This window comes from Coregonus clupeaformis, chromosome 36 (genome assembly GCF_020615455.1).
Source record: "Coregonus clupeaformis isolate EN_2021a chromosome 36, ASM2061545v1, whole genome shotgun sequence".
In the NCBI taxonomy this organism is placed as follows: Eukaryota; Metazoa; Chordata; class Actinopteri; order Salmoniformes; family Salmonidae; genus Coregonus; species Coregonus clupeaformis.
Window position 1 is genome coordinate 41464304 of NC_059227.1, and position 70878 is coordinate 41535181.

The 70878-nt window shown below is 44.3% G+C and overlaps 4 protein-coding genes and 1 pseudogene across 5 annotated transcripts; 3 read left to right on the forward strand and 2 right to left on the reverse strand.

Annotated features, from left to right (window-relative positions):
• Positions 1 to 4236, reverse strand: part of LOC121552339 — an 11370-nt pseudogene extending 7134 nt beyond the window's left edge.
• A 1519-nt stretch (positions 4237 to 5755) lies between these two features.
• On the forward strand, positions 5756 to 8759 carry LOC121552600 (proto-oncogene c-Fos). Its single transcript, XM_041865558.2, has 3 exons — positions 5756 to 6058; positions 6813 to 7028; positions 7202 to 8759. Exons 1-3 carry the CDS (start codon positions 5924 to 5926, stop codon positions 7967 to 7969), a joined length of 1119 nt encoding a protein of 372 aa, XP_041721492.1. The 5' UTR covers positions 5756 to 5923; the 3' UTR covers positions 7970 to 8759.
• A 10670-nt stretch (positions 8760 to 19429) lies between these two features.
• On the forward strand, positions 19430 to 31054 carry LOC121552837 (transmembrane emp24 domain-containing protein 10). The gene is made up of 5 exons (XM_041865904.2): positions 19430 to 19641; positions 20413 to 20533; positions 23757 to 23830; positions 28054 to 28180; positions 28387 to 31054. Exons 1-5 carry the CDS (start codon positions 19465 to 19467, stop codon positions 28506 to 28508), a joined length of 621 nt encoding a protein of 206 aa, XP_041721838.1. The 5' UTR covers positions 19430 to 19464; the 3' UTR covers positions 28509 to 31054.
• Positions 31055 to 32496: 1442 nt separating this feature from the next.
• On the forward strand, positions 32497 to 42945 carry LOC121552621 (translation initiation factor eIF-2B subunit beta). Of its 2 annotated transcripts, none has more exons than XM_041865589.2 (8): positions 32497 to 32901; positions 33241 to 33361; positions 33573 to 33724; positions 34140 to 34303; positions 40280 to 40375; positions 40671 to 40808; positions 40979 to 41045; positions 42627 to 42751. In XM_041865589.2, the coding sequence occupies exons 1-8, from the start codon at positions 32730 to 32732 to the stop codon at positions 42734 to 42736; spliced, it is 1020 nt and encodes a 339-aa protein (XP_041721523.1). In that variant the 5' UTR covers positions 32497 to 32729; the 3' UTR covers positions 42737 to 42751. The 2 variants fall into 2 exon arrangements, with proteins under 2 accessions (XP_041721523.1, XP_041721522.1); XM_041865588.2 differs by lacking the exon at positions 42627 to 42751 and adding an exon at positions 42759 to 42945 and having other exon boundaries at positions 32498 to 32901.
• Positions 42946 to 48911: 5966 nt separating this feature from the next.
• LOC121552277 (zinc finger CCCH domain-containing protein 14) lies at positions 48912 to 68086 on the reverse strand. The gene is made up of 19 exons (XM_045211217.1): positions 67678 to 68086; positions 66897 to 66939; positions 66648 to 66762; positions 66400 to 66440; positions 65841 to 65988; positions 65261 to 65612; positions 64923 to 65113; positions 64460 to 64560; positions 63915 to 64070; positions 62085 to 62156; positions 59586 to 59710; positions 59107 to 59258; positions 57541 to 57765; positions 57202 to 57272; positions 56637 to 56757; positions 52874 to 53019; positions 52341 to 52420; positions 51772 to 51878; positions 48912 to 49120 (listed from the first exon to the last, which is right to left on the reverse strand). Exons 1-19 carry the CDS (start codon positions 67711 to 67713, stop codon positions 49093 to 49095), a joined length of 2310 nt encoding a protein of 769 aa, XP_045067152.1. The 5' UTR covers positions 67714 to 68086; the 3' UTR covers positions 48912 to 49092.
• Between the last annotated feature and the right edge of the window lie 2792 nt (positions 68087 to 70878).

A 70878-nucleotide genomic window follows, 5' to 3' on the forward strand; every position in this document is an offset into this window, starting at 1 on the left:
GATGAAACCAAAATAGAACTTTTTGGTAAAAACTCAACTCGTCGTGTTTGGAGGACAAAGAATGTTGAGTTGCATTCAAAGAACACCATACCTACTGTGAAGCATGGGGGTGGAAACATCATGCTTTGGGGCTGTTTTTCTGCAAAGGGACCAGGACGACTGATCCGTGTAAAGGAAAGAATGAATGGGTCCATGTATCATGAGATTTTGAGTGAAAACCTCCTTCCATCAGCAAGGGCATTGAAGATGAAACGTGGCTGGGTCTTTCAGCATGACAATGATCCCAAACACACCGCCCGGGCAACGAAGGAGTGGCTTCGTAAGAAGCATTTCAAGGTCCTGGAGTGGCCTAGCCAGTCTCCAGATCTCAACCCCATAGAACATCTTTGGAGGGAGTTGAATGTCCGTGTTGCCCAGCGACAGCCCCAAAACATCACTGCTCTAGAGGAGATCTGCATGGAGGAATGGGCCAAAATACCAGCAACAGTGTGTGAAAACCTTGTGATGACTTACAGAAAACGTTTGACCTGTGTCATTGCCAACAAAGGGTATATAACAAAGTATTGAGAAACTTTTGTTGTTGACCAAATACTTATTTTCCACCATAATTTGCAAATAAATTCATAAAAAATCCTACAATGTGATTTTCTGGAAATAAATTCTCTTTTTGTCTGTCATGGTTGACGTGTACCTATGATGAAAATTACAGGCCTCTCTCATCTTTTTAAGTGGTAAAACTTGCACAATTGGTGGCTGACTAAATACTTTTTTTCCCCACTGCATATGGATCTGTGCCATTCACTTTGAACTGGACTGTTTTTATAGCATTAACGTCATGGGTAGATGCGCTTGTTTTGAGATCAAAGTGAGAGCTACATGTAGCAACATTTGCACATTTGTACATTTGTTCATATCCTTTGCTAGTTAGTGCGTTATTAGCCCAGTTATAGATCATTTGTAGTCAGTAATGGGGGCGTAATTGCTTCCTACAAGAGCACAAAACATGTGTATTTCTAGACATCTTTTTTTTATCTTAAGGGGGCAGTGTTGTATTTTGAAACAGGCTAGAATAAGCTAAGTAGCCAATAGGCAGAGGGTAGCATAATTTGGCTGGTTCTCTGTAATAATGGTATGGGAATAATGATGCATTTTATTTTGTAAAGTGGTTTCTTGCATCAAACAACACAACAGCATTTTTAGTCACCTCCTTGTATGAAGGATAAGTGCATGAACAGGTTAATGTCAAGACCTGCATGTTTTTTAAGTCTCATGGAATGTAGGCCTACATTGAACACCACACATTGTCTGCTACCATAGGCTGAACGATAGAACAGCTGTTTCCATGTTAAAATGTTATGTGATGTATTTTCTCCTTTGTTTTTTTTATGGTAGTCCACTCTGGTAGGCCTACATTATGATCAAATAGCCACAGTAGCCTACTTGACCACTGTTAAAACTAACTTAAAGCGGGTACAGCCTCAGTGTTCACAGTAAATGCATGCTGGAAGTTTCACAGAATGTTCACAATGCTCAAGTTTACTCTCAGCAGACCTGAAATTTGCTCAGTGATGAAAATAATTAGAGGGGACATTACTTGGGAGCAGTTGTTGGGTGTTAACTGTCTTGCTCAAGGGCAGAATGGCAGATTTTTTTCACCTCGCTGGGTCAGGGATTCACACCAGCGACCTTTCGGTAACTGGCCCAAGGCTCTTCACTGCTAGGCTACCTGCCGAAAGAGGGTATGCCTTGAGTTTTACCGGCAGCCACGCCCCCTGAATATTTACTGGTATTTCATTAGGGTGGTCTGTCTCTCTTTCATTCTGTCACCAGGTCGCCGCTCGGTAAGCGGCATAGATATGAGGTCCAGACATAATTATAAATGTTTTCACTCTGGTCACTTAAGCATGAATGTGAGAAATGCTTTGAAAGGAGTTCTACGTTTAGATCTAAAACCTATTAGGGTCTACAGAAGACATCATTGGCATTTTAGGCAACAAAACAGAGAGATCACATAGTTGAGCCAACCCTTGTTGAAAGAGAAGTCTGAATAGGCAACTGTTGAATAGAATTTAGAAGGAAGGACTCATTCGATCCCGATTACTGTCAATTTGCATTTATGGGAAGGCTAATTCTGTTTGATGACGCTTATGGGAACGCTCACAAGGAATGCTTTTACGTTTTATTTTTCTGTTAAAACTCACATAAAACTATTGCCAAAATTGATCATTGACGACAGAAGAAAATAAATCAAGCATTTAATATTTTGGTCGGCTACAATTAGCTTGCTCTTGTCTATAACCATTTAAAAACGTTGGTTGATGGGAGAGTATAGCCTAAACTTGTTTAAAACCTTCTTTACAACTTCTATTTATCGCTGACTGGCAAGGATTTAGCCTAAATAAACTGCATTTCACTCTAAGTTCATAACAAACATCTGAAATCCCCTCAAAATGAAGTCCGATGTTGTGTATACATTGAGTCTTGCCAACCACTCCAGCTACCTAAATAAACAGTTGTCAACTAACCATGCCTTCCATTCCATTGCTCCGCTCTGAAAGACCGCTATGCAGAGCCAGATCGTCACTGACTCTAAGGGGTGGGGTGTTGCCGGGACAACGCAGAATGGATACAACAAAATAGAAACCTGGGAAACACGGCCAAGCACTAAGTTTACATTTAAATGCGTGGGGGGAAAGGGGGAACACCCTCTTGTAATATATAGACTACTGCTCAATGAGAGTGACGTTTTCCCTATTTAAGAATGTTTATATAAACTTTAGCGGAACAAAGCCTACATGGGGAAGTATGTTTTTGGAACTATTATGCGCTATTCAGGACTTGTTGAGTCAAACAGTAAGCATGGAATTTAATCATCGCATGGTTTCGCTATAAATTATATATATATATATATATATATATATAAGATATATCGTTAGTAAAATATAGGGTAGGCTATCTACGTTGTTATAGTTCTTTAGGCTACTTCAGTGTGTTTTGAGCTAATTTACATTTACATTGACATCATTTAGCAGACGCTCTTATCCAGAGCGACTTACAAATTGGTGCATTCAACTTATGATAGCCAGTGGGACAACCACTTTTTTTTATGGGGGGAGGGGGGTAGAAGGATGACTTTATACTATTCCAGGTATTCCTTAAAGAGGTGGGGTTTCAAGTGTCTCCGGAAGGTGATGATACATATCCTCTCACGACATGCCTTCTCCACTACAAGGAGGAGTCTAGTTCCCAAGAGAAGGGATCCCCACAGTGACCAGATCACTGTATATAAAACATTCCTGGGAAGCGGTAGTACTAGGCCACTACACTACACCACCACTCCAATGAAAAGTACACCTGGCCGAACTGTTGCTCCACTTACTGCCACCCCCTCATTAACCTCACCTGGATTCTACAGGTAGGCCCAACGTGTACAAACATTGCCTTGGGCCAAAGTACATGTGCAGTGAAGGGAAATGTTGTTGACTTTAGTTGCCTTGTGCCAAAGAACACGGTAGCTAAGGGGATGTTGTTGACTGCAGTATCAGCAGCTGTTTAGTATTACACATCTCTGTTTATGATTTGCACAATAGTTCTATAATGTCCTCATTTCTATATTGTTATATTCTATATGCATATAGGTTATTGGTCAGTTTTTCAGTTATAAATAACACATTTGTGTTGAATCAGTTTACACTGATGAGGAGCTTTAGTATCTTCTTAATTACTTAACTGAAATCATATGTAATGTTAAAGGCTACATAGTTATTGGGACCCTCCTAAACTGAGGACATAACATATTTATACATCATGAGGCCTACCCATTGAGATTTCAAAGTCAAGTTGTTCAATATTTTATTCCACAAATAGGACAGTTGAGTATGTCCCATATAATCAATATTCTGCGAGTATGTCCCATATAATCAATAATCAAGTAATTCCATGACTCTGGATCAGAAGGCTATGTGTTCGATCCCAGCGGTGGACAGTGGTTTTACTTTATGTTTTAACCCTATCCCAAACCTTAACCCTTACTTTAACCATTCAGAATGAGTGCCTTAACCTAATGTTTTAACCCTGTCCCAAACCTTAACCCTTACCTTAACCATTCAGAATGAGTGCCTTAACCTAATGTTTTAACCCTATCCCAAACCTTAACCCTTACCTTAACCATTCAGAATGAGTGCCTTAACCTAATGTTTTAACCCTATCCCAAACCTTAACCCTTACCTTAACCATTCGGAATGAGGTTCTAGATTTAACCCTTAACTTTGGAAATGTGATGTTTGGAGAAATGGAGCGATACAGAGCACCAGGAACAACCCAGGGTGTCAAAAACTCTTCGAAATATGATGTTTGAAGCAACCTCGAAACACACACACACACACACACTCACTCACTTAATTTTCGCACACACACATAACATGCACACACATTTATATTGACACTAAACACATGCACACTCACATACAATCATATATCCTGTTGCCTAGTCACCTGACCCCTATACATATCTACCTCCATCACTCCAGTATCCCTGTCACCTTACCCCTATACATATCTACCTTCATTACTCCAGTATCCCTGCACATTGTAAATATGGTATTGAACTAACCATGTATATAGTATGTAGCTCAGTTGTGGGTTCGATTCCCACGGGGGGCCAGTATGAAATAAAATAAAATAAATGAATAAATAATGTATGTACTCACTAACTGTAAGTCGCTCTGGATAAGAGCGTCTGCTAAATGACTAAAATGTAAAATGTAATGTATGGTATTGAACTGACCCTGTATATAGTACGGTATTGAACTGACCCTGTATATTGTATGGTATTGAACTGACCCTGTATATAGTACGGTATTGAACTGACCCTGTATATAGTACGGTATTGAACTGACCCTGTATATAATACGGTATTGAACTGACCCTGTATATAATACGGTATTGAACTGACTGTGTATTTAGCTTCTTACTGTCTCATGTTCTTCTTATTTCTTATTTCTTATTTTTATATCTTGTGTGTTTTTGTTCTACCTTGTTTATTTTTTGTGCTACATTGATATTGATTACTGCATTGTTGGGTTTAGAGCTGGCAAGAAAGGCATTTCACTGTACTTGTGCACGTGACATTAAAACTTGAAATTTAATTGTAGTTTTTGTGTTTAATAGGCTAAATTACACATTCTGTTAACATCTGACTCCAGAGTGATCTCTTCTTGCAATTGGTAGTCTATGACGTTTCAGATTTAGATATGATAATTCTTCACAAAGTAGTTTGGATTTAGTGAACTACTCAATATTAGGAAGGTGTTCCTATTGTTTGATGTGCTCGGTGTATATTTCCAGAGTAGCTTCCCCAACACTGGTTGTCGTTACGTAACGTTATGCTCATGTCAGCCAATTGTAGCTCATCTCGTTTCCAAGCAGGGTTCGCCCATTTAACAGGATGCACCATATAAGGTAAATTACGTCGACGGGATCTCCGTTTGGAACGTTCCATTTCTTGCGAATGGTCACATCGAAGTTCTAACTTTTTTTATCTTATACAATAAACACACAATACATGTACGTTAAACCACATATTTGAACTATTCTACACTATGCAATGTGTTACGAGTGTCAAAATTAGTATTTAGTATGTTTAAAAATTGTTGTTTTGTCGCGTGATCACCCTTCCGGGAGAGTATTTCCTCGCCAGTAGGGTGGAAACCTATAAAAACCCTGCGAACTGTCAGATTTGGCAGTCAAACTTTCAGCAGTTGAAGAGAGAACGCAAGACACGAAATAGACTGCAACACAGGATCACAATAAACAACAGCTAACCTGCCAAAGGATCACGTGACTTTGACAACTTTAGTCGACGACCTGCTTTCTTTTCACTTCATTTGGATTTTGCCGAGTTTCTTCGTGATCTCCTGAAACGATGATGTACTCCGCTTTCAACACGGATTGTGACTCCTCTTCCCGGTGCAGTACCGCTTCTCCAGCTTGCGACAACCTGGCTTACTACAACTCTCCTGCGGGATCTTACTCCACTATAGGCTCTCCCCAATCTCACGTACGTTGAACGATCAATTATGGCATATTGCCGCCTTAGTTACAATGTCATTGATAACTGTAATATTAGTCAGTACTTGACTAGTGCAGGAGCTCACCAGAGCCGAGTACTGGCACCTCTAATGTTTGAGCTCAACGCTAGCTCCTCTACTTCTTTATAGAATATTAGCTCAAAAGTATTGTGGCGCTCCTGTAGTTAAATTATAAACAGTACCGGCACCCAAATGAGTACCAACACCTATTTCAGTGCAAGTCAAGCACTGATACTATAGTGTAGTAACATTGCAGTAATAGTACTGTAGTTTTATTTGCTAAACTATAACATGTTATAGGCTATAACATGTGAATGAAGTCTCCTTATAGTGGCCTAGATGTTAAAGCTGTAAAGCGTCAGACTCGGTTCTGCTCTGCAACACTGACTACACGCTCCTGTAGTTCATTCATTTAGCAAGCAGCGAGGAAACTCCAGAGAAGTTCTGCGTCATAGCTTACATCAGGAAGGATATTTCCAAACCTTGTGTCTTTCAATAGACCGACCAACTGGCTTCATTCATATGCATGAAGTATGAAAAATGTATGTACTCACTAACTTTAAGTCGCTCTGGATAAGAGCGTCTGCTAAAATGTAAATGTAATTAAGGAAATGATGCATTGCTTCAGCAGCATCACCCACCCACCCTCCCTCCCTAGTACCCTACCCTTTCTGGATATAAATGCTCCTGTACTGACCGAGTTCTCTCCTCGTTCTCTAACAGGACTTCACAGACCTGACTTCACTGTCCAGTGGCTCCTTCATCCCTACTGTCACAGCCATCTCTGCCAGCCCAGACCTTCAGTGGATGGACCAGCCGCTCGTATCCTCCGTGGCCCCTTCTCACGGAGTCCATCCCTACAGCGCCTGCCCCCCAACCTACACTAGCGCCATGAGGAACAAGGGCCACCGCTCTGTGCGCAGAGGCAAAATGGAACGGGTAAATATCTTTACTGATCTTAGCGCTGGTCTAGAACCACTGTATAATGATTAATTTACGACACTTTGTTTTTGAATATGGCGTACAGTGCATGTTGGATTTAATGATGACATTGCATTCAATCAAAGAGTACGGGGGACTTCATTTTCTTCTGTTTTTTGTTTCTTCTATAGCTTTCTCCTGAGGAGGAGGAGAAGAAGCGAGTCCGTAGAGAGAGGAACAAGCAAGCAGCAGCTAAATGCCGCAACCGGAGGAGGGAGCTCACTGACACTCTGCAGGGTGAAACTGACGAGCTGGAGGATGAGAAGTCTGCTCTCCAGAACGACATCGCCAACCTGCTCAAAGAGAAGGAGAAGTTAGAGTTTATCCTTGCAGCCCACCAGCCCATCTGCAAGATCCCCTCTGACATGGACAATGCTTTCCCCTCCATCTCCCCCTCCCACGGGGTCTCCATCCAGCTGTCCCCGCCCCAGCCTCAGAGCATGGTCTCCAGCTCCGTCTGCTCTGCAACTCCCCTCACCTCCATCCCGTCGACCGCCAGCTCCATCCTCTCCACCTCAGTCTCAATCTTCTCCTGCAGCCCCCTCCTGTCCACCGCCTCAGTCTCCGACGTCAAGATGGCCGACCTGGACACAGCCTGCCTGGAGGAGTCTGTTTCTCTCCTCGCCAAGACTGAGATGGAGACGGCCCGGTCGGTGCCCGAGGTCGATCTGACAAGCTCCCTGTACGCCCAGGACTGGGAGCCCCTCTACAGCACAGCCAATACTGACTTTGAGTCCCTGTGCACCCCCGTGGTCACCTGCACCACGCACACGTCTTCCTTCGCCTATCCAGAGGCAGAGGCGTTCCCTACCTGTGGCGTGGCCCACCGGAGAGGCAGCAGCGGCGGCAACGACCAGTCCTCTGACTCCCTCAGCTCCCCTACACTCCTAGCCCTGTGAGCCAGACGACCGTAGTTATCTCCCGAATGACACCCCGTTACCTAATACATAGTGCATTTTTTGCTTTTGATCAGTGTCCCATAGGGTGTCCCGTAGAGCTCTGGTCTGAAGTAGTGCACTTGGGTGACATTTGGGACGTACCCCTCTTCCACACAATACCACTTCCTGTACAGCACATTTAGCACTTCCTCCATGTACAGCTCCAGTATGTGGTAGACGTGCAGAATGACTGCAGGGCTATGTCATAGACTTGGACTTGCACTTCACACAACCAGGAAGCAAAATATATTTGTTTAACTTGTTTTGTCTCGAATATAATAGGCTATTACTTGCCTTATTTTTATTTTTTTTATTTTTTTACTATTTAGCAGGTTAAAGCATGTTTTAACTAATAACACAATAGTTTGGGTTTACAAAATAGTTATGTTAATTTATTTTTTATTTTTATGGCGCTAGATAACATAAAGTTGTTGTAGTGTTTCTGACTTGTGTGATCAGAGCGATAAAGATGTCTTGACCCGTTTTTTTTGTTTTCTGGTTGATGGAATGTGAGCTTCTTGTACGTTTTGTGATTTATTTAATAATGATGATGTGCTTGTCTCACCATGTCTGGGTGGTCTATATTCTAGTGTGACAGTTTTCTATGAAAACGTTAGTGTTTTTAATTTATGAAATTTCTAATTTATTTTTTTATACTCATAGAATTTAAACAAAAAAAAAAAGAAATACAAAGCAAACTGTTTAACATTTTTGAAAAACTTGTAACAAATAAAATGTATATTAAATTATTGATTCACTTCTACCTTTTTTAGTCAAAAAATGCATACATGCACACAATCCTCCATTCTGCACTGAAATATATAACGAACTACACTTTTTATATAGATAGACTAAGAAAGTGAGTGGCTTTCTATAGGGGGAAATTACACAATTGTCTAAAATTAGGCCATTAAACAAACACATATTGGTCTACTTCTCTCCAAGCGCTGTGTTTATTGTTCCATCGCTCTGTTGGCAAGGTTGACTATACGTCAGAGCGCTCTGACGTCGGTGCGTGCTTACCTGTTTTTTTTTCTCACTTGGCAACGAACGCTGGCGCTGTGACGTACTTTTCCGTGCCCAAATATAAATACTGCTGCCTCAACCAACCGGCAGATATTATTTCTGGAACATGCTTTGCGCATGAAGTTCAATCGCATTGACAATCAATTGCTTTGCACTTTACAATCTATTTGCTCGAGCAACTTTATGTCAGTAAGATGGTGAAGATTGACATCTTCCCTCATGCATTAGTCTATTAGGGATCTCTCTCTCTCTGGGCAAGAGATGCATGCAAACGGCATTTGGAGGTAATATATTAGGAATCTAGCTCAATAATGTCGGACCATGTAGATGGTCTATTTTGTAATATTTCTAAACTCATTTATGAAGCTCACGCTTTTTAGGCTACAGTCAATAGATGGACTAAATGCACGTCTGGTTGATATAGCTACAGCCTAGACTAATGCTGTAACGGATCTATAGGTCCCTGTCAGGAACTCAACATGCCATGTGGGATAATAGAGCAGGAAAGGTTACAGCTTTCGCATGATCAAACAACTGGCATGAATGAGGATGGATTTTTGTCCACCTGCAGAATGTTTAGGTCTTTTTCTGACCCTCAAAAAGGGATTTATGTAATGCGTTACGTAGATTACCCGTTACTTCCATTCTATTCTATAGTCAACATCATTACCATTCACCCCAAAAATCAGAGGGGGCACAAAGTATGTGAGAATGGCTGGGAGGGAGTCCGGAGGGGAGGAGGGGGGAGGGGGGATGCCCCCTTTTGTAAATTTTAGAATTTACAATTTTTCAAACACCTGAAACAGTTTTTTTCTGCAATCTAGAGCCATAATCATTATGCTTAATTTTATGTAAAATTATCTAAGCATACCCTTTGAGCTATCTGTATCCTGACTGGTGGTTCTTTATTATTTTTTAACTAAATATGCTTCTCTGCTAAAATCTGGGTAAAAGCTTGAAAGGAATGTGAGTCTTATTCACTGCATTTAGTTATTGCTTGCTTTTCAAAAGTCTACCAACCTTTCCAGCAGGCATGCCAGCTAAGATAGATAGACAAGCTAGCTACTCTAACTTGATTGATAGCCTGAAATGGCTTCTTGGTAGCTAGCAATGAGGTTGCTTCTTGGTAGCTAGCAATGAGGTTGCTTCTTGGTAGCTAGCAATGAGGTTGCTTCTTGGTAGCTAGCGGTAGCTCTCCAGGAACAGGGTTGGAGAGCCCTGGTCTAACATCTGAACTAAAGAAGAAAGGTGCTCAAGAAAATGGGGCTGCTGTTGGTCTATATTTGAAATGCTGCATTTGAAAGCAGAAACCTCTACACTATGCCTACTATTCTGGGCATAATGGACAAAGTAGAGCAGATATAACAGTGAGCTAGAGTGATGGTCTGGGTGAGAAGACTTCCGTTTTAAGAGCAAAGCGATGTTTTATTTAAATATTCATACACCCCACAAGCCTACTCTAGTCTCCTCTGATGCTGGTCTTTTAAAGCTATGCAGGCCAGGCCACATAGTCTAGTCACACTGTAGATAATGTCTCTACATTCATATGGCAAAAATAGTAACAGCAGAGAGTTACTCAAGCATTTATAAAACCAAATCAAATAAAACAGCAGGGTTGCAAGCTCAGATTGGCTCTAGAAGTCTGTACCGGGGTTGGGGGTCAAATCCATTTAAATTCCAGTCAGTCAATTCAGAAAGTAAACCAAATTCCAGTTTTCCCAATTTAAAAGCATTGAAGATAATTGCAATTGGAATTTCAGTGTACTTCCTGATTTAACTGGAATTGAAATGGAATTGACCCCAACCCTGGTCTGTACCATGATGAGGAGGTTGTTGATATTGCTATGCTTGACTTTGGAGTCAGTTCCGTGGCGACAGTCCCTGTCATTACAGGCGGCAGGTAGCCTAGCGATGAACAGTATTGGGCAAGTAACAGAAAGGTCGCTTTGGTTTGAATCCCATGAGCCGACCAGATGTAACAAATCTGCCCTTGAGCAAGGCACTTATAAGAATGATGTAAATGTGGATGACATATCATGATCACAAGGGTAGGGTGGGATTTATGCATTATTTACCCTTATTTTACCAGGTAAGATGACTGAGAACATATTCTCTTTTACAGTAACAACCTGGGAAAGAGTTACAGGGGAAAGAGAGGGGATGAATGAGACAATTGGAAGCTGGGCATGATTAGGTGGCCGTGATGGTATGAGGGCCAGATTGGGAATTGTGTAGGTGCATCAATGACAACTATGTTAGACATGTAATCCCTAGGCCTATACATCACACGTCACTGTCACTACAGCGTATCATATTTACTCTCTTGAACTCATGTACGCTCATCCACTCGCCTCCTACCCCAGTACCAGTAATTTATTCAAACCCATTCGCTCATTTCCTATGTCCCCATATTTCCCTTGTATAGACTTAATGGAGGCAGTTTGCTCAATGACTTTGTGCTCAGGAAATGCTTTGTGCGTGCTCTAGTGAACGAGAGGAGGGCGGGTCAGTGATAGGAAGTCAGCGATCACACACTGAAAGACGCAATGTACCGCTCTCCCTCCGGCTGTTCTGTCATAGACACACCCTTTTGTGTAATAGTTACAAAGACATATGTTACACAGTGGTTCTTTATTGCTTCACTTTATCTCCAATCCCTTCATGTGTTTTCTTCCAAAGAATGCACTCCAAAAACCCCAGATAATGATTGATCAACTGTTAAGGTTAAACTGCACCAGTATTGATGCTATAGGATACCCTGTAACCCTGCACCAGTATTGATGCTATAGGATACCCTGTAACCCTGCACCAGTATTGATGCTATAGGATACCCTGTAACCCTGCACCAGTATTGATGGTATAGGATACCCTGTAACCCTGCACCAGTATTGATGGTATACAGTGAGGGAAAAAAGTATTTGATCCCCTGCTGATTTTGTACGTTTGCCCACTGACAAAGAAATGATCAGTCTATAATTTTAATGGTAGGTTTATTTGAACAGTGAGAGACAGAATAACAACAACAAAAATCCAGAAAAACGCATGTCAAAAATGTTATAAATTGATTTGCATTTTAATGAGGGAAATAAATATTTGACCCCCTCTCAATCAGAAAGATTTCTGGCTCCCAGGTGTCTTTTATACAGGTAACGAGCTGAGATTAGGAGCACACTCTTAAAGGGAGTGCTCCTAATCTCATCTTGTTACCTGTATAAAAGACACCTGTCCACAGAAGCAATTAATCAATCAGATTCCAAACTCTCCACCATGGCCAAGACCAAAGAGCTCTCCAAGGATGTCAGGGACAAGATTGTAGACCTACACAAGGCTGGAATGGGCTACAAGACCATCGCCAAGCAGCTTGGTGAGAAGGTGACAACAGTTGGTGCGATTATTCGCAAATGGAAGTAACACAAAATAACTGTCAATCTCCTTCGGCCTGGGGCTCCATGCAAGATCTCACCTCGTGGAGTTGCAATGATCATGAGAACGGTGAGGAATCAGCCCAGAACTACACGGGAGGATCTTGTCAATGATCTCAAGGCAGCTGAGACCATAGTCACCAAGAAACAATTGGTAACACACTACGCCGTGAAGGACTGAAATCCTGCAGTGCCCGCAAGGTCCCCCTGCTCAAGAAAGCACATATACATGTCCGTCTGAAGTTTGCCAATAAACATCTAAATGATTCAGAGGAGAACTGGGTGAAAGTGTTGTGGTCAGATGAGACCAAAATGGAGCTCTTTGGCATCAACTCAACTCGCCGTGTTTGGAGGAGGAGGAATGCTGCCTATGACCCCAAGAACACCATCCCCACCGTCAAACATGGAGGTGGAAACATTATGCGTTGGGGGTGTTTTTCTGCTAAGGGTACAGGAGAGCTTCACCGCATCAAAGGGACGATGGACGGGGCCATGTACCGTCAAATCTTGGGTGAGAACTTCCTTCCCTCAGCCAGGGCATTGAAAATGGGTCGTGGATGGGTATTCCAGCATGACAATGACCCAAAACACACGGCCAAGGCAACAAAGGAGTGGCTCAAGAAGAAGCACATTAAGGTCCTGGAGTGGCCTAGCCAGTCTCCAGACCTTAATCCCATAGAAAATCTGTGGAGGGAGCTGAAGGTTCGAGTTGCCAAACGTCAGCCTCGAAACCTTAATGACTTGGAGAAGATCTGCAAAGAGTGGGACAAAATCCCTCCTCAGATGTGTGCAAACCTGGTGGCCAACTACAAGAAAGGTCTGACCTCTGTGATTGCCAACAAGGGTTTTGCCACCAAGTACTAAGTCAAGTTTTGCAGAGGGGTCAAATACTTATTTCCCTCATTAAAATGCAAATCAATTTATAACATTTTTGACATGCGTTTTTCTGGATTTTTTTGTTGTTATTCTGTCTCTCACTGTTCAAATAAACCTACCATTAAAATTATAGACTGATCATGTCTTTGTCAGTGGGCAAACATACAAAATCAGCAGGGGATCAAATACTTTTTTCCCTGACTGTAGGCTACCCTGTAACCCTGCACCAGTATTGATGGTATACTGTAGGTTACCCTGTAACCCACTCACTAACTGTAAGTCGCTCTAGATAAGAGCGTTTGCTAAATGATTAAAAATGTAAATGTAAATGTAACCCTGCACCAGTATTGATGGTATAGGCTATAAGCACTCAGTGTTCCATCAGTGTGTTATTAATAACTCTATGAATACGTCTTTCCCTCAGCTCCATCAGTGTGTTATTAATAACTCTATGAATACGTCTTTCCCTCAGCTCCATCAGTGTGTTATTAATAACTCTATGAATACGTCTTTCCCTCAGCTCCATCAGTGTGTTATTAATAACTCTATGAATACGTATTTCCCTCATCTCCATCAGTGTGTTATTAATAACTCTATGAATACGTATTTCCCTCAGCTCCATCAGTGTGTTATTAATAACTCTATGAATACGTATTTCCCTCAGCTCCATCAGTGTGTTATTAATAACTCTATGAATACGTCTTTCCCTCAGCTCCATCAGTGTGTTATTAATAACTCTATGAATACGTCTTTCCCTCAGCTCCATCAGTGTGTTATTAATAACTCTATGAATACGTATTTCCCTCAGCTCCATCAGTGTGTTATTAATAACTATATTAATACGTCTTTCCCTAAGCTCCATCAGTGTGTTATTCTTGACTCTATTAATATGCCTTGCCAGCCCTGGGGAGAAGAAGCGGAGGCAGGAATAGCAGGTGCTCGGCGCTTCTTTTAACATCAGCATCAACAGCAGTAAAATTAGAACTCTCTGACGCCAACCTGCGTCGATGCTGCAACCCAGGGGAGGAAGCAGGCAGTAGCGTCTGACTGAGACGAGAGAGGGGGGGGAGAGAGGTAGTGAGATAGAAAGAGGGGTAGAGAAGAAGAGAGAAGGGGAGAGAAGAAGAGAGTGAGAGAGAGAGAGAGAGAGAGAGAGAGGGAGAGACAGAGAGAGATAGAGAGAGAGAGAGAGAGAGAGAGAGAGAGAGAGAGAGAGAGAGAGAGAGAGAGAGATAGTGAGAGAGAGAGAGAGAGAGAGAGAGAGAGAGAGAGAGAGAGAGAGAGAGAGAGAGAGAGAGAGAGAAAGCGAGAGAGAGAGAGAGAGAGAGAGAGAGAGAGAGAGAGAGAGAGAGAGAGAGAGAGAGAGAGAGAGGAGAGAGAGAGAGAGAGAGAGAAAGCGAGAGAGAGAGAGAGAGAGAGAGAGAGAGAGAGAGAGAGAGAGAGAGAGAGAGAGAGATAGAGAGAGAGAGAGAGAAGCGTGTCTGGATGTAATTCTGAGTGCAGTGATGATGAATAGAGGGAGAGCTGAGTTGGTCTTTGTGCCACGACAACAAGCATCTCCATTTGGATCCGTTCCATTTTCACGGTAGCTCCATCCTCATCCTTTGGCACAAAGGACAAAGATGGAATTCTTTAGAAATCCAATAGTAGTAACCTCAGCCACTCCTCATGTGACTGTATTTCTGTTTGATGATTATATTAAATAGAGTCACGCACTAAGAGAAAAACACCACAGGCCACAGTTGGTAATGTCTCATATATAAATGTATAATGACAAAATGACATAATGGTAGAGATACATCACGTGTTACGACAGCTGCTGCATCATGACAGTTGCTATGGGTTTCTGCTGTTGAAATGTATTATATATAGTATCCACAGCACCATTGCTTCATCCTGCGTGACATGCAGTATCAATGTCTAGAGTCTCTCCGTGGTAGTTTGTTTGTACAGGAGCTCCAGCATTAAAGGTCACTGACACAGTCTCAGATAGGGAGGGCAAAGGTCACTGACACAGTCTCAGATAGCGAGGGCAATTATCTGGAGGGTGTGGAAACAGGATTACGTCATCCCACCATCTACTCCCTGTGAGAGGTGGCATAATCCTCAACCTCTGGCTTGGATAATGACATTTGCCATAGAACCAGAGATTAGAGAGGTCATAGCAGGTCGTAACCGGTCATAGCAGGTCGTAACAGGTCGTAACCGATCATAACAGGTCGTAACCGGTCATAACAGGTCGTAACAGGTCATAACAGGTCGTAACCGATCATAACAGGTTGTAACCGGTCATAACAGGTCGTAACAGGTCATAACAGGTCGTAACAGGTCATAACAGGTCGTAACCAGTCGTAACAGGTCATAACAGGTCATAACAGGTCGTAACCAGTCGTAACAGGTAGTACCAGGTCATAACAGGTCGTAACCGGTCGTAACCAGTCATAACAGGTCATTACAGGTCGTAACAGGTCACAACAGGTCGTAACAGGTCATAAGCGCTCTATTACCCTTATCACTCCCGGGTGAAAACCAGAGAGGCAGGTCAGTAGCTTTATCTATGGCTCTATAGAGGCAGGTCAGTAGCTTTATCTATGGCTCTATAGAGGCAGGTCAGTAGCTTTATCTATGGCTCTATAGAGGCAGGTCAGTAGCTTTATCTATGTCTCTATAGAGGCATGTCAGTAGCTTTATCTATGGCTCTATAGAGGCAGGTCAGTAGCTTTATCTATGGCTCTATAGAGGCAGGTCAGTAGCTTTATCTATGGCTCTATAGAGGCAGGTCAGTAGCTTTATCTATGTCTCTATAGAGGCATGTCAGTAGCTTTATCTATGGCTCTATAGAGGCATGTCAGTAGCTTTATCTATGGCTCTATAGAGGCAGGTCAGTAGTTTTATCTATGGCTCTATAGAGGCAGGTCAGTAGCTTTATATATGGCTCTATAGAGGCAGGTCAGTAGCTTTATAATAATATAATATAATATGCCATTTAGCAGACACTTTTATCCAAAGCGACTTACAGTCATGTGTGCATACATTTTTACATATGGGTGGTCCCGGGGATCGAACCCACTACCCTGGCGTTACAAGCGCCATGCTCTACCAATTGAGCTACAGAGGACCACTTTATCTATGGCTCTATAGAGGCAGGTCAGTAGCTTTATCTATGGCTCTATAGAGGCATGTCAGTAGCTTTATCTATGGCTCTATAGAGGCAGGTCAGTAGCTTTATCTATGGCTCTATAGGGACAGGTCAGTAGCTTTATCTATGGCTCTATAGAAGCAGGTCAGTAGCTTTATCTATGGCTTTATCTATGGCTCTATAGAGGCAGTTCAGTAGCTTTATCTATGGCTCTATAGAGGCAGGTCAGTAGCTTTATCTATGGCTCTATAGAGGCAGGTCAGTAGCTTTATCTATGGCTCTATAGAGGCAGATCAGTAGCTTTATCTATGGCTCTATATAGGCAGGTCAGTAGCTTTATCTATGGCTCTATAGAGGCAGGTCAGTAGCTTTATCTATGGCTCTATATAGGCAGGTCAGTAGCTTTATCTATGGCTCTATAGAGGCAGGTCAGTAGCTTTATCTATGACTCTATAGAGGCAGATCAGTAGCTTTATCTATGGCTCTATATAGGCAGGTCAGTAGCTTTATCTATGGCTCTATAGAGGCAGGTCAGTAGCTTTATCTATGGCTCTATATAGGCAGGTCAGTAGCTTTATCTATGGCTCTATAGAGGCAGGTCAGTAGCTTTATCTATGGCTCTATAGAGGCAGGTCAGTAGCTTTATCTATGTCTCTATAGAGGCAGGTCAGTAGCTTTATATATGGCTCTATAGAGGCATGTCAGTAGCTTTATCTATGTCTCTATAGAGGCAGGTCAGTAGCTTTATCTATGTCTCTAAAGAGGCAGGTCAGTAGCTTTATCTATGGCTCTATAGAAGCAGGTCAGTAGCTTTATCTATGGCTCTATGGAGGCAGGTCAGTAGCTTTATCTATGGCTCTATAGAGGCATGTCAGTAGCTTTATATATGTCTCTATAGAGGCAGTTCAGTAGCTTTATCTATGGCTCTATAGAGGCAGGTCAGTAGCTTTATCTATGGCTCTATATAGGCAGGTCAGTAGCTTTATCTATGGCTCTATAGAGGCAAGTCAGTAGCTTTATATATGGCTCTATAGAGGCAGGTCAGTAGCTTTATCTATGGCTCAATAGAGGCAGATCAGTAGCTTTATCTATGGCTCTATAGAGGCAGGTCAGTAGCTTTATCTATGGCTCTATAGAGTCAGGTCAGTAGCTTTATCTATGGCTCTATAGAGGCAGGTCAGTAGCTTTATCTATGGCTCTATAGAGGCAGATCAGTAGCTTTATCTATGGCTCTATAGAGGCAGTTCAGTAGCTTTATCTATGGCTCTATAGAGGCAGGTCAGTAGCTTTATCTATGGCTCAATAGAGGCAGATCAGTAGCTTTATCTATGGCTCTATAGAGGCAGGTCAGTAGCTTTATCTATGGCTCTATAGAGTCAGGTCAGTAGCTTTATCTATGGCTCTATAGAGGCAGGTCAGTAGCTTTATCTATGGCTCTATAGAGGCAGATCAGTAGCTTTATCTATGGCTCTATAGAGGCAGGTCAGTAGCTTTATCTATGGCTCTATAGAGTCAGGTCAGTAGCTTTATCTATGGCTCTATAGAGTCAGGTCAGTAGCTTTATCTATGGCTCTATAGAGGCAGGTCAGTAGCTTTATCTATGGCTCTATAGAGGCAGATCAGTAGCTTTATCTATGGCTCTATAGAGGCAGTTCAGTAGCTTTATCTATGGCTCTATAGAGGCAGGTCAGTAGCTTTATCTATGGCTCTATAGAGTCAGGTCAGTAGCTGTATCTATGTCTCTATAGAAGCAGGTCAGTAGCTTTATCTATGGCTCTATAGAGGCAGGTCAGTAGCTTTATCTATGGCTCTGGTGGAAATGGAAGGTCACTGCAATTTCATGTAGGGAATTTTGGCAGCAGAATATCAGGCCTCTTGTGGTAAAATATATGTGATCTTAATCAGTGAGACTAACCTGGATAAATAGAGGTTGAATACCATCAAATATAGGAGTAATGGCACTTCAGAATAGTGGCAGTGAGAGTGACATATTCAGAGGGGTGCATTGACGTACAGCAGTAAAACCAGGAGGAGAAACAGCTCTAGCTGTCCAATGATTAGTGTTCACTCAGTGACAGACTCTGCTCTTAGCGGGCCGACTGGAGTGCTGTGTCGTCTCCAGGGGATCCGGAAGGGGAGGTTTCCCTGGAAACCGGACAGCTCCATCAATCCTAATTGGGTAATCCCTGAGCTGCTGCTGACAACAAAATAATAGCTTTGGGGATCTTCAGAATCCCCATTAACTGTGATACGGACTGTTGTGTAATGCTACTGTACTGTCTGGTTAGTTAGGTCATTGTGTAATCAAATGAAATGCAACTTTTCACCAAACTTGGTTAATTAATTATTCAGTTAATTGGTAGGCCACATAGCTACTGTCAGAAGAGTGATGAAATACATGTTCAAATAAGGCCAATACAGGCCTAGCCAGATAAAGGGTGGCAGGTAGCCTCGAGGTTAGAGCGTTCGGCCAATAACCGAAAGGTTGCTGGTTTGAATACTGGAGTTGACAAGTGAAAAATCTGTTGCTGTGACCTAGAGCAAGGCACTAAACCTAATTGGTGCTGTACAATGGTGACTTGAGCTGTGATCCCACTCCCTGTGGGTGTTTAAAGGGGAGTTTGGATATGCAAAAAAAAAACATTTCCATTACACACTTGACAAATATAAGCACCCCCCAAATGTTTTTAGAATATATTTGATTTTATAGGCGCTTTATTATGGGCTTATCTATCTATCTATCTATCTATCTATCTATCTATCTATCTATCTATCTATCTATCTATCTATCTATCTATCTATCTATCTATCTATCTATCTATCTATCTATCTATCTATCTATCTATCTATCCATTGCATCCATCCCACAGACCAAAATGTCAGCAGCCCTCCTTGACAGCTGCGGCGCTATGGAGAATTCCGAGGTGTAGACGAGCTCTTTAGCGGAGCTGTAGCGACCTAGCTGTTGCTCGTGTTTGATTCGGCTTGTAGCCATGGCTCGGTTCGCTGCCTTACTGCTTTTACCTGTTCTCATTGAATCGGTATTTTCGATTTCTTTCTTTCTACCGGTAAATTCAAGGAAATGTCTACGGGAAGAGATCCACAAAGACGTGCTCGTCACGGGGGAGTATGAAATCAGCGAACAATCCAACACCAAAACCAACCTGAAGGTGAGTTTGATGATGCTGGCAATACCGAGGTTGCCGGGCTAAACTAACTAAGCTAGTTAGCTGCTAACTGTTAGCAGTGAAGGCCCAAACGTAGTTTGGTCATATCATTTCCCGATGTGAAGTAACGTTATCACAACGAAATACAATACGTGGATATGATAACGCAGCGAGTTATCCATATACAATTGCTTTCAATAACAGCTAGTTAGCTCGCTAACTAGCTCAACGTCTTGTTCACAGCTGCTGTTAGTTCGTAGCTAGCTAACGTTAGCCTGGTTGGGCCTGTGACAGATCCTTCCTGGTTCATGCCCTGTGAAATGGTTTTGATAGAAATAGCAGAATTGTACATTTCTCAAACCAAGTTCATATAGTATTACATGTGTAAAGGCATTGAAAGTTGCAAATCAGAGCTAACTGTTAGTGTGTTGCTAACTCATTTTAATGTTTAGTTTCAGTTGAGTTGCATTCATTCAGGATGTTACACGTCAGTCTTAGCTCCCCCATCCACCCTGTGATACGTGTACTAGCTAGGCTAGCGATGTTAGCATGCTGTAGAATATTTATCATGTGGATGTCAACAAAGGGAATGCAGGGTTAGAATATGTCTATCATTTGCCTATTGACCAAGTTAGATTATTTTGTGTGTGAGTTTACATTACACGCAATTGGGTAAACATAACATTTCCCATAGCAACTGTCATGATGCAGCAGCTGTCATAACACTTGATGTATCTCTACCATTATGTCATTTTGTTATTATCACCTGTTTAGATCACAGACTCGTCAGGACACACCCTCTACTCAAAGGAAGATGCAACGAAAGGGAAGTTTGCCTTCACGACAGAGGATTATGACATGTTTGAAGTGTGCTTTGAGAGCAAGTCCCCAATGGGTAAGTCAGAGTGCGTCCCAAATGACTCCCTATTTAAGTGCACTACTTTTGACCAGAGCCCTATGAGCCCTGGTCAAAAGTGGTGCACTAAATGGTGAATAGGGTGCCATTTGGGACATGCTCAATGTGTATAGTTGTTATTTTGTGGTACGGAAATTGATGGTACTCCTTAACCTAGATGTTTGCAAGGAGCAGGCACTACTCAATGTAATTGATAGTCTAACTGCATTACTCCTTCCACAAGTAGTCTCTTGTGATAGATTGTTAACAAATTAGTAGCTGACTTAGCCTGGATACTAGTCTGTTTGAGTTATCATTCCACTCCGTGCTAAGCATTACATGAAGTACAGTGCATTCGGAAAGTATTCAGACCCCTTGACTCTTTCAAATTGTTACGTTACAGCCTTGTTGTAAAATCAATGAAATATTTTTTTCTCTCATCAATCTACACACAATACCCCAGAATGACAAAGCGAGAAGTGTTTTTGAAATTTTTGCACATTTACATAAGTATTCAGACCCTTTGCTATGAGACTCGAAATTGAGCTCAACTGCATCCTGTTTCCATTGATCATCCTTGAGATGTTTCTACAACTTGATTGGAGTCCACCTGTGGTAAATTCAATTGATTGGACATGATTTGGAAAGGCACACACCTGTCTATATAAGGTCCCACAGTTGACAGTGCATTACAGAGCAAAAACCAAGCCATGAGGTCGAAGGAATTGGCCGTAGAGCTCAGAGACAGGATTGTGTCGAGGCACAGATCTGGGGAAGGGGGTACCAAAAAATGTCTGCAACATTGAAGGTCCACAAGAACACAGTGGCCTCCATCATTCTTAAATGGAAGAAGTTTGGAACCACCAAGACTCTTCCTAGAGCTGGCCGCCCGGCCAAACTGAGCAATCGTGGGGAGAAGGGCCTTGGTCAAGGAGGTGACCAAGAACCCGATGGTCGCTCTGACAGAGCTCCAGAGTTCCTCTGTGGAGATGGGAGAACCTTCCAGAAGGACAACCATCTCTGCAGCACTCCACCAATTTGGCCTTTATGGTAGAGGGGCCAGACGGAAGCCACTCCTTAGTAAAAGGCACATGACAGCCTGCTTGGAGTTTGCCAAAAGGCACCTAAAGGACTATCAGACCATGAGAAACAAGATTCTCTGGTCTGATGAAACCAAGATTGAACTCTTTGGCCTGAATGCCAAGCGTCACGTCTGGAGGAAACCAGGCACTGTTCATCACCTGGCCAATACCATCCCTACGGTGACGCATGGTGGCAGCGTCATGTTGTGGGGATGTTTTTCAGCGGCAGGGACTGGGAGACTAGTCAGGATCGAGGGAAAGAGATCCTTGATGAAAACCTGCTCAGGACCTCAGACTGGGGCGAAGGTTCACCTTCCAACAGGACAACAACCCTAAGCACACAGCCAAGACAACATAGAAGTGGCTTCAGGACAAGTCTCTGAAAGTCCTTGAGTGGCCCAGCCAGAGCCCGATCGAACATCTCTGGAGAGACCTGAAAATAGCTGTGCAGCGACGCTCCCCATCCAACCTGACAGAGCTTGAGAGGATCTTCAGAGAAGAATGGGAGAAACTCCCCAAATACAGGTGTGCCAAGCTTGTAGCGTCATACCCAAGAAAACTTGAGGCTGTAATCGCTGCCAAAGGTGCTTCAACAAAGTACTGAGTAAAGGTTCTAAATACTTAGGTAAATGTGATATTTTTATTTTAGCATAAAATTCTAAAAACCTGTTTTGCTTTGTCATTATGGGGGTATTTTAGAAAAAGTCTGTAAAGTAACAAAATGTGGAAAAAGTCAAAGGGTCTCAATACCTTCTGAATGCACTGTACATGTAGTGGAATGTTAGCAAAACAGGTTCTAGATTTCTGGCCATAGATGCGGTAAAGAACTTGTTCCATAGACCTCTTTACCGCATCTATGGCCAGAAATCTAGAACCTGTTTTGCTAACATTCCACTCCATGTACAGTGCATGGGGAAAGATCCCGAATCTCCTCATTGCCCCCCGGCAAAATTATCCCACATTTAAGCTATTGTTTATATGTGTATTTCACACTATGTTGAGGTAGAATTCGGAGTATAATGCTTGTATGGATGTCAACCGCCATACATGTTCATGTCATCGTCACCAATCAACTGCATTGCAGTTAAACACGACTGACTACCACCACCGTATTCTGTGTGCTAGCTATGCTAACCAGCTTATACGAATCACTTCTTTTAAACCTAAAAAAGGGGACAACTTCTAAATGTTACGCAATGAAAAAAAGCCAGGGCTAAATTGAAATGTTTCTTACAGAATAAATATGAAAAGCATATGCATAACCATGTTAGCAATTTGAAAGGGAACCGTTTGGAGATCATGGGAAAATTATTAAACCAAAGGTCTTGTGTCAGTTCACCTGACAAGATTGAATTACATGACACTGTTGATTTTATTTCAATGCACTTTTATGACTCAAAAAAGAGTCTTCAACTATAAGTTGCTTTATTGAGCTCTCCTAGCTGTTCCATTGAGGAACTAGAGCAAGAACACTTGTAGTTGTTTTGTTTGGAACACAGCCCTGCATCCCCGTAATCACACAATTACGGTTGTTGTTTACGCAATCCAAAAATGGCAATCAGGGTCAGGTGGGCATAATTTGAAAGCCTGTTCTATTGCCAACATGACTAGCTAAGTTATAAAATACGATATTACAGTGTTACACATGTAATTCAGGGAAACAGATCATCATTTTGGTGCACATCGAAAGGAATCACGAGTTAATTCCGGTGGCGTATGTCGCGGGTGAAATGTTCTTCACAACACAACAAACACAGGCTCGTTCTGTTCAGACCAACCCAGGGTGTGACGCCACGTCATCTTGGAACAGTACATCAAACACAGTGATCATAAAAACGTTCACACTTTAAAAAATTATTTTTTTATTTATTTTTTTGGAAATGTGAAGTGCAAGAAACCGGAGGATTGGGGAAAGTGTTTACAGCAGGGCCCAACCTTCAGTAGCTGAGCACTGCAGATAGAAATAAGACATTTCTACATAGCATGTCTGAGCGTAAAACAAAACATTTTGTCCCGCTGAACACGCTCCGTGTGACTGGAACGAGTCCTAACAGCTTCTTATTGCTTGCTGTTATTGAATGAGCTGAGGGAAAGCCATCCATGGAAATGTACTAAATAAGGTGTTTTGTTCTGTCACCCAGGAACTGGGAGAGTCCCAGACCAGCTGGTTAATCTGGACATGAAGCACGGCGTGGAGGCCAAGAACTATGAAGAGGTGAGTAGAGTAGAAGCCTTTCATCTGACAAAATGCTTCTTGTAAGGTGTCTCGTGAACAGTAGTCGAGGTATGGCAGCCCTGTGAATAGAGAATCACCCTCCACTAACAAACTGTTCCGCCGACTACTGAGTGAACTCCAGCTCTATCTGTGTCCCAAATGGCACCCTGTTCCCTGCACTACTTTTGACAAGAGCCTTTATGGGCCCCTGGTCAAAAGTAGTTCACCAGACACTGTGTTAACAAACCTCCAAACGAGCTTCAATGCCATACAACAATCCTTCAGTAGCCTTCAACTGCTCTTAAACACTAGTAAAACTAAATGCATGCTTTTCAATCGAACGCTGCTGGCACCCGCCCACCCGACTAGAATCACCACTCTCGACGGGTCTGACCTAGAGTATGTGGACAACTACAAATATCTAGGTGTCTGGTTAGACTGTAAACTCAACTTCCAGACTCACATAAAGAATCTCCAATCCAAAGTTAAATCTAGAATCGGCTTCCTATTTCGCAACAAAGCCTCCTTCACTCATGCTGCCAAACATGCCCTCGTAAACGGACTATCCTACCGATCCTTGACTTCGGCGATGTCATTTACAAAATAGCCTCCAACACTCTACTCAGCAAATTGGATGTAGTCTATCACAGTGCCATCCGTTTTGTCTCCAAAGCCCCATACACTACCCACCACTGTGACCTGTACGCTCTTGTTGGCTGGTCCTCACTACACGTTCGTCGTCAAACCCACTGGCTCCAGGCCATCTATAAATCACTGCTAGGCAAATCCCCCGCCTTATCTTAGCTCATTGGTCACCATAGCAGCACCCACCCGTAGTCTGCGCTCCAGCAGGTATATCTCACTGGTCATTCCCAAAGCCAACACCTCCTTTGGCCGCCATTCCTTCCAGTTCTCTGCTGCCAATGACTGGAACGAATTGCAAAAATCTCTGAAGCTGGAGACTCTTATCTCCCTCAATAACTTTAAGCATCAGTTGTCAGAGCACCTTACCGATCACTGCACCTGTACACAGCCCATCTGAAATTAGCCCACCCAACTACCTCATCCCTATATTGTTATTTATTTTTGCTCTTTTGCACCCCAGTATCTCTATTTGCACATCATCTCTTGCACATCTAGCATTCCAGTGTTAATACTATTGTAATTATTCTGCACTATAGCCTATTTACTGCCTTACCTCCATAACTTGCTACATTTGCACACACTGTATATATATTTTCTGTTGTATTTCTGACTTTATGTTTTTTTTACCCCATATGTAACTCTGTGTTGTTTTTATTGCACTACTTTGCTTTATCTTGGCCAGGTCGCAGTTGTAAATGAGAACCTGTTCTCAACTGGCTTACCTGGTTAAATAAAGGTGAAATAAAATAAAATAAAAAAATATAGGGAATAGGGTGTAATTTGGGAAAACGCACAATGTGTGGACTAGCTAATGGTAACCCTTGTGCTGTGTGTGCGTATTTACATACGTCGACGTGTGTGTGTGTTGTGCTGATTTAAAGAAGCAATAAAACTGGCCTTCTTGAGACTAGTTGAGTATCTGGAGCATTTATTGTTCTTTAATCAGCACAACAGTTTTCAGCTGTGCCAACATCATTGCAAAAGGGTTTTCTAATGATCAATTAGCCTTTTTAAAATGATAAATTTTGGATTAGCAAACACAACGTGCCATTGGAACACAGCACCGATGGTTGCTGATAATGGGCCTCTGTACGCCTATGTAGATATTCCATTAAAAATCAGCCGTTTCCAGCTACAATAGCCATTTACAACATTAACAACGTCTACACTGTACTTCTGATACATTTGATGTTATTTTCATGGACTAAAAAAAATTGCTTTTCTGTCGAAAACAAGGACATTTCTAAGTGAGACCAAACTTTTGAACGGTAGTGTAAGTACGTAACATCAGTGTGTGGTATTCGAATATAAGGTAGTTGGCAATGAAAGTAGGAAATGAAAGTTGGCTAGAATCTTTGTCTAGTCTAAAGCCAACGCAGTGTCTTGCTACTGTGAGAACTATCAGTATATCCTTCTCTCAAACTTCACAAACTTCAGATTTTCACTTGTTCTCCTTTGATCAAATACCCCCCCCCTCCCCCTCCCCCTCGATTTAATTGAGTTGGTAGATGAGAAGTCACTTTTCTGATGAATCAGGGATTCCTGTTTTCCTGACATTGGCCTCTGAAACTGACTTATCCCCTAGCCCAAATCCTGTTTTGCTGATTTTCTATGCTGTCCTGATAAGCAAAGGGTTGGAACCGGTTCAGGGAACAGAACCGAAAACCGGAAAATAAAGAAATCCTTTGAGGAACAGAGCCCCGAAAACGAATGTGATCTATACTGTTCCGGAACAGAACCATTATTTTAAAAGCATGGGAAACATTTTAATAACGTTATTTTAAGTGTGGGAATTTTTTCTCGCAAACAAAGCGCCTATGCAAAACCCTCTCTCTGTCACTAAAACTTCCTCCAGTGTCTGCCTGCCAGCTGGAAATCCTCACCTGTGTGAGTGTGAAGCACTACTGTAGACTACTGACGTTACAAGAGTGATTCAGGAATTAGGGAGAGATGTGGATTAACTTTTTGTCAGTGCTAGTTAAGGATACTATAGTTATCACGTTTCACGTTGGATTTATTAACTACAAAAAGGTAAGACGTGTTTTTATTAATTCTAGTGCTGCTCTGAACACAGAAGCTTGCTAGCTAGCTAACGTTTGCTCTGATCCAACGTTAAACCAACTCTCTGCAGTTCAAAGACATTCAAATGTCCTTCATAGAAGCCGTTCCTCCGTAGGTATAATTCTGTGGGCCTAATTCAGATAATGCATGTCATCACAAGATGCCCAGCGCTTCAAGGCAAGCCTCCTCCACCCTCTCTCCCTACCCTAAGAATGGCAGTTGCGCCACACGCCCCTACACTGTGACTGCCAGCACAGTGTGTGTTTGTCTTCCATTATGATTAAACCATGCTGTTACGGCAAAATACTATTTGCTCTTAACGACTTTCCTATACAGATTAAGTCGTTTACCTGCTCCACAGCAAGCAGCCATGATTGGTGAAGTAATTTAATGTCGAGCTAAATGTAAAAAAAAGATTCATGTTTCAGAGGTTTAAAAAGGAACAGAAAGGAACGATATAGACCAAGTACTTTTTTTGTTGTTGGTTCGAACCGGTTCAGAACTTTTTATTTTGCTGGTCGGAACTGGAACGGAACAAAAATAATAATGGTTCTGTTTGTTCAGAACGAAACGAGTGGAAAATAATTTGTGTTCCAACCGCTGCTGATCAGATCACATCCCTTTAAAGTTGTAGCTTGTGGGACCAGATTCTCTGCTTGGGAATCAGAACGTTTGCCAAACTAAAGCAGGAGGAGGGGTAGAGCGTTCTGCATACCAGACAGATTGCGCTATGTGTTCCTGTTCATGTTGGAACTAATTAAAAACTGTCCTCTGCTGCAGTCTGGCACTGCTGCACAGCTCGAGAGTGACCCCTACTGGACAAACGGGGTCATAGCACAGCACAGTCCAAGGTTCTAATAATAATAATATATTCCATTTAGCAGACACTTTAATCCAAAGTGATTTACAGTCATGGATGCATACATTTTACATATGGGTGGTCCCAGGAATCGAACCCACTATCCTGGCATTGTAAGTGCCTTGCTCTACCAACTGAACTACAGAGGACCACTCACATTTCAAATCAAATTGTATTTGCCACATGCGCCGAATACAACAGGTGTGGACCTTACAGTGAAATTCTTACTTACAAGCCCTTAACCAACAATGCAGTTTAAACATTTGTTAAAAAGTTAAATAAGTGTTAAGTAAAAAAATAAAAGCTAATAATTAAAGAGCAGCAGTAAAATAAAACAACAGTAGGGAGGCTATATAGAGGGGGTACCGGTACAGAGTCAATGTGCGGGGGCACCGGCTAGTCGAGGTAATTGAGGTAATATGTACATGTTGGTAGAGTTAAAGTGACTATGCATAAATAATAAACAGAGTAGCAGCAGCGTAAAAGAGGGGGGGGGGGGCAGTGCAAATAGTCCCCAACTTTTAACACAATTGAATCAATTTGCTCCTGCACCATTGTCCATCAAACATCTTGAGATCAAAATCCAATAAACACTTACGGACATGGGATGGATTGTGGTGTTGCATTGTCGATTTGATTGTCTCTTTTGTCCACTCAGATCGCCAAGGTGGAGAAGCTGAAGCCCCTGGAGGTGGAGCTAAGGCGGCTGGAAGACCTATCAGAGTCCATCGTCAACGACTTTGCCTACATGAAGAAGAGAGAGGAGGAGATGAGGGACACCAATGGTAAAAACTGATAAAGTAGTGCCATCATTTATTCTAACGTGAGAAAGGACTGTGCAACTCCAATTTAAACACAAACCTCCCGTTGTTGTCAATACATGCATGATTCTTGTGGAACTTTACAAAGAAATACAAAATTAATTCAAAGAAAAAAAGCAAGCAAGACAGAACAAGTCACTTCTATAATATTTCTAACTCTGTTCTTCCAGAGTCCACCAACACACGCGTCTTGTACTTCAGCATCTTCTCTATGTGCTGTCTGATTGGCCTGGCCACCTGGCAGGTCTTCTACCTACGACGCTTCTTCAAGGCAAAGAAGCTCATCGAGTAGAGGCACCACCACTCCGCCCAGGGGGGGAGCAGCCAATGCTACCCGACCAACCTCCACCCTCCTCGGACTAACTTCAGCAAATGTATAGCTGTGTCCGAAATAGCTGGAAGAGCTAGAGATCCGCACGCTGTCAAAAAAATGAATAAATCCAAATCTGAGGCAAAACAGGAATAATTGTAGTCCTTTTATTGGACAGTGTGCCGGTCTCCATCTCTTCCAGTATTCTTATTTTGACCCTTACACACCTGGAACCAGCACTATTCAGTAGTAAGGACCTTAAAAGAGCGCAGAAGGCCTCGTATAATTCATATTTATGTGTCCTAAATGCCACCATATTCCTTGTATAGTGCACTACTATTTACCAGAGCCCCCATAGGCTCTGAGCCCCATAGGCTCTGGTCAAAAGTAGTGCACTGTATATATCGAATAAGGTGGCGTTTTTGGACGTACCCAGTAATGACGACAAAGGGTTTGAGCAGCGCGAGGTTTCAGGGGCGTGGTGGTGTGAGAGGGCACCAAAGGGTTGCCTATTCTCTGAAAGCCATGTACACCTGGGACACATTCAGCGGAGTGAAACATTTAAAAAATACACAAAAAAAATACAGGTAGAAATATACAAAATGTAGAATATACATCCATGAGTGAGACATGCATGTCTGTTCTGTGTTGCATTTCTATCTGCAATTTTTTTCAACTTTTGCATCCTGCTGAATAAGCACCTGATGCTTTGATGATCGGTTGTCATTTTTAATGTGTATAGTTTGATTTGGAGTTTAATTTTGTTGGGATGAATGGATGCACCCTCGTCTATTGCCCTTTATTGTTGTACAAAATCTTTGCCATGCCGAGTGAGCTATTGGATGTAGGGTTTGGCCCAAATAGCACCCTATTCCCTATAGAGTGCACTACTTTTGACCAGAGCCTTATGGGCCATGATCAAAAGTAGTGCACAAGTTTAGAGAATAGGGTGCCATTTGGGCTATAGACTCTATTCTTGGTGCCCTTTTTAAGTGAAGGCTTCTATGAACAGCAGGTGGAATGTGTTTATAACTCGAAAGAGAAACTATGGCAACCACTGAACTTTTGTGTTTTGTCAGTTAATTAATTTGCATACATGTTTGCTAGCTAAATTTGATAGTTTATTTCAGTTTGTTTTGATATTGTAAATGCAGGGCAGGTATTTTGGGGGAGGGGGGTTTCATAAGTTCAGGGAAAGAGTGGTTGTCTCAAATAGCACCCTATTCCCTATATAGGCCTAGTGCATTACTTTTGTACTGCACTATATAGGGAATCGGGTGCTATTTGAGATGCAAGAAATATAATCTTGAAAACTAGGTCATTTCTAGCAGAACCATTGCACGCTTTTAAGTTGTTTTTAAAAGATGTACAAAAGATCTGAATATGTTATAAGCCAAGCAGGGCCTTTTGAAAATGACTTCTCTTCCTCTTTTGAGACCCATTGAATCCACACCTACCATCCAAGATCCATCCAGCTTTCTTTTGGAGATAATTCTGGGGTTGGTTGAAAGATAATTCTGGGGTTTGGGTTACATGAGGATTTGGGGTTGGTTAAAAGATAGTTCTGGGGTTTGGGTTACATGAGGATTTGGGGTTGGTTAAAAGATAGTTCTGGGGTTTGGGTTACATGAGGATTTGGGGTTGGTTAAAAGATAGTTCTGGGGTTTGGGTTACATGAGGATTTGGGGTTGGTCAAAAGATAGTTCTGGGGTTTGGGTTACATGAGGATTTGGGGTTGGTTAAAATATAATTCTGGGGTTTGGGTTACATGAGGATTTGGGGTTGGTCAAAAGATAGTTCTGGGGTTTGGGTTACATGAGGATTTGGGGTTGGTTAAAAGATAGTTCTGGGGTTTGGGTTACATGAGGATTTGGGGTTGGTTGAAAGATAGTCCAGCTAGTTTTTGTCACTGTTACACCACTGCATAATCTAATTACAGTTTTTTAAAATACTTTGGTGCAGTTTTCACAAGTATGTGGTACATTTCCAAAACTCTTAGTACAAAACAGATCATCAAAAAGCCAGTTGTTTCAAAACTCTAAACACATTTTCAATTGACTAAGTACTACACAAATTCATAGTCACTCTTTCACCAAACTTAATCAGTGTTTCATTTAGAAATACGTTTCACATTGCAATACATGTTAATATAAAGTAATTGCCTTTCACAATGCAATGCTCACATTACTTTTGTTAAAATACATTTTACTATTACTTAATCCAACTGCTCTTAATCACTGATCACTTAAACGTTTGGTAAACCTATAGAACGTTTGGTAAACGGATAGATTTTACATGTAAACTGGTTTGTCTACTACAGATTTTGAGAACTAAATAATGAAAATGGATGTCTGTAAAGTAGAAACATAAAAAGTATGCTATATATATATATATATATACTCAAATGTACTACAATGACTATGCAGCAAAATGCTTGAGTTTCTAGCTCCTACAGTGCAGTAATACAATAACAATACGCAAATAATCCAGAAAGTCCAAAACAATAAATAAATGCTTCACTAAAATTGCATTGGGTAATACAGTTCTGTAACAAATGCCATTTACGTAGCAGACATTTTTATCCAAAGTGACAACAGTCCACATTTTTTAGTATGTGACCCCAGTGGGAATCGAACCCACAACACTGGTTTAGCTAGTGCCATGCTCTTATGAACGGAGACACGTACAGGACCACTACAACACATAAATACAATACTGTAAAACACAATACACCATTACGATACAGGTGGAAGATGTATGACCGCCATCCCCATGAGCATACCACCCTCCATAAGGCCATGGATGAGGCATGCAATGATTTCAATCCAGACCTATATCAGGCCACGTGCATGAACAATTAGGATATTTACTGTGATGTCAATGAGAACCTATGGCCGAATGGTCCAGACAGGTTTGATGCAAACTAGTGTCTTAAACATTAGGTTTCTTTCATTTCCTTCGTTTGATTACATGTCTTCAACGATCACAAATGGGATAGAAGTTATGGACATTTTATGTTCAGTACATTTTAATGGGTAGTACAAGTGTATTGCCGAATGTGAAACAGTGTAATGTACTGTAATTTACAGTACTGTAGCATACTACATTCAAAGAGCAAACTGAAACGTATCTTTTAAGTTTTTATGCGTTTGGATTAACTGGTTAAAATAATTAAATTGAGAAGATGTCATTATGTTGTGTTTTGGTGATTAAACCAATATTCTCATATTTCACAGTAAATTTATATTTTGGATTAATGGTTGTGTGGTGAACGATGTCTACAAACCAAATCAATTCACATTGAAAGGGTTTGAATGTAAGACTGGCTGCATTACAAGCGTTACCAGTTTGGAGTTTGTATTAAGAGATTAGAAAATTCACCACATACTTGTGAAAATAGCACCAAAGCGATTTTTTACGAAAACTATGTGGGATACATACATTTTTTAACAGTGAACATTTGCAATGTTTTCAATCAATGATTTCTATGTTGATATCAATTTGTAAAAGTTTGTGTTGGGCTTTTATTCAATAAAATATTGGATGGATTTACAAACGTGTTGCTTGTAGATGTGTATGATCACTAAGGGACATACTGGCACCTACTGTCTATCATATGTGAATAATATCCTTGGGAACAGTTGTTTTGATTTACTGTAGGTCATGACATCTTTTAGAAATTAAATCAAAATCAAATGTTTATTTGTCACATACACGTGTTTAGCAGATGTTATAGCGGGTGTAGCGAAACGCTTGTAATGGCACAATGTCTATTTTATGCAACAGCTGATGGGGAAATCTCTTTTTATGAAATCTGAAAATATTGCAAGATGTGGTTCTAATCACTTGGTCCAATCAGCGTCGGATTAGTATAATATCCCGGAAGCACCCACCTCCACGCGCAATCTAGTTCCGGTTTACGTCACTTCCCTATGCAAATACGTTACAACCATAGAGATAGATAGAGGACTCCTCTTTACGTGTCACTATAGCATCTGTAACAGCATTGTCAGCGCCATTGAGGCTACAACCCCATCGGAATCCCCACACAGTTAACTACTTTAAAATGGCGGAAACCCTTAATGGCGCTGCCCATGCTAAAGTAGCCTTTTGGCCACTAGAGGCCTTTATCATTTTCTATGGTGAAAACACCAAATTGTTTTGATACAGCGCCTAGCTAGCTGGTGAATTCAGAAAACAAGTATGCCCGGGGCTGACAAGGAAGCAGATTTGACAGAGCGAATTGAGGCTTTTCTGGCTGATTTGAAGCGGGGAGGTTGTGGGACAGGACCGATCCGAGGGTCGGGAGAAACCGCTAGAGAAACCACAGCTCTTCTCCGGAAAATAACATCCCAGGCACGATGGAGCAACGCAGGTAGCTAGCTAGCTAACGTTTATAGTTAATAGCAGAAGTCTAGCTTATTCGAAAGCTCAGCTACCGGGTAGTTAGTTAGTTAGCTAGCTAGTTTGCCTCCTAGCTAACGTTAGGTAGTCTCTGCCACGGTTTTTTTCAAATCGATTTAACGTCTACTGTAGTTTTCTATTGACACCTGTTAGAGTAGCTAGCTGTCAAAATGTGAACTGCCACGATAGGCTGATGTCGTCTCATCTGTAATTTTGAAACGGATCAATTGGTGTGACTAAGCGATGTCTGAATATAATTCACTACTAGGAATGATGTATGACAAAGATATCCTCCTGTATTTGATGATAGGCGACCTAATGGAAATCATTCGCAAGGAGGGGAGGAGAATGACGGCCGCACAGCCGTCCGAGACCACCGTGGGCAACATGGTACTGCGCGTACTCAAGATCATCAGGGAGGAGTATGCCAGGTGAATTTATGAACAAGCAACATCCACAAATTACTAAAGTTGTTTGAGCGTCTGCTACTTGTTGCTAACCTTGCTTGTTGTGTTCTGTGGACCTCGCAAGACTAGTTGCCAAGGGCAAGGTGCCAAATGATGCAACAGTTGGAAATGTGAGGAGCTTTTTTTCCCCCAGTTGTTTTCTCTCCTGTCATGGTAAGTGTGTTTGTGTCCCCAGGTCTCGTGGTAGCAGTGAGGAGGCAGACCAGCAGGAGTCCCTTCACAAGTTGCTGACCTCAGGGGGGCTGAGCGAGGAGAACTTCAGACAACACTTTGCTCCTCTCAAAGCTAACGTCATAGAGGCTATCAATGAACTCCTCACAGAGCTAGGTAAGACACATTCACTTATAGCAGTGTTTCCCCAACTCTGGTCCTCCAGTATCCCCAAAGTACACTCTTTGTTTTGTATGTAGCCCCGGACAAGCACACACTAATCATCAAGCCCTCAATGAGTTGAATCGGTTATGTTTGTCCGGGCTACAACAAACTTGTGTATTGTTGGGAAACACTGTCTTAGAGCACACAGATACTCCACCAACAGTCTCTCTCTTTCCCCATCTCCTTCATAGACCTATTGAGGCCATAGTTCAATAGTTGGTTGTGGCTGAAATTTAAAATGATTCAAACTAAGTCTCCTTTAGTTTAAACCAATCTTCTCTGTTGGTTTTTACACTATACACATCCCCATGGGTATAACCATGGTCAAGCAGCACTGAGCTAACTGTCTTCTTCTTCTTTCTCCCAGAGGGCACCACAGACAACATCGCCATGCAGGCCCTGGAGCACATCCACTCCAACGAGGTCATCATGACTGTCGGCCGCTCACGCACCGTCGAGGCCTTCCTCAAAGACGCAGCGAGGAAACGCAAGTTCCACGTCATCGTGGCCGAGTGTGCTCCCTTCTGCCAGGTATCCACCGTTCCTCCATCCTTTCATCCCTCATTCGCTCCCTCCATCCCTTCATCCCTCCATCCCTCCATCCCTCCATCATCCCACTACTGCATATTCATAGAAGGAACACACATGGGAGCTAGGGATGTGACAAATGTAAAAGGTTCTTAAAGTTTAAACTGCCATTTTTAAAAATTGTTTAAATGTTGAACACTAGAACCGCTGGGCCTCGAGGGACCCTTCTTCAAGCTAACGAGAAGTCATTCTGACTGCAACATTCTAACAGTGTATTAATACACTTCATATATACAATTGCAAAAAATAATCATTTGGTTGTGTTTATGAAGGTGTTAGGTAACATTGGAATACATAATTTTTTTTATTTTTTATAATACAGTAGCAATTTCATTAGTTTATGTTAATGTAGGCTATATGGAAAAACAAAACAATTCAAGTGTTCACTCAACGTTATTAGTGGAGTGCCTTTTGTTACAACTATGAAACAGAAAGCAAACTGTATGAGTTGGAACACGGTGACGGCTTCTTTTTATAACGTCAAAATACCCCCAACCACAAAGGAAAACATCAGTAGCCTAAACGTCATTATAAGCGGCAGGTAGCTTAGTGGTTAAGGGCGTTGTGCCAGTAACCGAAAGGTCGCTGGTTCAAATCCCCAGAGCCGACTAGGTGAAAAATCTGTCGATGTGCCCTTGAGCAAGGCACTTAACCCTAATTGCTCCTGTAAGTCGCTCTGGATAAGAGCGTCTGCTAAAATGACTAAAATTTAAAAATGGAACTATGAAACAGAAAGCAAACTGTATGTGTTGGAACAGCTTCTTTTTATAACGATAAAATAAAATACCACAAAGGAAAACATCAGTAGCCTAAAGGTCATTATAAGCGCCAAGTGTGCTTGATAAATAGTGAAAATCAGCACAAAAGCAATAATGGCATAATGAATATATTTAAGTGTTGATATGACAGCAGTCAATTATTGTCTATACTTGTTCCAAGCGTTGGACACCATGGTGAATGTGTCCGTTTCCATATTTCTTTGTCATCAAAGCAGAGGTAACACATGATCTCTCTGAAGCGATCCCGTGACATGGTTTCTCCAAAGAAAGGTATCCCATACATGTGTGACCAGAAGGTCTCCATACACACGCTCTATCCACCGAATGCTCCACGGACATGCAGGATTGAAATGAACGCTTCCAGCTCATCAACAGACAGACCCCAGGCAGTGTTTCCTTGCTCCCTGTACCCCTCAGCCACAGTACAGTCCCTGATCCCAGGCAGTGTTTCCTTGCTCCCTGTACCCCTCAGCCACAGTACAGTCCCTGATCCCAGGCAGTGTTTCCTTGCTCCCTGTACCCCTCAGCCACAGTACAGTCCCTGATCCCAGGCAGTGTTTCCTTGCTCCCTGTACCCCTCAGCCACAGTACAGTCCCTGATCCCAGGCAGTGTTTCCTTGCTCCCTGTACCCCTCAGCCACAGTGCAGCCCCTGATCCCAGGCAGTGTTTCCTTGCTCCCTGTACCCCTCAGCCACAGTGCAGTCCCTGATCCCAGGCAGTGTTTCCTTGCTCCCTGTACCCCTCAGCCACAGTACAGTCCCTGATCCCAGGCAGTGTTTCCTTGCTCCCTGTACCCCTCAGCCACAGTACCTGATCCCAGGCAGTGTTTCCTTGCTCCCTGTACCCCTCAGCCACAGTACAGTCCCTGATCCCAGGCAATGTTTCCTTGCTCCCTGTACCCCTCAGCCACAGTGCAGTCCCTGATCCCAGGCAGTGTTTCCTTGCTCCCTGTACCCCTCAGCCACAGTGCAGTCCCTGATCCCAGGCAGTGTTTCCTTGCTCCCTGTACCCCTCAGCCACAGTGCAGTCCCTGATCCCAGGCAGTGTTTCCTTGCTCCCTGTACCCCTCAGCCACAGTGCAGTCCCTGATCCCAGGCAGTGTTTCCTTGCTCCCTGTACCCCTCAGCCACAGTGCAGTCCCTGATCCCAGGCAGTGTTTCCTTGCTCCCTGTACCCCTCACCCTCAGTGCAGCCCCTGATCCCAGGCAGTGTTTCCTTGCTCCCTGTACCCCTCAGCCACAGTGCAGTCCCTGATCCCAGGCAGTGTTTCCTTGCTCCCTGTACCCCAGGCAGTGTTTCCTTGCTCCCTGTACCCCTCAGCCACAGTACAGTCCCTGATCCCAGGCAGTGTCTCCTTGCTCCCTGTACCCCTCAGCCACAGTGCAGTCCCTGATCCCAGGCAGTGTTTCCTTGCTCCCTGTACCCCTCAGCCACAGTGCAGCCCCTGATCCCAGGCAGTGTTTCCTTGCTCCCTGTACCCCTCAGCACAGTCCCTGATCCCAGGCAGTGTTTCCTTGCTCCCTGTACCCCTCAGCCACAGTACAGTCCCTGATCCCAGGCAGTGTCTCCTTGCTCCCTGTACCCCTCAGCCACAGTCCAGTCCCTGATCCCAGGCAGTGTCTCCTTGCTCCCTGAACCCCTCAGCCACAGTGCAGTCCCTGATCCCAGGCAGTGTCTCCTTGCTCCCTGTACCCCTCAGCCACAGTCCAGTCCCTGATCCCAGGCAGTGTCTCCTTGCTCCCTGAACCCCTCAGCCACAGTCCAGTCCCTGATCCCAGGCAGTGTTTCCTTGCTCCCTGAACCCCTCAGCCCCAGTCCAGTCCCTGATCCCAGGCAGTGTCTCCTTGCTCCCTGAACCCCTCAGCCACAGTCCAGTCCCTGATCCCAGGCAGTGTTTCCTTGCTCCCTGAACCCCCCAGCCCCAGTCCAGTCCCTGATGTGCTGTAGCATGTCCATGTCACATAAAGCAACCAAAGCTGGTGAGTGCGTTGCTGCTGTTGCTTGAGATGTAGGGCCTGCTCTCTCAGTGATGACATTTTGTGCTGATGATCGGCCCGTAGTATTGTCATCGGCTTTCATTTGGTGGCGGCGCGGGCACCTGCTCAGTGCACACCGTTCTGGCTTTTTTTTGCGCGTAGGCCTCGACGGTGTAGGTTCAGGCTGAGGCTTAGAATCAGAATCATCGGAGATGTCATGACTAATTTCTTCCCCACCATCGGAGTCGTTTTTCATTCAGATCTTGTAGGATCGTTAACGCAGCATGTGCATCCATTCGTTCTTGGTCTTTGACATTTGTAAATTACGCGTTCTTTCACTGTGTACTCCGATAGAGGGTACATGCACACTGTAAGATTTATAATTAGAATATACCAATACAATGGCCCGCCCCTGTTCTTCATTCACAAGGGGTGATTTACATAATTATGCATCATTTGCTTCCCCGTCGCTCATCAACTCACCCATCGTCCCATCATGCTTTACTTCATTTCTACCCATCATGCTTTACTTCAGTTCTACCGTCTGTTGTTATATCTGTGACATTTTATTTGGGTGTGGTTTAGGTTCAGTTTTGAAGGTAATTATCGGGGCACCTTTACATGACGCTCTTATCCAGAACGACTTACAGGAGCAATTAGGGTTAAGTGCCTTGCTCAAGGGCACATCAACATATTTTTTCACCTAGTTGGCTCGGGGATTAGAACCAGCGACCTTTCGGTTACTGGCACAACGCTCTTAACCACTAAGCTACCTGCCGCCCCTTCAACTATCGGGAGTAGGAGTGTAGCAGGCCCTACTGTCGGGAGTAGGAGTGTAGCAGGCCCTACTATCGGGAGTAGGAGTGTAGCAGGCCCTACTGTTGGGAGTAGGAGTGTAGCAGGCCCTACTATCGGGAGTAGGAGTGTAGCAGGCCCTACTGTTGGGAGTAGGAGTGTAGCAGGCCCTACTATCGGGAGTAGGAGTGTAGCAGGCCCTACTATCGGGAGTAGGAGTGTAGCAGGCCCTACTATCGGGAGTAGGAGTGTAGCAGGCCCTACTGTCGGGAGTAGGAGTGTAGCAGGCCCTACTATCGGGAGTAGGAGGGGCAACTGGGGAAAACCCATTCAGAAAAATGACATGCCCTCATGAAACTGGTTCTAACTCCAGTTCTGTTTGTGATATTAAGATTCTAACGTCAGTGTGTTAAATAGATTTATTTAGGAGAAGTCAAGGACGGAGGGAGGTATGACTTTAAAAAAAAAATGTCAATCTGTAGCTCAGCTGGTAGAGCACGGCGCTTGTAACGCCAAGGTAGTGGGTTCGATCCCCGGGACCACCCATACACAAAAAAATAAAATAATGTATGCACGCATGACTGTAAGTCGCTTTGGATAAAAGCGTCTGCTAAATGGCTTATTATTATTATTATTATCAAGAGTAATACAAAAATAAAATTAATGAACAGTCAAAATGACTGCTTTAGTGGTTCTAGTGTTAAATGATAAAAATAAAAAATAACATAAAATGACATGATTTCACAATACAGATATGGTCCTGCGTATGACCGCTAGGGGGCAATGCTGTTCAATCTACCTCAGTCCTGGCTACCTACCAGACAGAGCTCACCTTACTGCTGTCCTGGCTACCTACCAGACAGAGCTCACCTTACTGCTGTCCTGGCTACCTACCAGACGGCGCTCACCTAACTGCTGTCCTGGCTACCTACCAGACGGCGCTCACCTAACTGCTGTCCTGGCTACCTACCAGACAGAGCTCACCTAACTGCTGTCCTGGCTACCTACCAGACGTCCCCCACCCACTCAGCAACGATGGTAGTTAATGCCGTTTTAGGTTCTCTGTTGTGCCTCTCCTCCATGTGCTCAGTAAAGGGGACTTCCTCTCCTCCATGTTCTCAGTAAAGGGGACTTCCTCTCCTCCATGTTCTCAGTAAAGGGGACTTCCTCTCCTCCATGTTCTCAGTAAAGGGACTTCCTCTCCTCCATGTTCTCAGTAAAGGGGACTTCCTCTCCTCCATGTTCTCAGTAAAGGGGACTTCCTCTCCTCCATGTTCTCAGTAAAGGGGACTTCCTCTCCTCCATGTTCTCAGTAAAGGGGACTTCCTCTCCTCCATGTTCTCAGTAAAGGGGACTTCCTCTCCTCCATGTTCTCAGTAAAGGGGACTTCCTCTCCTCCATGTTCTCAGTAAAGGGGACTTCCTCTCCTCCATGTTCTCAGTACATGGGACTTCCTGTCCTCCATGTGGTCAGTACATGGGACTTCCTGTCCCACTCCTCATCCATGTGATGGCTCATTGCAGTGATGTACGACAGCGTGTTCATAGACGTCCAACAACCTGTTGTTAACGCCACGTTTGGTGTTTCAGAGCTTGAACTTTGTACTTGCAGATCAATCGGTGTACAATCTAAGGCCTCACGGTTTTTTGACATGGCATCTAGTAGTCTGCTTCTAGATATGCCATCAGGGCATTGAAGCAGACATCTTCTACCATTGACAATGGCTGCATATCAACTGCAATAATTTCTGTAATAAGCACTGTGATTTTCTCACTCCGTCCCCTTATCGCACTGCTGCCAGCAACAGGTTGGGTCTCGTGGTAGTGATGCGCGGGTAAGCTGTTTGATCATCCGCACCTGCCCGACTTGTTTATAATTAGATACATGCAGATTCTCTTCTGTCATTTTTTTTGTCTTCTAGTGCAACAAGTAATATGTCCTACATCAATAGAATGAATGCTTCTCTCTCACGGCAAATACGTTTAGGGACTGGGAGAAAATGCAATAAGTGAATAAAAAAACATGGAAAGATTTTTCGTGCAAAATTTCCAAATGACATCAGTTTGAGCGGTTTTAAGGGAATTAATAGCTGAAAATGACCCAACATGTTTCTGATATGATTTCAGTTCGGCTTGGATGCATATTTGATATGGTTGAAATGGTATCAGCGTTTATGATGCTGATAAAGATGGCACCTTTACAGACGGTCCCTAACCTTGCATTAATTCTCTGAAGATGCTGAAATGGATAAATCATATTTAATGAATCGACTGTCTCTTAAAATGTTTGTACATGTGTTATTGAATAATGAACATTACATTTAGGCAACACACTGTAGTAATGATCCTTTGTTTGCCTCATTCCCAAGGGTCATGAAATGGCTACTAATCTCTCCAAAACCGGCATCGAGACCACTGTAATAGCCGACGCCGCCATATTTGCAGTGATGTCCCGGGTCAATAAGGTGAGTTTTACACATTTACTGTTATGGTGCTTTATTTTGTGATTTCCTTTAACAGACAGAACATAAAAAGAGGTAGTAATATAGAGACGTTTTTAACATTTTAAATTTCATTTCAAGCGTTTAAAAGCACAACGTCAAATGCTTATTTCCGGTCTTGTTTAATCAGAACCGCTCTCTGATTTTACTTAACAATAAGGAATTTAAGAAGTCTTTCTTCACTAGAGGAAGCTTGTCTATTGTCAATGCAACTAAACTAGTTTGATTCTGCTCCTCCTATTGGTTGTCCTCTCACCAGGTCATCATCGGAACACAGACCGTTCTGGCCAATGGCGGGCTCCGGGCGGTCAATGGAACCCACACCGTAGCTCTGGCAGCCAAGCATCACTCTACCCCGCTCATCGTCTGTGCTCCCATGTTCAAGCTCTCCCCTCAGGTATCCACAACAACACTCATTAGGAACAGAATAATGACTTTCTGGATAGAAGTTTGTATCAGTGAGCCCTGCTTCACTGATAGGCGAGGCCAAACACTGGCAGACTATGACGTTGTCTTCTGGTATATTCGTCATTGTGTGACTTGACTGGTTGGATTTTGTGTTCTCAGTTTCCCAATGAAGAAGACACGTTCCATAAGTTTGTCTCCCCACATGAGGTGCTTCCGTTCACAGAAGGTAAACATGCAAATATTTTTCTCACCTACAGTGCATTCGGAATGTATTCAGACCCCCTTTTTCCACATTTTGTTGCGTTACAGCCTTATTCTAAAGTTGATTCAATAGTTTTGTCCCCTCATCAATCTACACACAATACCCCATAATGACAAAGCAAAAACAGGTTTTTGCAAATGTAAAAAAACAACAACATACTAATGGAAATATCACATTTACATAAGAATTCAGACCCTTTACTCAGTACTTTGTTGAAGCACCTTTGGCAGCGATTACAGCCTCTAGTATTCTTGGGTATGATGCTACAAGCTTGGCACACCTGTATTTGGGGAGTTTCTCCCATTCTTCTCTGCAGATCCTCTCAAGCTCTGTCAGGTTGTATGGGGAGCGTTGCTGCACAGCTATTTTCAGGTCTCTCCAGAGATGTTCGATCTGGTTCAAGTCCGGGCTCTGGCTGGGCAACTCAAGGACATTCAGAGACTTGTCCCGAAGCCACTCCTGCGTTGTCTTGGCTGTGTGATTAGGGTCGTTGTCCTGTTGGAAGGTGAACCTTCGCCCCAGTCTGAGGTCCTGAGCGCTCTGGAGTAGGTTTTCATCAAGGATCTCTCTGTACTTTGCTCCGTTCATCTTTCCCTCGATCCTGACTAGTCTCCCAGTCCCTGTCGCTGAAAAACATCCCCACATCATGATGCTGCCACCACCATGCTTCACCGTAGGGACGGTGCCAGGTTTCCTCCAGACGTGAAGCTTGGCATTCAGGCCAAAGAGTTCAATCTTGGTTTCATCAGACCAGAGAATCTTGTTTCTCATGGGCTGAGAGTCCTTTAGGTGCCTTTTGGCAAACTCCAAGCGGGCTGTCATGTGCCTTTTACTGAGGAGTGGCTTCCGTCTGGCCACTACCATAAAGGCCTGATTGGTGGAGTGCTGCAGAGATGGTTGTCCTTCTGGAAGGTTCTCCCATCTCCACAGAGGAACTTTGGAGCTCTGTCAGAGCGACCATCGGGTTCTTGGTCACTTCCCTGACCAAGACCCTTCTCCCCCGATTTCTCAGTTTGGCCGGGCGGCCAGCTCTAGGAAGAGTCTTGGTGGTTTCAAACTTCTTCCATTTAAGAATGATGGAGGCCACTGTGACCTTCAATGATGCAGACATTTTTTGGTGCCCTTCCCCAGATCTGTGTCTCGACACAATCCTGTCTCGGAGCTCTACGGACAATTCCTTCGACCTCATGGCTTGGTTTTTGCTCTGACAAGCACTGTCAACCTTATAAAGACAGGTGTGTGCCTTTCCAAATCATGTCCAATCAATGGAATTTACCACAGGTGGACTCCAATCAAGTTGTAGAAATATCTCAATCTCAATCTCAATGGAAACAGGATGCACCTGCATAAAATGTGCAAAAGATGATGTGCAAAAGATGATGTGCAAATAGAGATACTGGGGTGCAAATTAGCAAAATAAATAACAATATGGGGATGAGGTAGTTGGGTGGGCTAATTTCAGAATGGCTGTGTACAGGTGCAGTGATTACTTCCTCTCATCTGATGTTCCTTCTCTATCTGAGAGGTCCCTACTTGTCTCCGTAGGAGAGATTCTGTCCAAGGTGTTGTCCCTGGATAGGATACACTTTGTCTCTGAGGGGGAAAATGTCTTATTGCTTTATACAAAATGTATTCAAAATAAAAACTGCACATGACTTTACTCTTATCTGTTTATAGGAGAGATTCTGTCCAAGGTGAACGTGCACTGCCCAGTGTTCGACTACGTTCCTCCTGAACTCATCACTCTGTTTATCTCTAACATCGGAGGCAACGCTCCCTCTTACATCTACCGGCTGATAAGTGAACTCTATCATCCTGAGGACCACGCCCTGTAATGAAATGCTAATAAAACAGGTTTATGGCATGTAGTGTGTTTGGTTTCTCATTTACAACTGGGACCTGGCCAAGATAAAGCAAAGCAGTGCGATTAAAAACAACAACAACACAGAGTTACATATGGGGTAAAACAAAACGTACAGTCAATAACACAATAGAATATATATATACAGTGTGTGCAAATGTAGTAAGTTATGGAGGTAAGGCAATAAATAGGCCATAGTGCAAAATAATTACAATTTAGGATTAACACTGGATTGATAGATGTGCAGAAGATGCTGGAAGCGGGCATGCATAAAGATGGCGGCCCCCAGGTACTTGCCTCAGTGCTCTCCATTACTCTTTTTTTTTGTATCGTCAGTAGCACAGGACACATGATCGATCCCAATTCTAGCTTCAAGGTGGCGGCAACGAGGTAGATTGTGCCGATTTGTGACGAGGTAGATTGTGCTGATTTATTGGCACATTGAACCATGTGGCCTGCTGTAGTTTAATAACTCTGTGGGTAGTGGTAAAACAATGACGTCATATCTGAATTCCTCCATCTTTATACACCTTCGCCATTGAAATTATAGTCCCATTTTATTTTTACATTGCTATTGCTTTACCATGATATTGCTTACTACAACAGCGTCCACTACTGGAGCTCTCGAGGAAGTGTTCAGAAAAACAGTTGTATTTACGCCGGAGCACCAACAGGAGGCGGTCGAGGGACTCCCATCTCCAAAACTGTTTTTCACATCGTGGCTAAATCAGAGAGAAACGGGCGAACATTATCGTTACAAACTGAGTATCTTTCTGGAGTACTTTCCTTATGATATACAATGTCTAAAGCAAAAACGTTTTGCTCAAAAAGACTGGGTCCCGCTGTATTGCTCAGGCTGCACTACAGCGTCTATTCACAGGCGCGATCCCACTACTGAGCGGCACGGGGGCTTTGGCCTGCTCCGTTTCCGACCTGGGCCGGTGCACCCCTCCTTAGACGACCTGGTGGTCCCGGGCTCCCCCAGGAGCACCATATCGATACCGAACTTAGTGCGGACACCCGATCGGCATAGTCCACTGGAGCTCAGAACTCCTGAGCTCAAACGATCCGCCAGCCTAAGCCTCCCAGCAACTTGGATTACAGGCGCACGCCACTGCACCCGGCGAGAGATGAGAGGATTTTTAGGGCATTTGAAGTTAAATTCGTGACGTCACACCGCTTTTACTGTGGTCTATAGTGACCTCTTGTGTTACCATATGGAATTGCAGCGGTGTTCAAATTCCGCTTGGCTCTGGCTCTAGCACTGGTTTACATTTTGTATGTCTATGGTAGCACTTCCTTTCTGAAATCGTGCCCAGTTGTTATGGGGTGACACTTTAGTTAAGGTATGTAAAAAAACGAAACTAACGCTCGCATTTGTCTTTTCCTAATAGCACAGATAACTAATTTATTGGTGAACATACACTTAATAAGACTGTGATACAAATCAAATCAAATTCTATTTGCTACATACACGTGTTTAGCAGATGTTATTGCGGGTGTAGCGAAATGCTTGTGCTTCTAGCTCCGACAGTGCAGTAATATCTAACAAGTAATATCTAACAATTTCACAACATATACCCTATACAGACAGTGTGGTGAAGAAGGCGTAACAGTGCCTCTTCTACCTCAAGAGGCTGAAGAAATTCGCCCTCGCCCCTAAGACCCTCACAAACTTCTACAGATGCACCATCGAAAGCATCCTGTTGGGCTGTATGGCGCTCCAGAGTGTTGCGCGGTCTGCCCAAAGCATCACCGGGAGCAACCTGCCCGCCCTCCAGGACATCTACAGCATCCGGTGTCACAGGAAGGCCAAGAAAATCATCAAGGATCTCAGCCACCTGAGCCACTCACTGCCTGTTCACCCCGCTACCATCCAGAAGGTGAGGTCATTACAGGTGCATCAAAGCTGGGACCCAGAGACTGAAAAACAGCTTCTATCGCAAGGCCATCAGATTGTTAAACAGTCACCACTAGCCGGCCTCCAGCCAGCCTCCACCCAGTACCCTGCCCTGAACTTTAGTCACTGTCACTAGCCGGCTACCACCCGGTTACTCCACCCTGCACCTTAGAGACTGCTACCCTATGTACATAGTCATGGAACACTGGTCACTTTACAGTTTTTTTCAATTACTTACACGCTAAAATTAAAACTTTCACACAATTAGCAAAACCTTACACTCAAGGAGCAAAACACCGGCCTAGATTTGCACAACTGTAGGCACATTGTCAGCTTCACACTTTTTGCAAAACATTACACACAGTGATTTGCAAAACACTAAACACACTTGTATGCATTTGACACAGAAATGTATCAAGATGCCATTTCCTTGCAATTTTTGCAATTTCAAAGCAAAGGCTTTCAAATGAACACACCCATGAACCAATTGGTTAAACACAGCCACCAGGTGTGCACACACACTGGTGCTTAATTGTAGACACACCAATCAGGTTTAAAGCACTATAAAAAGGCAACAGGTAAGTTCACCTGTCTTCAAAAAAAATGGACGGTGTCAGAGGAAGAGGAAGAGGAAGAGGGAGAGGAAGAGGAAGACCTGGAGGAGGGGTAGGACATGCACAAAGAAGAAGACAACCAAATCTGTGTAACGAAATTCGTGCTACAATTGTGGACCATGTAATAAACCACGGACTAACACTGAGGGAGGTTGGACTCAGAGTACAGCCTAACCTCAGCAGGTACACGGTGGCATCAATAGTTCAGACATTTCGTCAAGAGCACAGGTGAGAAACGTATCTTCTGTCAACAGAAAATCCATAGCTTACTGCATGTACTATATCAACCGTTTTTGGTATCTATTCCTGTATAATTTTACAGTAAGCTACATGTATTTTGTTTGGCCAACAAAGGATTGAACGTCGAGAACACCAAGGAGGGAGGGGCCCCATATTCACACAGGAGCAAGAGAGAGAGAGATCATAAACCTTGTTTTGGCCAATAATGCAATCAGACTTAGAGAAAATCAAGCCCATATTGTCAATGATCACCGAATTTTCAATAACGTCCAACAGGTCTCTCTGTCAACAATAGCCCGTATCCTTAAAAAACATCAAGTTCTGATGAAACAACTGTATAAAGTGCCATTTGAAAGAAATTCAGACAGGGTGAAAGGCCTGCGGTGTGAATATGTGGTGGTACGTTTTGTTCACTGACTGTAGTATTGTGTACTGTATAGCAGACCTTCAGTACATTGATCTACACAATGCGATCTTTTGCTGTATTTCAGAGAGTTTTGCAAATGAATGCGGAGGAAGTCCCGCATGAGTTTATATACATTGATGAGGCTGGATTTAACCTGACAACAGTGAGAAGAAGGGGAAGAAACATCATTGGCCACAGGGCTATTGTCAATGTACCAGGGCAACGTGGGGGTAACATTACCCTTTGTGCTGCCATTACACAGAATGGGGGTCCTCCACCGCCATGCCAACTTGGGTCCTTACAACACTGACCTCATTCTTACATTTTTAGACAGATTACACAATGTTATCACAGCAGCAAACCAAAGGGACCAGATGCAATACGTTGTCGTCTGGGACAATGTAGCTTTCCGTCGTTCTGCTCTGGTCCAAAACTGGTTTCATCAACACCCACAATTTACAGTTCAATACCTTCCACCACACTCCCCCCTTCCTAAACCCCATCGAGGAGTTCTTCTCAGCATGGCGGTGGAAGGTTTATGATCACCGGGCCCTATGTCCAGATGGCCCTCATTCAAGCTATGGTGGAAGCATGTGATCAAATTGAAGCAGCATCCATACAAGGGTGGATTCGTCACTCCAAAAGATTCTTCCCACGTTGCCTTGCAAATGAAAATATAGCCTGTGATGTTGACGAGGCCCTGTGGCCAGATCCAGCTAGGCAGAGAGATGTTTAGGTTATTTTTCTTTTTTATCCGGTACTGAACTGGATATGTAATTTATGTTACAGTATTACTGTAAGCTTACAGTGCAATGATACGTTCAGTAATACTGTATGAAAACTGGAAAATGTTTTGTTGAAATGTTCTGTATTGACTGACTTGAGTACATGAAAACAAATAAATATTGTTGGTGAATTTATTTTGACACTTTCTCTGTGTAAATGCTAAAAGTGTTTTAGGTTGAGCACAGGACACTTCATATGTATATACTGTATTCTAGTCAAGGCCACACACACACACACACACACATATATATATATACAGTACCAGTCAAAAGTTTGAACACACCTACTCATTCCTGGGATTTTCTTTCTTTCTTTTACTATTTTCTACATTGTAGAATAGTGAAAACATCAAAACGATGAAATAACATATATGGAACTTTTTGAATGTTTCACTATTTTTATGAAATTCACTGAGGAGCCTCCACCGGTCCAGAGCCATATTTGCTCCAGATGCACAATTATTATCAGAGTGCCAGTGGACTTCTGGTAAGTATGCTTTGATTTATATAGGATTTGTATATACACACTTGATGACTACTCGGGGTGCCGTTTTGAAGCCACCGTGCCTCCATCTTGGTGCTGTTTTGAAGCCACTGTGCCTCCATCTTGGTGCTGTTTTGAAGCCACTGTGCCTCCATCTTGGTGCTGTTTTGAAGCCACTGTGCCTCCATCTTGGTGCTGTTTTGAAGCCACCGTGCCTCCATCTTGGTGCTGTTTTGAAGCCACCGTGCCTCCATCTTGGTGCTGTTTTGAAGCCACTGTGCCTCCATCGTTACACAAAATAATTTGGAAGCTATAGAAATGCATTTATTAATGTCTACATTCGTTTTTGGCACATCTATTCTATTACAGACACATTATTGCAGACTTTTAAATTATGTGAGATAAACATACAAATAAATAAAAAATATTTAAGAAAATTCCTTAAAGTATACTTTTTTTTAGATTACTAATGTTACTCTCCCCACTATAATAAAAAATAAATTACATGTAATTTTGTCCTTTAAACATTTAATTGAAATACTGTAGAATTCCATTTATTCAAATAGGGTACTCTTACTAGGGAGTGGCAATATGGCCGACCGGTGGCTTCAAAGCCTCTCAATGGCCAAAACATAGCATCATCAATCCAGTATTTACATACATCATTGAGTACATCTACCCACCCCCAAAATGAATATTTATGATAAATTCCCCCACCCCCACCTTCTCACCTGAATGCATTTTTGAAACTTACCCTTTAAAGTGAATGCACTAACTGTAATAAGTCATTCTGGATAAGAAGCATCTTCTAAATGACAAAAATGCCAGGTAAATGTGATGTATTGTACGACAATGAAAAAGCTTCACACACTTTTCCGTCTCAGTAAACTATGGAGCTATTCTATGCCCTGGGTGGAGACCTTCTGACACCAAATGTGGCCTTACGTCTTCTGGCAAAGTTGTATTGAGTGAAACAAAGATAAATGATGTACCTTTTACTTGTGTGAACTGGTTTCTGACAAGGTGATTGTGAAAATGTAATGTTTCTCATATTATTCAATGTTGTACAATAGCTGTGAGGTAGTCTGAGTTATTAGCTCAACATCTCTAACCAGAACAGACAGGAGAGGACTGGCCACCCCTCAGAGCCTGGTTTCTCTGGTCTAACCAGAACAGCCAGGAGAGGACTGGCCACTCCTTGGAGCCTGGTTCCTCTCTAGGTTTCTTCCTAGGTTCCTGCCTTCTAGGGAGGTTTTCACTGGCCACTGAGCTTCTGTCCCTGTATTGCTTGCTCTTTGGGGTTTTAGGCTGGGTATATGTTAAGCACTTTTTTTTGTGACAACTGCTGATGTAAAAAGGTCTTTATAAAAGTAATTTAATTGATTGATTGATGTTCAGTGTGGAAACGGCAGGTCCAGACAGATTTTTTTAGGGGTGGCACCCAGTCAGTCTAGCAGTGTAATGAAAAATATCCATCTTGTTCCCAGTCGGCTCCCTCTCAACTGAGCCTTGGGACTAGATTGAAAATACACAGACCAACAACTTGACAGAGTATTTTAATTTACTTTCAGCAATATCAAAAAAAAAAAAAAAAATCTGTCAAGTTTCACAAATAAAATGAAATAAAAGTATATGAAGGATGGACCAGATGGTCGAGAATTAAACCGCGAGAGGATAAAAACAAATCCCATCTTCAATAGCTTCACATCATATTGACTCGGTCAGTCTCGGCTGCTCGTCTCTTGTAGTCTAGCTAGGAAAAACAAAGCACTGCATTAGGACTAAAACAGAACACAGTTTGGTGATCAGTCTCATGAAAGTCACTTAGACTTGGAACAAAAGTGTCAGTAAGAAATGTTGACTTGAAAGACAAAATAACAAATCAGTGTTTTAACTTTTAAGACACCGTGTAGCTCAGTTGGTAGAGCATGGCGTTTGCAACGGCAGGGTTGTGGGTTCGATTCCCACGGGGGGCCATGATTAAAAAATTATATATAATATATGTATGCACTCACTCACTCTGGATAAGAGCGTCTGCTAAATGACTAAAATGTAAATGTGAGACAAACCCGGACATTGAAATTATAATAATTTTAATGGGTGTTAAAAACTATTTAGAGTTAGATAATACTAGGTACAGGACTTTCAGAAAGTATTCACACCCCTTGATTTTTTCTAAATGTTGTATTAGAACCTGATTTAAACATTTATTAAATTGAGACGTCACTGGTCTATTTTTTTTTTTTTTACAGATTAATAAAAATTTTAAAACTGAAATGTTTTGAATCAATAAATATTCAACCCTGTTGTTATGGAAAGCCTAAAGTTCAGGAGTAAAAATTTGCTTAACAAGTAACATAATACGTTTCATGGACTCACTGTGTGCAATAAGTGTTTAACATGATTTTTGTTTGAATACCCCAACTCTGTACCCCACACATACAATTATCTGTAAGTTCCCTCAGTTCGAGCAGTGGACTTAAAACACTGATTTAACCACAAAGACCAGGGAGGGTTTCCAACGCCTCGCAAAGAAGGGCACCTATTGGTAGAAATAAAAAGCACACATTGAATATCCCTTTGAGCACGGTGAAGTTATTAATTACACTTTAGATGGTGTATCAATACACCCAGTCACTACAAATATACAGGCATCCTTCCTAACTCAGTTGCTGGAGAGGAAGGAAACCGCTCAGGAGTTTCACCAGGATGCCAATGGTGACTTTAAAACTGTTAGAGTTGAATGGCTGTGATAGGAGAAAACTGAGGATGGATCAACAACATTGTAGTTACTCCACAATACTAACCTAAATGACAGAGTGAAAAGAAGGAAGCCTGTACAGAATAAAAATATTCCAAAACATGCATCCTGTTTGCAATAAGCCATTAAAGTAAAACTAAAAAAATTTGGCAAAGAAATTCACTATGTCCTGAATACAAAGTGTTATGTTTGGGGCAAATCCAACACAACACATCACTGAGTAACACTTGATATTTTCAAGCATGTTGGTGGCTGCATCATGTTATGGCTATGCTTGTCATCAGCAAGGACTGGGTAGGTTTTTAGGATAAAAAGAAACAGAATAGAGCTAAGCACAGGCAAAATCCTACACTGGAGTTGCTTCCCAAGACAACATTGAATGTTCCTGAGTGGCCTAGTTACAATTTTTACTTAAATCATCTTGAAGATCTTATGGCAAGACTTGAAAAGGGCTGTCTAGAAATGAGCAACAACCAACTTGACGGAGCTTGAAGAATTTAAAAAAGAATAATGTGCAAATATTGTACAATCCAGGCGTGCAAAGCTCTTAGAGACTTACCCAGAAAGACTTACAGCTGTAATGGCTGCCAAAAGTGATTCTAACATGTATTGACTCAGGGTGTAGAATACTTATCTAATCAAGATATATTTGTGTTTTATTTACTTCCGGAGACACTTGAAACCCCACCTCTTTAAGGAATACCTGGAATAGTATAAAGTAATCCCACTTGCTATCATAAGTTGAATGCACCAATTTGTAAGTCGCTCTGGATAAGAGCGTCTGCTAAATGATGTAAATGTATTTAAAATATATATATATATGTTGTATTTACAAAATGTTACATTTGTTTCTCCCCCCAAAAGTTCAATTTCAATCCCACTTAATAACAGTATTTTAACAAAATGTGGAAAAAGTGAAAGGGGTTTGAATACTTTCTGCAGGCAGTGTTTTATTGGTTACCTGGTTACCTGGTTACCTGCCCTGGGTAGATAATACTAGGTATGTATAATGTGTGGTTACCTGCCCTGGGTAGATAATACTAGGTATGTATAAATGTGTGGTTACCTGCTCTGGGTAGATAATACTGGGTATGTATAATGTATGGTTACCTGCTCTGGGTAGATAATACTAGGTATGTATAATGTGTGGTTACCTGCTCTGGGTAGATAATACTAGGTATGTATAATGTGTGGTTCCCTGCCCTGGGTAGATAATACTAGGTATGTATAATGTGTGGTTACCTGCCCTGGGTAGATAATACTAGGTATGTATAATGTGTGGTTACCTGCCCTGGGTAGATAATACTAGGTATGTATAAATGTGTGGTTACCTGCTCTGGGTAGATAATACTGGGTATGTATAATGTATGGTTACCTGCTCTGGGTAGATAATACTAGGTATGTATAATGTGTGGTTACCTGCTCTGGGTAGATAATACTAGGTATGTATAATGTGTGGTTACCTGCCCTGGGTAGATAATACTAGGTATGTATAATGTGTGGTTACCTGCCCTGGGTAGATAATACTAGGTATGTATAATGTGTGGTTACCTGCCCTGGGTAGATAATACTAGGTATGTATAATGTGTGGTTACCTGCCCTGGGTAGATAATACTAGGTATGTATAATGTGTGGTTACCTGCTCTGGGCCTTAGTCCACTTGAGGGCGTGTCTGGGAGGGACTGAGGCAGTGGGGTGGTAGAAGGTGCAGCCAACACGTTTACACTGGGCTCCAAACCGACAAGGCTGACAGAGCCAGGAGACAGACTACGTCACAGTCTTCATCACGATCAGCAATGTCTTCATTGATACCACATACATTTTGACTAACAGAATAGGCTCACACAGACACCATCAACCACTCAACCGTTATCGGGATCTGACCTCGGGGTGGACACAGACACACCATCAACCACTCAACCGTTATCGGGATCTGACCTCGGGGTGGACACAGACACACCATCAACCACTCAACCGTTACCGGGATCTGACCTCGGGGTGGACACAGACACACCATCAACCACTCAACCATTACCGGGATCTGACCTCGGGGTGGACACAGACACACCATCAACCACTCAACCGTTACCGGGATCTGACCTCGGGGTGGACACAGACACACCATCAACCACTCAACCGTTACCGGGATCTGACCTCGGGGTGGACACAGACACACCATCAACCACTCAACCGTTATCGGGATCTGACCTTGGGGTGGTAGAAGAGGCAGTCAGTCTTCTTACACTCCGGGAAGAAACGACACACACTTCTGGACTGAGGTGGAGGCACTGCAGGACGACAAAACCAAGAAACAACACCGCTTTTAGAAAAATTCAAACTTCCTACAAACTTCAAAAGCCACATGCAATTTGGCCCAGTGAAGGTCACTGTTGGCCCAGTGAAGGTCACTGTTGGCCCAGTGAAGGTCACTGTTGGCCCAGTGAAGGTCACTGTTGGCCCAGTGAAGGTCACTGTTGGCCCAGTGAAGGTCACTGTTGGCCCAGTGAAGGTCACTGTTGGCCCAGTGAAGGTCACTGTTGGCCCAGTGAAGGTCACTGTTGGCCCAGTGAAGGTCACTGTTGGCCCAGTGAAGGTCACTGTTGGCCCAGTGAAGGTCACTGTTGGCCCAGTGAAGGTCGTATCTCAACAGCCATACTATAAGAAACATGTCTTACTATGAACTGTACGTTGCTTTGGATAAAAGCTTCTGTTAAAAGACCATAAAAGGTGTGTACATATACCAAGTCTGGCTGAGGGGGTGTAGGGGGCGTGGCCTCTGCGGCTGACGTGGGTAAAGGGGCAGTCTGGTTTGGAACACTTGCCGTCAAATTTACAGTTCGGATGGACGAACAGGCATTTGTCCCCAAACTTACAGCTGGGAAAGGCCCTGGCCACAGAGATGGGGAAGGAAACATGAGTTAAGTCAATATAAAAGGTATCAGTGACTCTGCAGCTAAAAGAGTCTAAAACCACATTTCAGCACAATGCTTTACAGCTGTTAATATTCCTACATTACATTTTGCATAACCTGTATCACTCCATTGAGGGCATCAGTCAAAAAAACACTTACTGTGGGGTGGTGGAACCTACTGTGGGGTGGTGGAACCTACTGTGGGGTGGTGGAACCTACTGTGGGGTGGTGGTACCTACTGTGGGGTGGTGGAACCTACTGTGGGGTGGTGGAACCTACTGTGGGGTGGTGGTACATACTGTGGGGTGGTGGAACCTACTGTGGGGTGGTGGAACCTACTGTGGGGTACCACCCTGTGGGGTGGTGGTACCTACTGTGGGGTGGTGGAACCTACTGTGGGGTGGTGGAACCTACTGTGGGGTGGTGGAACCTACTGTGGGGTGGTGGAACCTACTGTGGGGTGGTGGAACCTACTGTGGGGTGGTGGAACCTACTGTGGGGTGGTGGAACCTACTGTGGGGTGGTGGTACCTACTGTGGGGTGGTGGAACCTACTGTGGGGTGGTGGAATCTACTGTGGGGTGGTGGAACCTACTGTGGGGTGGTGGAACCTACTGTGGGGTGGTGGAACCTACTGTGGGGTGGTGGAACCTACTGTGGGGTGGTGGAACCTACTGTGGGGTGGTGGTACCTACTGTGGGGTACAACCCTGTGGGGTGGTGGAACCTACTGTGGGGTGGTGGAACCTACTGTGGGGTGGTGGTACCTACTGTGGGGTACAACCCTGTGGGGTGGTGGAACCTACTGTGGGGTGGTGGTACCTACTGTGGGGTGGTGGAACCTACTGTGGGGTGGTGGTACCTACTGTGGGGTGGTGGTACCTACTGTGGGGTGGTGGAACCTACTGTGGGGTGGTGGTACCTACTGTGGGGTGGTGGTACCTACTGTGGGGTGGTGGAACCTACTGTGGGGTGGTGGAACCTACTGTGGGGTGGTGGTACCTACTGTGGGGTGGTGGTACCTACTGTGGGGTGGTGGTACCTACTGTGGGGTGGTGGTACCTACTGTGGGGTGGTGGTACCTACTGTGGGGTACAACCCTGTGGGGTGGTGGAACCTACTGTGGGGTGGTGGAACCTACTGTGGGGTGGTGGTACCTACTGTGGGGTGGTGGTACCTACTGTGGGGTGGTGGTACCTACTGTGGGGTGGTGGAACCTACTGTGGGGTGGTGGAACCTACTGTGGGGTGGTGGAACCTACTGTGGGGTGGTGGAACCTACTGTGGGGTGGTGGAACCTACTGTGGGGTGGTGGAACCTACTGTGGGGTGGTGGAACCTACTGTGGGGTGGTGGAACCTACTGTGGGGTGGTGGAACCTACTGTGGGGTGGTGGAACCTACTGTGGGGTGGTGGAACCTACTGTGGGGTGGTGGAACCTACTGTGGGGTGGTGGAACCTACTGTGGGGTGGTGGAACCTACTGTGGGGTGGTGGAACCTACTGTGGGGTACCACCCTGTGGGGTAGTGGTCCTCTGTAGCTCAGCTGGTAGAGACCTGACGCCAAGGTAGTGGGTTGAGGACACCATACAATGTATGCACGCATGACTGTAAGTCGCTGGATAAAAGCGTCTGCTAAATGGCATATTATTATTTATTATTATTACCTACTGTGGGGTGGTGGAACCTACTGTGGGGTGGTGGTACCTACTGTGGGGTGGTGGAACCTACTGTGGGGTGGTGGTACCTACTGTGGGGTGGTGGTACCTACTGTGGGGTGGTGGAACCTACTGTGGGGTGGTGGAACCTACTGTGGGGTGGTGGAACCTACTGTGGGGTGGTGGAACCTACTGTGGGGTGGTGGTACCTACTGTGGGGTGGTGGAACCTACTGTGGGGTACAACCCTGTGGGGTGGCGGAACCTACTGTGGGGTGGTGGTACCTACTGTGGGGTGGTGGTACCTACTGTGGGGTGATGGTACCTACTGTGGGGTGGTGGAACCTACTGTGGGGTACCACCCTGTGGGGTGGTGGAACCTACTGTGGGGTGGTGGAACCTACTGTGGGGTGGTGGAACCTACTGTGGGGTGGTGGAACCTACTGTGGGGTGGTGGTACCTACTGTGGGGTGGTGGTACCTACTGTGGGGTGGTGGAACCTACTGTGGGGTGGTGGAACCTACTGTGGGGGTGGTGGAACCTACTGTGGGGTGGTGGAACCTACTGTGGGGTGGTGGAACCTTCTGTGGGGTGGTGGAACCTACTGTGGGGGTGGTGGAACCTACTGTGGGGTGGTGGAACCTACTGTGGGGTGGTGGTACCTACTGTGGGGTGGTGGAACCTACTGTGGGGTACCACCCTGTGGGGTGGTGGTACCTACTGTGGGGTGGTGGAACCTACTGTGGGGTGGTGGTACCTACTGTGGGGTGGTGGAACCTACTGTGGGGTGGTGGAACCTACTGTGGGGTGGTGGAACCTACTGTGGGGTGGTGGTACCTACTGTGGGGTGGTGGTACCTACTGTGGGGTGGTGGTACCTACTGTGGGGTGGTGGAACCTACTGTGGGGTGGTGGAACCTACTGTGGGGTGGTGGAACCTACTGTGGGGTGGTGGAACCTACTGTGGGGTGGTGGAACCTACTGTGGGGTACCACCCTGTGGGGTGGTGGAACCTACTGTGGGGTGGTGGAACCTACTGTGGGGTGGTGGAACCTACTGTGGGGTGGTGGAACCTACTGTATGGTGGTGGAACCTACTGTGGGGTACCACCCTGTGGGGTGGTGGAACCTACTGTGGGGTGGTGGAACCTACTGTGGGGTGGTGGCACCTACTGTGGGGTACCACCCTGTGGGGTGGTGGTACCTACTGTGGGGTGGTGGAACCTACTGTGGGGTACCACCCTGTGGGGTGGTGGAACCTACTGTGGGGTACCACCCTGTGGGGTGGTGGAACCTACGGTGGGGTACCACCCTGTGGGGTGGTGGAACCTACTGTGGGGTGGTGGAACCTACTGTGGGGTGGTGGTACCACCCTGTGGGGTGGTGGAACCTACTGTGGGGTGGTGGAACCTACTGTGGGGTGGTGGAACCTACTGTGGGGTACCACCCTGTGGGGTGGTGGAACCTACTGTGGGGTGGTGGAACCTACTGTGGGGTGGTGGAACCTACTGTGGGGTACCACCCTGTGGGGTGGTGGAACCTACTGTGGGGTACCACCCTGTGGGGTGGTGTAACCTACTGTGGGGTACCACCCTGTGGGGTGGTGGTACCTACTGTGGGGTGGTGGAACCTACTGTGGGGTACCACCCTGTGGGGTGGTGGAACCTACTGTGGGGCACCACCCTGTGGGGTGGTGGAACCTACTGTGGGGTGGTGGAACCTACTGTGGGGTACCACCCTGTGGGGTGGTGGAACCTACTGTGGGGTACCACCCTGTGGGGTGGTGGAACCTACTGTGGGGTGGTGGAACCTACTGTGGTACCACCCTGTGGGGTGGTGGAACCTACTGTGGGGTACCACCCTGTGGGGTGGTGGAACCTACTGTGGGGTGGTGGTACCTACTGTGGGGTGGTGGTACCTACTGTGGGGTGGTGGAACCTACTTGCACTGTGTAGTGGGGTGATGGAAGACACAGTTGTCTCCACTCTTACAGACAGGCCAGAACTTGCACCGCTCCAGAACCTTCTGTCTCTTCACAGGACCCGCCTCCTCCATCCCTTCTTCTGAAACAGAGGGATGACATGATAGGATGAGATACATTACCTGACCAAAAGTATGTGGACACCTGCTCGTCGAACATCTCATTTGAAAATCATGGGACATTAACATGGAGTTGGTCCCCCCTTTGCTGCTATAACTGCCTCCACTCTTCTGGGAAGGCTTTCCCCTAGATGTTGGTTCTTCCACACCGATCTCGACAAACCATTTCTGTATGGACCTCGCTTTGTGCACGGGGGCATTGTCATGCTGAAACAGGAAAGGGCCTTCCCCAAACAGTTGCCACAAAGTTGGAAGCACAGAATCGTCTAGAATGTCATTGTTTGTGTCAAATCTGTCTTCCAACATCCTCCCTCCCTGATCGAGACTTCACTGATGATTTCCATGAAGGTCAACCTTGCTCAACTCAGGTTGCATTCCTACTGCAAAATGCCCAAAAGCCTCCTCACCTTGGCAGAACCGCTTTCCATCGGAAAATAGTGATTTCCGGTAGTTTGGTCGCTGACACTGACAGTGGTGGCTGGTGAACATCTCCAGTCAGGGAGAAAACAGACTAGAAACACTGGGCACGAAGCAGTGGAAACCAACCCTAAGGGAGCTCTGGTGTAACTGACAGCTATCTCAGTTACAAAAGGTTGTTCAATGTCTAAATGTATGTATTTTTAAAACTGTAGTGCTGTGTATTTGATGTTGCAAATGTGTCTGTGCTGCGATTTTGGCCAGGTCTCTCGTAAAAAAGAGATGGTTCATCTCAAATGAGGCTAACCTGGTAAAATACTAAATATTACCGTCTGAGTATTGTGGCTCCCCCTTGCAGTCTGTGGTAGATGCTGAGTTTGGGTTTTGTTCTGAGGTGGATGGAGGGGTCAGGCATGGGGGTCTTGGCTGGTTTAGGACAACTGTCATCTGCCTCCATGTCACACTCTCCTAGGTTACCCAGGGGGCTAGGAACCCCATCCAGGGTCACAATGAACTTAGGACTGGCTGACCTCGCGGCTTCAGACTTCTCACGGCTAGGGAGGAGGAAGAGGGGAGAGGAAAGGAGAGGGGGGAGGAAAAGAGGGGAGAGGGAGGGAGAGGGAGAGGGGAGAGGGAGGGAGAGAGGGGAGAAGGAGGGGGAGAGGGAGGGGGAGGGAGGGAGAGGGAGGGGGAGGGAGGGAGGGAGAGGGAGAGAGAGGGAGAGGGGGGGAAGAGAGGGAGGGGGGGAGGGAGGGAGAGGGGGAAGGGAGGGAGAGGGGGAAGGGAGGGAAGGGGGGAGAGGAGGGGAGGGGGGGAGGGAAGGGAGAGAGGAGGGGGAGGGGGGAGGGAAGGGAGAGGGGGGAGGGAAGGGAGAGAAGGGAGAGATGGGAAGGGAGGGAGAGGGGGGAAGGGAGGGAAGGGAGAGGGAAGGGAGGGAAGGGAAGGGGGAGGGGGAGGGGGGAGGGAAGGGAGAGGGGGGAGGGAAGGGAGAGGGGGGAGGGAGGGAGAGGGGGGAAGGGAGGGAGAGGGGGGAAGGGAGGGAGAGGGGGGAAGGGAGGGAGAGGGGGGAAGGGAGGGAGAGGGGGGAAGGGAGGGAGAGATACACACAAAAGCATTATGACGGTTTTGTTTATTTCCAGCCTGGTTTAGGTGCATGGTTAGCTAACTAGCCTATCTATGCCCCTCGGCTGGCATCAGATATATTATGGGGCCATCAGATATATTATGGGGCCATCAGATATATTATGGGGCCATCAGATATATTATGGGGCCATCAGATATATTATGGGGCCATCAGATATATTATGGGGCCATCAGATATATTATGGGGCCATCAGATATATTATGGGGCCATCAGATATATTATGGGGCCATCAGATATATTATGGGGCCATCAGATATATTATGGGGCCATCAGATATATTATGGGGCCATCAGATATATTATGGGGCCATCAGATATATTATGGGGCCAGCTTGTTTTCAGTCAGCCATGCTGGAACCCAGCTGCTGCAACAACGTGTCACGGAAATATCTAAGCCAGCAGTCGGAGTCATGAAGAGGGTAGTCATGAAGAGGGTAGTCGGTGAGAGGGTAGTCAGTAAGAGTCAGTAAGAGGGTAGTCGGTGAGAGTCATGAAGAGGGTAGTCGGTGAGAGGGTAGTCGGTAAGAGGGTAGTCGGTAAGAGTCAGTAAGAGGGTAGTCGGTGAGAGTCATGAAGAGGGTAGTCGGTGAGAGGGTAGTCGGTGAGAGTCATGAAGAGGGTAGTCGGTGAGAGGGTAGTCGGTGAGAGTCATGAAGAGGGTAGTCGGTGAGAGTCATGAAGAGGGTAGTCGGTGAGAGTCATGAAGAGGGTAGTCGGTGAGAGTCATGAAGAGGGTAGTCAGTATGATATACCTGGCTGGCTGCACCATGCGTGGAGTAGCTGGTAGGAACTCCTCCTTGACCATGGCTCCCAGCCTGCTCCTCATAGGCACTATAGTTTCCTCCCGTCTACTCCTCATAGGAGATGCCACCTCCTCTAACCCAAGCCTAGTCCTCATAGGTACCTAACGGGACCACATTGGAAACACGTTGGTAAACTTCAGCGTCGTCCTTGATGACTTTAAATGCAGTTGTATGAGCTTATAATGTAAACAAAAGTTCTAGTTGGTTGTGTTAGAAAAAAACATGCTGTAAACTGATGTTACCTTAAAAGGAAAATAACATTAAGAACATTGTGTGTTTGAGTTTACAATAGTGGGTAACAGTGCATCTTCATGAGTGGTTGAATTGTTTTTAACTTTAATCATATCTGTCTACATGTATTTTTATGCTGACACGCTGTAAAATGACAAAATAATAATCATCATAATAATCTTCCTCCTCCTCCTCACCTCCTGCTCCAGTTGTCCCAGTCTGCTCCTGACAGGAACCACCTCCTCCCCCAGCTCAGACCTCCTCACGATGAAGGAGCGGGTGTCAAAAGGCTTCAGACCGCTCCCCTCTGCCACCTCCGGCACTGGTGGGAGGAAAGACAGAGTTAGTCATGTTGTCAGTTACAGTTAGCTACACACGTTCCACCTGATGCTATAGGCTGCACTGCGTACTATAGGAGTCAATCTAAAGGAGCGGGTGTCAAAGGGGGTGTCCTGAGTTAAGAGTTAAACAAAGCAGTCCTACTCCCCGGTGTGTTAGACAAATAGTTCTGTCCTTGAGCTGTTCTTGTCTATTCACAATGAATACGATTACATGGACCTGATCCTAGATCATTTACATTTTAGTCATTTTAGCAGACGCTCTTATCCAGAGCGACTTACAGGAGCAATTAGGGTTAAGTGCCTTGCTCAAGGGCACAGACTGATTTTTCACCTAGTCTGCTCAGGGATTAGAACCAGCGACCTTTCGGTTACCGGAACAACGCTCTTAACCACTAAGCTACCTGCCACCCCAGTCCTACTCTTAATATGGGCCCTGATGTTTAACATGGGCATCCCAAGGCTACAATCCCAGGTAAGGTTAGGATATTGTGGTCAAAACCAGGGATTGGAACTGGTTCAGGGAACAGAACAGAAAACCAGAAAATAACAAACATTTTTCAAGGAACAGAAACCAGAACCGAAAACTAAAAGTGATCTATACTGTTCCGGAACAGAACTGTTATTTTAAAAAAGCATGGGAACCGGTTAATAACGTTCCCGGGGCATTTTTTTTCAGTCCCACAAAAAGCGCCTATGCAAAGAAACGTATTCCAGTGTCTGCATGCCATCTGAAAATCTTTGCCAGTGTTTGTGTACGCATGTGTAGGCTACCTGCCCACAGGCTACTGTACTACCGACGTTACAAGAAAGATTCAGACATTTTTATTAGAGAAGAATGGATTAACTTTTTCAATGCTAGTTGAGGAAACTATAGTTATCACGTTTCACATTGGATTTATTAACTACAAAAAGGTAAGACGTGTTTTTATTAATTCTAGTGCTGCTCTGAACACAGAAGCTTGCTAGCTAGCTAACGTTTGCTCTGATCCAACGTTAAACCAACTCTCTGCAGTTCAAAGACATTCAAAGGTCCTTCATAGAAGCCGTTCCTCCGTAGGTATAATTCTGTGGGCCTAATTCAGATAATGCATGTCATCACAAGATGCCCAGCGCTTCAAGGCAAGCCTCCTCCACCCTCTCTCACGCTCTCTGCATCTGGCTCCCTACACTTGTCCTCCATCACGCATGTAAACAACTCACTGAGCTATAGCTGACCCGCTCCACAGCAAGCATCTCTGATTGGTGAAGTCATTTAATGTCGAGATAAATGTAGAAAGAAAAAAAATCAATTTCAAAAAGGTTTAAAACGGAACAGAAAGGAATGATATAAATTAGGGCTGTCAAATGATTAAAATTTTTAATCAAATTAATCAGAATTTTCAGTGGATTAATCATGATTAATCACTATTTGCAATTACACCTGAATCCTAACCATTTTTTTTCTGAAATGCATACGATGTCCCACTCACGTGCAACAGACAGGAACTGTTCTTTACAAGCCTCCGCAAAATGACGCTCCTCAGTTTTTAATATAGTCAGCGCAAAGACTTCAGTTCCCACGTGTCACTGATTAAATGTGCAGTTACTCCGAGGTAATTGTTGTTACTCACTGATGTCCAATGGTCTCCTGTCAGGGCGATATGATTTACTTGAGCCAAGACCTCTTTCCTTTTTTCTTTTTCGTTTTCATAGAGCTCGTGGATTTTCTTCATAACTGTGGCTCTTGACGGTGGCTTATAGAATGAGTCTTGAGACGCCACTTGCAAAACATCAAGGAAACCTGAGTCTTCTACAATGCTAATGGGTCTACAATCCTTTGCAATCCATTTTGCTATTGTGTTGGTCAAATTATCTGAGGTTGATTTTGTTAATTGCCTGCAAACATTCAGCGTGGTCTGGCGCAAACCACTTGCTGAATCTGACGGCCCAGCAAACGCATGTTTGGCGTTGACATGGTACTTCAAGCTTGAACAGCTCCGGTGAAATTGAAACTCCTTACAAATCTTGCAAATAACCTTGTACTTGTTAACTGTACCATCATCATTCTTTTTATATTTGTATCCGTCAATAGGCTCACCTTGCTCCATCTCGCCTCTAGCTCCCAACCACTTTCCTGACCTGAATAATTTGTCACACTGCGCATGCGTGAAATGCGTTAAAAAAATTGACGTAATTAACAGCAAACAACTAATTAACGTCGTTAACGCGCTATTTTTGACAGCCCTAATATAAATAGTTACTTTTCTGGGGTTTTCGAACCGGTTCAGAACTTTATTTCGCAGGTCGGAACAGTGGAACGGAATGAAAAAAAAATTATGGTTGGAAAATAAATTTGGGTTAAAATAGGACACTCACATAAATAGCCACTGTGCTGTGCTCTCATGTCCTCTGGCACGTCTAACTGCAGCCGAGAGGCCAGGGACTGGACTAGAGGACGACACCAGACAGTACAGTTAGCCAGGACAAACAACTTGAAGGAGACCAGACAGTACAGTTAGTCAGGACAAACAACTGGAAGGAGACCAGACAGTACAGTTACATCAGGACAAACACCAACTATCAGGCTCCGCTAATGAGATGGTAAATCATGGGCCCAATCCCAATTCGACCCCTATGCCTGATGCACTGATGGAGATCTGAGTGGATTGTATATGTATGAATATGGATAATAATAATAATAGTAGTGCTAGGTGGAGGTTTCCCCAGATTGCCTATACTAATAAAAGCCTCCCAGATCTCCACAAGTGCATAGGGCGGAGGGATTAGGGGTTGGGCCTTGGTGTCTTGATATACAGTGCATTCGGAAAGTATTCAGACCCCTTCCCGATTTCCACATTTTGTTACGTTACAGCCTTATTCTAAAATGTTTTTTAAAAATGCTAATCTACACACAATACCCCATAATAACAAAGCAAAAAACAGGTTTTTATTATGTATTTAAAATATAAACAGAAATACCTTATTTACATAGGTATTCTGACCCTTTACTATGAGACTCGAAATTGAGCTCAGGTGCATCCTGTTTCCATTGATCATCCTTGAGATGTTTCTACAACTTGATTGGAGTCCACCTGTGGTAAATTCAATTGATTGGACATGATTTGGAAAGGCACACACCTGTCTATATAAAGCAAAAACCAAGCCATGAGGTCGAAGGAATTGTCCGTAGAGCTCCGAGACAGGATTGTGTCGAGGCACAGATCTGGGGAAGGGTATTAAAAAAGTGGCCTCCATCTTTCTTAAATGGAAGAAGTTTGGAACCACCAAGACTCTTCCTAGAGCTGGCCGCCCAGCCAAACTGAGCAATCGGGGGAGAAGGGCCTTGGTCAGGGAGGTGTCCAAGAACCCGATGGTCACTCTGACAGAGCTCCAGAGGTCCTCTGTTTGCCAAAAGGCACCGAAAGGACTCTCAGACCATGAAACCAAGATTGAACTCTTTGGCCTGAATGCGAAGCGTCACGTCTGGATGAAACCTGGCACCATCCCTACGGTGAAGCATGGTGGTGGCAGCATCATGATGTGGGGATGTTTTTCAGCGGCAGAGACTGGGAGACGAGTCAGGATCGAGGGAAAGATGAATGGAGCAAAGTACAGAGATCCTTGATGAAAACCTGCTCCAGAGCGCTCAGGACCTCAGACTGGGGTGAAGGTTCACCTTCCACCTGACCCTAGGCACACAGCCAAGACAACGCAGGAGTGGCTTCGGGACAAGTCTCTGAATGTCCTTGAGTGGCCCAGCCAGAGCCCGGACCTGAACCCGATCTAACATCTCTGGAGAGACCTGAAAATAGCTGTGCAGCGACGCTCCCCATCCATCCTGACAGAGCTTGAGAGGATCTGCAGAGAAGAATGGGAGAAACTCCACAAATACAGGTGTGCCAACCTTGTAGCGTCATACCCAAGAAGACTCGAGGCTGTAATCGCTACCAAAGGTGCTTCAACAAAGTACTGAGTAAAGGGTCTGAATACTTATGTGAATGTAATATCTGTTTTGTATTTTTAATACATCTGCAAAATAAACATTATAAAAACATCTGAAAACCAGTTTTTGCTTTGTCATTATGGGGTATTGTGTGTAGATTGATGAGGGGAAAAAAGAATTTAATCAATTTTTTGAATAAAGCTGTAATGTAACAAAATGCGGAAAAAGTCAAGGGGTCTGAAGACTTTCCCAATGCACTGTACCTAGCTGCCTGTGGGGCTGAGACTCTGAGAGGGGGTACGTCTGCCCCCTGGGGGCCAGGCCGTGGAGGTGCTCCTGAACCAGCTGGATGGCTGCGTTCATCTCATCGCTGGCTGAACGGGTCCTGGGAGCCACGGGAACAGTCTGTCTCTGTGGTACTGGGGGGGAAGACATGAAGGCAACAGGGTCGTACTCATTAGTACACAACGTAGTAAAGCATTTCGCAACGAAAAACTAAAACAAGGGTTTCTTATTTAACACGTTCAGGTAGTGGTTAGTCCCTCAACATTTCAGTCCGTTTTATCCATTTGGTGCCTAGTGAATACGACCCAGGTGTCAGGATAATAAACAGGGCAATGCATTATGGGTAGGCTTCGTGTCTTATAGTTAGATGTATTCTTCATTCAGGCAGATTGACAGTGAGACAGCGAAGGCATCATTGCAACAGGAAGGGGCAAAGGAACCATATTTTCTGAACCTTTAGGGATGACTATAATAAGGTAATCATCTTCACTCAGACAGACAGTGAAGACAGAGTGAGACATACCAGCTGGGTAGGCTGTAGTCTTGTTGATGGAGATCTGGGCCTCAGCAATAGCCCTCATCAGCAGGTTCTTGTTGGCCTGTTTGGCCGGGGGAAGGGAGGGTCTAGAAACCCACAGAGACATGGGTCAACACACAGACAACACACTGGGGACACCAACAATGAAGTGTACAATTTATGTGTAAGACAAGAGAGGGATGTTTAAAACCGGATACAGACAGTTTAGGACGGACAGTTAACTAACTAACGGTTCCCATGCTAAATACCTGTCCTTCCTAAGGTTTTCACGCTAACTAACTGTCCTAAGGTTTTCACGCTAACTAACTGTCCTAAGGTTCTCACGCTAACTAGGACTAAGAGCTGCTACTTAGCAAAACAAGAAGCAAAAGAAACACAGACCAGATGAACCTTAATGAACAGGAGAGCGTAAAAGAGAGACAGTGATGGTGTGTGTGAGTTCTCTTACTTGCGTTCTGGTTTGGAAGGCAGGGACACTCTACTGGACATGCTCTTGACTCCGTATCCTTCATCCTCCTCGTCATCCTCCTCCTCCTCCTCCAGCTCATCACTGTCTGGACCCTCGTCAGCCGTCTGGTTCACCCGCACCACGGAGCTCACCACTGGGGCCCTACGCTTCCTCGATACCCCCTCATGTTGCTGGAGACAACAGCACCAGACAAGACAGTTAGTGACAGAAGGGAAAAGCAATACTGACTTGGAGGTCTAAGAGCATTTTCTGTCCTCCGGTTATTCACCATACTAACTAACATGGGCCACATCCACACACAGTGTGTTGAAGGTTACCTGTACCCTGCTGTCTCTGCTGCTCCTACTGTCCAGGTATTGGCTGCCGTGCTGCTGCCTGCTGTGAGACTCCGAGGACCCCTCTGAGGACCTGTAGGCGTCTGCCGACCTGCCTGTCCCGGAGGAGAGCCTGCCCTGGGGCGGCCGGTAGATCTGGGCCGACGCCCGCACCCCTCCTCCTCCGGAGGTAGATCCACGCAGGCGACCAGGCAGGACGCCCATGTCCACGGGGTCCTCGCCGATGAGGTCATCGTCCAGCTCAGGCTTGATGTCGATGACGGCCTCGGAGGAGTCCACCAGGGGCTTGACCGTGGAGGTGAGGCGGGACGAGGAGGTCTTGTCTGAGGAGACCCTTCTGGACAGAATGACAGTACTGTCAGTGTGTGAGTCAAAGCTGGGCTGTTTCACCCTATTTGTTTCTGATAAAATGCTGAAGCGCCATATCATTGAACAACATGTAGGTCTTCAGAGGTCTTATGAGTTAGTGTTAAGGATCTTCCACATTATCGAAGCCAACTAGAACAGTGCTCTTTTCAACATTTAATCACGTTTCAAAATCAATATCAACATCAACACTTACCTGTGCTCATGGGCGGAGCTGGACACGCGGGCCTCCGTCCTATCAGAGAGCAAACTGGACACCGCAAGCCCCTGTGAGCCCCCGCCCTTCCTCTCGCTCTTCCCTGCTGAGGTGTCCGAGTAGAGCGGAGTCCTCAGGGACGCTGGTTCTAGATATACACAGAGAGAGATTGTCAATTTAGTTACACAAGGACAGATAAAACATTTCAACAGATACAATGCATTTTAAAACAAGTGCTCTCTCTATTCAAGAACAGAAGAGAGTAGACACTCAACACACACACAAAAAAATATGACATAATATTATAGTATTGTAACGACCCTGGCCTTGAAGTCTGTTACAAACCCAACTCGGGTTCTTCTAATCTCTGAAAGGACGATACCCTCTCCCACCATTCGCTACAGTATTACTTTCAGTGAAGGCACAGACTCCTTTGGTGTTACCGGAATTTACCTACTGCCACAGACCTCAGTTTCTCCAGGCCTCCATGTAACCTGTGAACTTACCTACTGCCACAGACCTCAGTTTCTCCAGGCCTCCATGTAACCTGTGAACTTACCTACTGCCACAGACCTCAGTTTCTCCAGGACTCCATGTAACCTGTTAATGACAACACGCCAGGTTTAGGAGAAGTGTTTACACCCATGGAAATAGATCATACATAGTTACCCCTCTGAACTCAAGACACTGAACTAGCTGTAACCCGGTCCCAGATCTGTTCGTGCCGTCTTGCCAAACAGCGATTCAGTTACATTAGAATTTGGCAAGATAGCACAACCAGATCTGGGACCGGGCCTAGCTACATACCAGAAAGTAAACGTGATGGTGTTGTTTCCAAGGAAGAGGGCCAGGTCGTCAGACATCTGCTGTGAAGTCTTCTTGTTGGCCACCATTACCATGATATAGTCTGGTAGTTCTTCATCTGGAGAGAGACAGTGATAATAGTAAAACAAAATCACATCTGAAGCAAGGGATTCTTCAACTCATTTTAGAAGGTAAACAGTCAGATTGCAGCAGATGCACATGAGATCAAAAGCAGATGATATTCATACTTACCGACATAGGCACCGAGTTCTTGAAGTTTCCCCTTGATAGCAGCCTTTAAAAAAAAGTATATATATACACTGAATTGCCAGCCTTGGTCAAATAGACAACCTAGCTACTGTAACGTTCCATGTACCAGTTTGCAATGGCTCTCTCGTATTCCCTTGCCTGGCTAGCCAACGAAGATATATTCATCTGGATAACGTTCAGAGCAATTATTATCAAGACAAAATGCAAGCATAAAGTAATTTGATGTCATTGTATTTTCGACATTTACACAAATTGTCTCATGGGTTATCTAGCTAGCGTTACTTATGGTGTATTCATTCTGCCGATTCTGTTGCAAAACGTTTCTTAACCGGAAGCAAACAGGGATGGACCTACCTGAAATTGTCCAATATAAACTCTCGTTTTAGTTGCGTTTTGCAACTTTTTGGACTACTGATTACACCCCGTTACTCCAAATAGTTGGAAACGTTATGTTTTGCAACGAAAACGAGCGTTTCTATTGGACACCTTGCAGCAAACAGGGCGGTACCTACCCGAATCTGTCAAATAGAAACGCTAGTTTTCGTTGCAAAGTGACGCGGAACACACTTTTCACGCGACTTCGATGGTTGGAGAGCATTTTCGCTAACCCTAACTCCTTTCCCAACCTTAATCTCAGTCTCCTAACATGCTACGAAAAAGTCACTTCCGTATCGAAGTGGGATGAAAATAGTGTTTCTCAGGTGGTGGTACCGGTAGCTAGCTAACTACGTTGCCAAGACAAATAGTATCGACATGACCTCACCCGTATTTTCTTGCTTATTTCTGTGCCAATCTCCATGTTTGCGTGTGATGTACTTAAAACCACGAATCGTTATTAATAAAAAGCAGGTTATTCACTAAAAGAAAATGCCCTGCCTACAAAAACACTAGCGCCCCTGAATGTAAAATGCTAATGCTCGCAAACACAGACGCAATGCAGTATGGGATAGTGGAGACTCGGGTTGCCAGGGTTCTGACTTAATATGTGCTATTCTGGGATCCTTGGGACGTCCCTACCGGAAGTGACATGTTTCGTAGCACGTTAGGATAATTCACGCGGCAGGTCAGGAGATTTAGGCTAAGGTTAGTAAACTGGTTAGGGTTAGCTAAAATGTTCTCCTAGCATGCTACGAAGAAAATCACTTCCGGTCGTAGCTGTACTCCTTCTAGTCACAACCGGCTGCAAAGGGCGGGGCACAGTTCTTCTTCTTCTTCTTCTGCTTCTTTTGCTTCTTCTATGGTATTATGGCGGTCCGAAAACAAATATTAGAAGTGCATGCCGCCACCTACTGTCCTGGAGTGTATAGTCAATGGACCAAATCAGAATGTTTGTAATCAAAGCCACAGACGAAAGGGGTTAGTTATAAATATCTTCGTCAAAGCCGTTCTGGTGGTTCTGGGTTGCGAGCTTCAGAAAGCTGTGCAGACCACCATCGGACTAGCTAGATTATCTAAGGAATAATTCATATCATCCGTTTTCTAAAATTTCTATAAAATCATCAACACTACAGTACTGGCTTGTTATCAAGCCTCCATTTTCTAGGTTGTCAGCCAGATAGCTAGTTTGCTTCGTTCATGGAGGAAATGCTAGCTAGCTACAAAGCTGTTGGTTGCAGCTGACCTATATGCTAGAGAGCTCCTGTACATTTGGTAAATATTTGAGTGGCGCAGTGGTCTAAGGCACTGCATCGCAGTGCTAGCTGTGCCACTAGAGATCCTGGTTTGAATCCAGGCTCTGTCGTAGCCGGCCGCAACCGGGAGACCCATGGGGCGGCGCACAATTCATCCAGGGTAGGGGAGAGAATGGCCGGCAGGGATGTAGCTCAGTTGGTAGAGCATGGCATATGCAACGCCAGGGTTGTGGGTTCGATTCCCACGGGGGGCCAGTATAAAACATTTATAATGTATGCACTCACTAACTGTAAGTCGCTCTGGATAAGAGCGTCTGCTAAATGACTTAAAAATGTAATAATTATTTATTTTAAAAGTATTTTTCCACACAAACTTTTAGTTTTATGAATTAACTATTGATTTAGCTTATTATCATAGTCTAAATAGTTTGAATCCAGCACGTTTTCAAGTGAAGTTGGCTGTAGTTTTTTTCGCTAGCTAGCTAACGTTAGCTGGGTAGCATGCAATTTGGATTAGATTATGTCCAGAGGTTGAGGATGGAGAGAAGCCCGAAAACAGAGATGTACAGCCATGACCAAGTTATAAGGCTACTGGTGCTGAGGAGTATTTTTTTCTCAGCTCATACATGAGTAATAAAAGGCCTAGTTAACACATTTTGTAGAATTTGTTTGTATTATTTTTGTATTATAATTTGGATTTATCAGGGGGCGCTGCACCCTCAGCACCCCTACCAATGTGCTGCCTGCATACTCGACTCTCCATAATAACACGAAAGCCTCCAATAGTCGGGTCACCCTTATTAGATTGGCCAGATGATAAACCCTTCAATACAGACAGGGAATCTGAGAATACTACAATTCTGACAGGTTGAGCGTCCTCCACCCGCTGGAGGGCAGCTACCTTCACCCAACAGTTCAACAGAGTATACTGACAGTTCATCTGTTCGCCTTCAACATATCTCCACATTAAATTCAGGCATTTAAACTCCTGCACTACCATGGTGGGAAATTAACACCAGTCAAATGCTGGTAGATTTTGGCATTGGCTGGTAGAATGTCTATTCTTACCAGCCACAGTTTAGTCATTTTAGCAGACGCTCTTATCCAGAGCGACTTACAGTTAGTGAGTGCATACGTATTTTTTTCATACTGCCCCCCCCCCCCGTGGGAATCGAACCCACAACCCTGGCGTTGCAAGCACCATGCTCTACCAACTGAGCTACACAGGGCTGGCGGGTGGTCACACAGAGTATTTGGGAGCAGTTTTCTTTCTTCAATCCAAAGCCCACCAAAAAAATTTAATAATACAGTTTTTTACGATTGTTTACACACTAAAATTAAAATTTCCACACAATTAGCAAAATTGTACTCCAATGAGCAAAACACCTCCACAGATTTGCACAACATTACACACAATGTCCGCCTCACCCTTTTTGCAAAACATTACACACAGTGATTTGTAAAACTCTACACACATTTTCACACCTTAGACACAGATAAGGATCGTGAGGTTACTTCCTTGTAATTACAAAGCACCAGATTGCCAATTACCACACTAATGAACGAATTGGATAAACACATCTACCAGGTGTGGAAGCACACATGTGCTAATTTGAAAACGCAGCACTCAGGTGTGCTATAAAAGGCAGCAGGTGAGTTCACCTGTCTTCAACAAAAATGGAAGGAGTTAGAAGAAGAAGAAGAGTGAGAATGAGAGGGGGAGCTCAAAGAGGAGATGAAGGCGGTAGAGGAAGAGGAGAAGGAGGTAGAGGAAGAGGCATAGGTAGAGGAGAAGAAGGTAGAGGAAGAGAAGGAGGTAGAGGAAGAGGTAGAGAAGGACTTGAAGAGTTGATAGAACCTGAACAAAGAAGACGAGGACCAAATTTGACTCGAGAAATCCGTGCAACACTTATTGACCATGTTATCAACCATGGACTGACACTGATGGAAGCTGGACAAAGAGTTCAACCAAATCTCAGCAGAAATACTGTTGCGTCAGTAATTCGGACATTTCATCGAGAAAACAGGTAAGCTAACCACACAGTATACATTGAAACTGAAGCTTGTATAATCAATATTGTTTACTGTGACATTTGACAGTAGGCTGCATATATATATATATATATATATATATTTATTTATTTTTATCTTATTTTGTTTTTACATAGGATTGAGGGTCGAGGACACCAAGGTGGAAGGGGCCCTATGTTTAGTCGTGCACAAGAGGCCGCCATTGTGAACATGGTTTTGGCCAATAATTGTATCAGGCTACGAGAAATCCAAGCCAATATCATCAATGATGACAATATTTTCAATAACATCCAACGAGTCTC

What these genes read in the sequence shown, in the direction of transcription:
- LOC121552600 (XM_041865558.2), top strand. Translation starts at nt 5,924, where the DNA reads ATGATGTACTCCGCTTTCAACACGGATTGTGACTCCTCTTCCCGGTGC. An exon ending in TAGGCTCTCCCCAATCTCAC is followed by an intron (nt 6,059 to 6,812) that starts GTACGTTGAACG and finishes GTTCTCTAACAG; the next exon opens with GACTTCACAGACCTGACTTC. An exon ending in GCAGAGGCAAAATGGAACGG is followed by an intron (nt 7,029 to 7,201) that starts GTAAATATCTTT and finishes TTTCTTCTATAG; the next exon opens with CTTTCTCCTGAGGAGGAGGA.
- LOC121552837 (XM_041865904.2), top strand. Translation starts at nt 19,465, where the DNA reads ATGGCTCGGTTCGCTGCCTTACTGCTTTTACCTGTTCTCATTGAATCG. An exon ending in ACACCAAAACCAACCTGAAG is followed by an intron (nt 19,642 to 20,412) that starts GTGAGTTTGATG and finishes TCACCTGTTTAG; the next exon opens with ATCACAGACTCGTCAGGACA. An exon ending in TGAGAGCAAGTCCCCAATGG is followed by an intron (nt 20,534 to 23,756) that starts GTAAGTCAGAGT and finishes TCTGTCACCCAG; the next exon opens with GAACTGGGAGAGTCCCAGAC.
- LOC121552621 (XM_041865588.2), top strand. Translation starts at nt 32,730, where the DNA reads ATGCCCGGGGCTGACAAGGAAGCAGATTTGACAGAGCGAATTGAGGCT. An exon ending in AGTGTGCTCCCTTCTGCCAG is followed by an intron (nt 34,304 to 40,279) that starts GTATCCACCGTT and finishes CTCATTCCCAAG; the next exon opens with GGTCATGAAATGGCTACTAA. An exon ending in TGTTCAAGCTCTCCCCTCAG is followed by an intron (nt 40,809 to 40,978) that starts GTATCCACAACA and finishes TTGTGTTCTCAG; the next exon opens with TTTCCCAATGAAGAAGACAC.
- LOC121552277 (XM_045211217.1), bottom strand. Translation starts at nt 67,713, where the DNA reads ATGGAGATTGGCACAGAAATAAGCAAGAAAATACGG. An exon ending in GACTACAGCCTACCCAGCTG is followed by an intron (nt 64,071 to 64,459) that starts GTATGTCTCACT and finishes CTTCCCCCCCAG; the next exon opens with TACCACAGAGACAGACTGTT. An exon ending in TGGAAAGCGGTTCTGCCAAG is followed by an intron (nt 56,758 to 57,201) that starts GTGAGGAGGCTT and finishes CCTCTGTTTCAG; the next exon opens with AAGAAGGGATGGAGGAGGCG.